General features: G+C 43.6%; 1 protein-coding gene across 2 annotated transcripts; it reads right to left on the minus strand.

The window, feature by feature from the left end:
- Nucleotides 1-18,618: 18,618 nt before the first annotated feature.
- On the minus strand, nt 18,619-33,822 carry LOC137340151 (interferon-induced protein with tetratricopeptide repeats 5-like). Of its 2 annotated transcripts, none has more exons than XM_068002495.1 (2): nt 33,715-33,822; nt 18,619-20,576 (listed from the first exon to the last, which is right to left on the minus strand). In XM_068002495.1, the coding sequence occupies exons 1-2, from the start codon at nt 33,717-33,719 to the stop codon at nt 19,127-19,129; spliced, it is 1,455 nt and encodes a 484-aa protein (XP_067858596.1). In that variant the 5' UTR covers nt 33,720-33,822; the 3' UTR covers nt 18,619-19,126. The 2 variants fall into 2 exon arrangements, with proteins under 2 accessions (XP_067858596.1, XP_067858595.1); XM_068002494.1 differs by lacking the exon at nt 33,715-33,822 and adding an exon at nt 33,177-33,539.
- Nucleotides 33,823-67,548: the final 33,726 nt, after the last annotated feature.

Below are 67,548 nucleotides of genomic sequence, written 5' to 3' on the forward strand. Positions count from 1 at the left end.
CTGGCCTGTTTCCACCAGGCAGGAGGAATTAAAATTGGGGCCACAAAATCAGTTACAAAGGGGGAACAGAGCTGACAACTGAATTGCTGCCTCTCCCATTTTATTTCTGGAAACCAACTCCTTGTTCAATGGTCGATATGTAAATTTAAATACAGATGGAATTCCAATGATTTATACCTCATAATGCTGATCGGATGGAAAATCGACAAATTCCTTCCTTAATTTTACCACCAATGGTGAGTTGATCAAGAACAGTGCTCAGTGTGTTATCATTTCCAGCTTATCTGTTTCCTGAATGTGAAACTAGAAACTGAACCTGATAATCGAAACTAACCACCACTGTTTTGCTCTCTGCCTTCTCACCATATTCCTCAGTCACCTCCTCTGCAATCCACTTATACGACATTCTTCAGTGGTATCTCCATGATAAATTGATCTAAGTGTCTGTTACGCCTAAATCTGGAAATCCCAGTCAGACTGCTGAGCCACTAGAACTGGGCTGTGGCAGGACTTCCCGCCCACCAGTCTGCCCCAGCACTGACACCATTCCCAATCCCGGGGGCAGGGCCATAAGTATAAAGGGGGAGGATGCTTCCGGGGCATCACCCATACCACCCCCCCATCCGAATAACCAAAGTTCCTGATCCTTTGCAGCCCACTCAGTACAGCTGTATTCAACATTTAATGCATTTCAATGGTGAGCAGATATCGAGAGGAGCAGGAGTGCTTCATCCAGGCCCAACAGGGTCATCTGGCCGACAGGAACCCTGTGATGCTGGACTTCCCTCGCCCCCCCGATCTCTGTTGCTGGCTGGATGTTGTCGCTGGCTGACCCCCCCTCCCCCCACCGATCTCTGATGATGGCTGATACCCCACCCCCTTATTGTTGCTGGCTGACCCCCTGGCATTGAATGCAGCCAGTCTGACTTCAGGAGTCCACAGGAGAACGCCAAGTCATTTGAAGATTAAAGCCATCCCTACTTTTTTTAGGGAATCTTTCTGCTTCATTCCGACAACTTCCACACACTGCTGAAAACTGTCCAACTGGTACTCAGGGTGAGAAGTGTGGACCCGACAAGGGAACAGAATCCGGCTCCCGGGACAAATAGGTCAAAGTGAGTGTGATTCATGGGCGCTCGATCCAAACAGTGAGCTGAAGCATCAGGATCTGGATCTGGATCCTGCCAGCTACTGATTGATGGACTGGCTGTTGAGATGGAATGCCTATCAGATCAGGGTAGACCAGCAGTGCGCCATTCATGGGTGATGCTCACATTATCATGTCTGTCCTGGTCCACTGAAGACTTCGATCCCATACAAGTACCTCCATCCTCCTTGTCCTCAGTACCACTTGGTTAGTCCCCAGCAGTGTGTGAAGAATGCCTGAATGGCCATCAGCCCCCTTGTAAGTTGCTCCCTTGTAAGGTCCTCTTCATTCTTCAAGTAACACGGCATTTTCCAACCACCTGTTTGGGTCTTGGGTCTTGTGGGGAGTGTTTGGTTTGTTTGTATTCCTCTGGGTTGCCTTTGGGTGTCAACAAACTGAGTTCTGGGATGTGCTAAATGTTAACACTGCACGGGAGCTGAGGAGGGAGGGGAAAAACATGTGGGCATGTTCTCCAAATTAGGACATCTAAAAAATGTCTTAAAAGGGAGGTCAGGCCATAGGAAATTTTCCCCAGCAAATTGTGCCGATGCTTCCCGATAATTAGGTTCACATTCCCCCCCATTCAGCCCATCAATGTTTAGGAGCTGATGTTTCATCCAATCATTGCTGGGTCATTAACTGAACTCCAATCCACTGAGCACGGCACGGCCTAAGGGAATGGCATCAGCTCCCAGCGAATTAAAGGGCGTTACAGTTAGCACTTCAAAAAAGATTGGGACAGTTTTCGTTCAAGCTGTAACAAAACAGAAGTGGGAACTCTGGACAAGCCATCGACCAGTTTCAAGTCATCGTCGAATGTTCGGGGAGTGGCTGCTGGTACGGAGATAATTGGAAACCGTGCTCCGAGGCAGCTGTGTTCAGATGGTGTCAGCAAAGTAGAAGTGGAAAAGCAATCACCTTGTAATGCATGTCCTTATCAGGGCCAGAGGATCATTGCAAGGAACAGAAAGTGGAAGAAATGAGTTCTCCAATGGGGGGGGGTTGAAGAATGGGGATTGTCCCTGGGCTCAGCTGCTGTCTGGGTGAACTGTCTGAGCCACACACCAGGCAGGGCCCAGAGACAATCCCCAAATGTACAAAAAGAGCAAGTAAAGACTTTCCCCATAGCCCTGCAATTTTTTCATTTGCAAGTATATATCCAATTTCCTTTTGAAAGTTACAGTGGATGGAATTATAAGTGGATGGAATTCTGTAATGTGATCCCCAAAGTTCCAGTAATTAAATCCCACAATCCCATGTCAGTAAAAACTGAATTTGACTTATTCAGTCAGCAAAGAACCAGTGGCACTTTTAAAGTTTCAGGTCACATCAAGGGACCCCTCCAAAGTCTGATTAAATAACAAGGTTGTGAATTGGTACAAAAGAAATACGAGGGGGAAGGGGTTGTGGGGGTGAAGAATTGAGTGGGGGAAACAAGACAAGACTGGCATCCTTCCCCAACCATGTATTAAGAGCCAGAGTTGTGTGTTGGGTTTCCAGCCCTCCGGGATTGTCCTGGAGTCTCCAGGAGTTAAAGATTAATCTCCTGGACACTATTGTGGACAACCCAGGAAATAAAAAGGTGTGTTTTTTTTCCATTTTCTTTGAACACTTTCATTTATAAGTTATAAAAATATTGGAGATGGGGGAATAAAGGCTGTTTAAGCAGACGGGGTGGTTGGAGGCAGGAGGTCATGTGATGAAACCTCCAGGAATATGTCCAACCAGAGATGGTAATCCTCGTTGTGTGACTCATGCCATTTATATATTATGACAAAATAAAATAAGAATAGAACAAATTGAAAATTATGGGCAACACAAAAGAAAGACGCAGAATGTGAATCCTGTTGAATTATCGTTGACTGATGGCACTCACCGTTATTTATGTGCAAATGCTACAGCAACTTTAGGCGAGGGACAGATGCACGGTTAAACCTGGATATCCAAAAGTTGCTGTTCGAGATGCGCTGCTCCACCGTTAATTTCGCAAAAATGGCATCTCGATGTCTGCTCACCATTGAAATGCATTGAATGGTGGGAAGTTGCTGTATTTGTGTGGTAGACACAAACTAAACTCTCCACAGAAAGTTGTCAAGTCATTTCAAGTATCCGTATCCTTTTAACGATGTGATCAGTGTTAAATTCTGCCAATCAACCTCTGTGGCACTGAAAATGAATTATTACAAGTGTGGAGTCTCATTCCTTCAGGTTTTAATTGTTGTTCAAGATTTTAAAAATGTAAAATTTAAAATTAAACATTTTTTTTAACTTTTCCTTTCTGTATCTTTTTTCTCTCTTATTCCAATCTTTCTATCCCTCTCTTTATTTCTCTTTCTGTACCTGATTTGACATTGAATTCACCCACTCTAATTTACACTTCCTTCTCAGTCCTTGCATTGTTTATTCACAATCCTTCACTCTGATTGGTGAAGGAGATACACAGTTGCTTGCCCTGTTTCCCTCCTGCCCCGTTATCAGCTCGCACTTTCAGCAACTTACTCCGCAAAAAATTTAAAAACCTAAATGTGCAAGGCCAAGTCTAACTAACGGCAGACACCGTTAGATGTGTTGCTACATCAAAATGTGGCCCAATAGGTTTCGTTTTGGATGTATTTAACTCTCAAACTCTCATTACATGGAGTTACATCGAGTCTAAAGCACAGAAACAGGCCATTTGGACCAACTGGTCTGTGCTGGTGTTTATGCTCCACACGAGCCTCCTTCCTCCCTACATTATCTAACCTTATCAGCATGCCCTCCTGTTCCTTTCTCCGTCATGTGCATATTTATCATTCCCCAACTTCTGCTAGCATCACATTCCTCTCCCTCTCTTCTTCTTCATGAAAATCTTTAGCTTCAATCAAGAGGATGGGAGAACTTGCTTCGGCTTCTTCTTGATTCTGTCACGTTGCTTATCCAACATCCACCCTTGGGTGAGCATAAATTTCTGCCAATTAAGCACTGGGAAGACTGGAGCCATTATCTTTGGCCCCCGCCACAAACTCTGTTCCCTCGCCATCGATTCCATCCCCCTCCTTGGCTACAGTCTCAAGCTGAACCAGACTGTTCGCAACCTCGGCGTCCTATTTGACCCTCAGCTGAGCTCCATCACCAAGACCGTCTACTTCCACCTCCGTAATATCACCTGTCTCCACCCCTGCCTCAGCTCACCCGCTGCTGAAACCCTCATCAATGCTTTTGTTACCTCCAGACTCGATTATTCCAATGCTCTCCTGGCCGGCCTCTCATCTTCCACCTTCCGTAAACTTGAGCTCATCCAAAACTCTACTGCCCTTCTCCCATTCCGCACCACGTCCCACTCACCCATCACTCCTGTTTTTTCTGATCTACATTGCCTCCTGGTCCCCCAACACTTCAAATTTAAAACTCTCATCATTGTATTTAAATCCATTCATGGCCTCACCCCTCTGTAACACTCTCCAGCCCTACAACCCCTCCTCCTGCACTCTCTGTTCCTCTGACTCTGGCCTCTTGTGCAACCCCCACTCCCTTTACCCCACCATTGGTGGCAGTGCCTTCAACCATCTATACCCTATGCTCTAGAATTCCCTCCCCAACCCCCTTTGCCACTAATCCCTCTCCTCTTTTAAGACCCTTCTTAAAACCTACCTCTTTTTCGATCAAGCTTTTGCTCACCCCTCTTAATATCTCCTTCTTGATCTCAGCATCCCTTTTTTCATTACATCTCAGTGAATTGCCTTGGGACATTCTACTACATTAAAAGTGCAATATAAATGCAAGTTGTTGTTGTACGTAAGAAGAGTCAATGCACTCCAAAAGTAAATTATTGCGTGAGGTGCTTCAACTCATGCTAAGGCGCTGCATACGTGCAATTATTATCATTTACATTAGAGACTTTATAATGCTCCAACACTTTTCTCCCTCTATGAAGGTTGTGGGTTTAAGCCTAACTCCAGGTACTTGAGCACATCAATCAAAAGCAAAATACTGTGGATGCTGGAAATCTGAAATAAAAACAGAAAATGCTGGAAATAATCAACAAATCAGGCAGCATCTGTGGAGAGAGAAACAGAGTTAAAGTTTCAGGTCAAAGACCCCTCGTCAGAACTGGACGATAGTCAAGAGTCAACCGTTTTTAAGCAAGTACAGATTCAGGGAAAGGAGGGGGAGGGGGAGGGAGGAATGAACAAAAGGGGAGGTCTGTGATAGGGTAGAGAGCAAGAGTGGTTAAATGACAAAAGGGATGATGGTGCAAGGCAAGGAGGGTGGTAATAGGACAAGTAAAGAAAGAAAAGATGGGTCTAGAGGAGCCGTAAATGGCAACAGCAGAACCATTATCAGCATCTTCTGTTCTACAAAAAAAAATGGGAGCAGTGGTTTTGGTCTGAAGTTATTGAAATCAATGTTGAGTGTGGAAGGTTGTAAAGTACCTGAACGAAAGATGAGGTGCTGTTCCTCGAACTTCCGTTGAGCTTCATTGGAACAGTGTAAGAGGCCGAGGACAGAGTGGGAGTGGGACAGGGATTTAAAATGGCAAGTGACCGGCAGGTCAGGGTCACGCCCGCGGACAGAACAGAGGTGTTCAGCAAAGTGATCACCCAATCGGCATTTGGTCTCCCCAATGTAGAGGAGACTGCATTGTGTGCAGCGGTTACAGTGTACTAAATTGAAAAACGTACAAGTAAATCGCTGTTTCACCTGGAAGGAGTGTTTGGGGCTCTGGACGGTGGGAAGGGAGGAGGTGAAAGGGCAGGTGTTGCATCTCATGCGCTCATATGGGAAGGTGCCGTGGGGAGGAGAGCGGGTGTTGGGGTGATGGAAGAGTGGACCAGGGTGTTGTGGAGGGACCAGTCCCTGCGGAATGCTGAAAAGGGAGGGGAAGGGAAGATGTGTTTGGTGGTAGGATTACGTTGGAGGTGGCGGGATTGGCGGAGGATGATGCATTGAATGTGGAGGCTGTGGAGTGGAAGGTGAGGAAAAGGGGGACCCTATCATGGTTTTGGGGGGAGGGCAAGGGGTGAGGGCAGATATGTGGGAAATAGGACGGACATGGTCAAGGGCCCTGTCAACAGTGGAGGGGAATCCTCAGTTGAGGACAAAGGAAGACATATCGGAAGCACTGGTGTGGAAGGTGGCATCGTCAGAACAGATACTACGGAGACAGAGAAACTGGAAGAAGGGAATAAAGTCCTTACAGGAAGCAGGGTGGGAGGAAGTATAATCATGGTAGCTGTGGCAATTGACGGGCTTATAAAAAGATATTGGTTGACAGCCTATCCCCAGAAATGGAAATAGATTTGATTTGATTTGATTTGATTTAAACTGAACTGGACTGCTGGGTTTGATTTGATTTAATTTGATTTGATTTGACTTGAATTGTACTGAATTGAACTGATCTGAACTGAACTGGATTGGTGGATTTGATTTGATTTGATTTGATATGAACTGAGCTGGACTGGTGGGTCTGATTTGATTTGATTTGATTTGACTTGATCTGAAAAGGGTTTGTGGGTTTGTTTAGATTTGGTTTGATTTGATTTGTTTTGACTTGATCTGATTTGAATAGGACTGTTGTGTTTGATTTGATTTGATTTGATTTGACTTGAACATGACTGGTGGGTTTGATTTGATTTAATTTGACATGCTTTGATTTGATTTGATTTGAACTGAACTGGACTGCTGGGTTTGGTTTGATATGATTTGAATTGTACTGAATTGAACTGATCTGAACCAAACTGGGCTGGTAGATTTGATTTGATTTGATTTGATATGAACTGAGCTGGACTGGTGGGTCTGATTTGATTTGATTTGATTTGACTTGATCTGAAAAGGGTTTGTGGGTTTGTTTAGATTTGGTTTGATTTGATTTGTTTTGACTTGATCTGATTTGAATAGGACTGTTGTGTTTGATTTGATTTGATTTGATTTGACTTGAACATGACTGGTGGGTTTGATTTGATTTAATTTGACATGCTTTGATTTGATTTGTTTTGAACTGAACTAGACTGCGGGTTTGATTTTATTTTATTTGATTTGGTATCTCGTGATTTGAATTGTACTGAATTGAACTGATCTGAAGCGAACAGGGCTGGTGGGTGTTATTTGATTTGATTTGGTAAGTACTGAGCTGGACTGTTGGGTGTGATTTGATTTGATTTGACCTGATTTAAACTGATTTGATTTGATATGATTTGATTTGATCTGAACTAAATTGAACTGGTCTGATTGGTTTGATTTGATTTGATTTGATCTGAACTGGACTGGACGGATTGATTTGATTTGATTTGAACGGGGTTGGTGAGTTTGTTTAGACTTGGCTTGATTTGATTTGTTTTGAATTGACTTGATTTGATTTGAATTGATATGACCTGAGCTGGACTGGTGGGTCTGATTTGATTTGATTTGATTTGATTTGATTTGTTTTGACTTGATTTGATTCAATTTAAATTGACTTGATTTGATTTGTTATTGAACTGAACTTGTCTGCTGGGTTTGATTTGATTTGCTTTGATTGATATGGTTTGATTTGAATTGTACAGAATTGAACTGATCTGAACCAAACTACGTTGGTGGGTTTGATTTGATTTGATTTGACCTGAACATGACTGGTGGGTTTGGTTTGAATTGATTTGATTTGATTTGATTTGATTTCGTTTGGTTTGGTTTGAATTGTACTGAATTGAACTGACCTGAACCAATCTGGGCTGGAGGATTTGATTGATTTGATTTGATTTGATCTGAACCGTATAAGTGGGATGGATTTGATTTAATTTGATTAGATTTAATTTGATCTGAACTGAACTGGACAAGTGGGTTTGATTTGACTTGATTTGAACTGAATTGAGTTGACCTGGACCGAGCTGGGCTAATGGATTTGATTTGATTTAATTTGATTAGATCTGACAGGACTTGTGGGATTGATTTGATTTGATTTGATTTGATCTGACAGGACTTGTGGGATTGATTTGATTTGATTTGAATTGATCTGAACAGGGTTGGTGGGTTTGTTTATATTTGGTTTGATTTGATTTGTTTTGACTTTGTTTGCTTTGAACAGGAATGATGTCTTTGATTTGATTTGATTTGAGCTGAACATGACAGGTGGTTTTGATTTGATTTGATATGATTTGAATTGAACTGATCTGAATCCAATTGGGCTGGAGGGTTTGTTTTAATTTGATTTGATTTAATCTGAACAGGACGACCGTGATTGATTTGATTTGATTTGAACTAAATTGAACTGGACTGATTGGTTTGATTTGATTTGATTTGATTTAATTTGATCTGAACTGGACTGGTCAGATTGATTTGATTTGATTTGAATTGATCTGAACAGGGTTGGTGAGTTTGTTTCGACTTGGTTTGATTTGATTTGTTTTGACTTGATTTGATTTGAATTGAATTGACATGACCTGAGCTGGACTGGTGGGTCTGATTTGAATTGATGTGTTTTGGTTTGATTTGTTTTGACTTGATTTGATTCAATTTAAATTGACTTGATTTGATTTGTTATTGAACTGAACTGGACTGCTGGGTTTGATTTGTTTTGATTTGATTGATATGATTTGAATTGAACTGATCTGAACCAATCTGGGCTGGTGGGTTTGATTTGATTTGATTTGACCTGAACATGACTGGTGGGTTTGATTTGATTTGATTTGATATGATTTGGTTTGAATTGTACTGAATTGAACTGACCTGAACCGATCTGGGCTGGAGGATTTGATTGATTTGATTTGATTTGATCTGAACCGTATAAGTGGGATGGATTTGATTTGATTTGATTAGATTTAATTTGATCTGAACTAAACTGAACTGGACTGGTTGGTTTGATTTGATTTGATTTGATTTGATATGACAGGACTGTTGGGATTGATTTGCTTTGATTTGAATTGATCTGAACAGGGTTGGTGTGTTTGTTCATATTTGGTTTGATTTGATTTGTTTTGACTTTGTTTGCTTTGAACAGGAATGATGTGTTTGATTTTATTTGATTTGACCTGAACATGACAAGTGGTTTTGATTTGATTTGATATGATTTGAATCAAACTGATCTGAACCGAACTGGGCTGGAGGGTTTGATTTAATTTGATCTGAACAGGGCTACGGTGATTGATTTGATTTGATTTGTTCAGAACTAAACTGAACTGGACTAGTTGGTTTGATTGAATTTTATTTGATTTGATATGAACTGAGCTGAACTGGTGCATCTGATTTGATATATACTGAGCTGAACAGGTGCATCTGATTTGATTTGATTTCATTTCATTTAATTTGATTGGATTGGATTGGATTGGATTGGATTTGATTTGTTTTGATTTGACTTGATTTGATCTGATTTGATTTGAATTGTACTGCATTGAACTGCTCTAAACCAAACTGGGCTGGTGGGTTTGATTTGATTTGATCTGATATATATTTGAGCTGAACAGGTGGTGCTGATTTGATCAGATTTGATTTGTTTTGATTTCATTTGATTTGATTTGAATGAACTGAACTGAACTGGACAGGTGGGTTTGAATTGATTTGATTTCATTGATTGGATTTGACATGAACTGTGCTGGACTGGTGTGTCTCATTTGATTGGATTTAATTTGATTTGATTTGATGTGACCTAAACTGAATTGGACTGGTTTTTTTTTATTTGATTTGATCTGAACAGGGTTAGTGGGTTTATTTAGATTTGGTTTAATTTCATTTGTTTTTACTTGATTTGAGTTGATTTGATTTGATCTGAACTAAACTGAACTGCGCTATTTGGTTTGATTTGATTTGAATGAACTGAACTGAACTGAACTGGACAGGTGTGTTTGAATTGATTGGATTTCATTCAATTTGATTTGATTTGATATGAACTGAGCTGGACTGGTTGTTTTGATTTGATTTGATTTGATTTGAATTGATTTGATTTGATTTGAATTGATTATCTTTGATTTGATTTGATTTGATTTGATTTGATTTGATCTGAACAGGACTGGTGGGATTGATTTGATTGATTTGATTTGATCTGAACAGGGTTGGTGGGTTTGTTTAGATTTGGTTTGATTTGATTTATTTTGCCTTGATTTGATTTGATTTGATTTGAATTGATTTGAACAGTACTGGTGTGTTTGATTTGATTTGATCTGATCTGATTGGATTTGATCTGAACATGACTGGTGGGATGATTTGATTTAGTTTGTTTTGAACTGAACTGGACTGCTGGGATTGATTTGATTTGAATTGTATTGAATTGAACTGAGCTGAACTGAACTGGGCTGGAGAGTTTGTTTTCATTTGATTAGATTAGATTTGATTTGTTTTGATATGAATTGAGCTGGACTGGTGTGTCTGATTTGATTTGATTAGTTTTGATTTGGTTTGATTTGATTTGATCTCAACTAATCTGAACTGGACTGGTTGTTTTGATTTGATTTGGCTTGATTTGATTTGTTGTGAACAGGGTTGAATGGCTTGCTTGGAATAGGATTGATTTGATGTGTTTTGAATGGATTTGATTTGAACAGGACTGTTGTAATTGATCGATTTGATTTGACCTGAACATGACAGGTGGGTTTGGTTTGGTTCGATTTGATTGTTTTGACTTGATTTGATCTGAACATGATTGGTGGGTTTGATTTTATTTGTTTTGACTTGATTTAATTCAATTTAAATTGACTTGATTTGATTTGTTTTGAACTGAACAGGGCTGCTGTGTTTGAGTTGATTTGATTTGATTTGATTTGATATTATTTGATATGAATTGTACTGAATTGAACTAATCTGAACCGAACTGTGCTGGTGGGTTTGATTTGATTTGATTGATTTGATTAGATTGGATTTGAACTTAACTAAACTGATCTCAACTGATTGTTTTGTTTTGATATGATTTGACCTGAACAGGGTTGGTGTGTTTGTTTAGATTTGGTTTGAATTAATTTGTTTTGACTTGATTTGATTTGATTTGATTTGATCTGAACAGGGTTGGTGGATTTGTTTAGATTTGTGTTGATTTGATTTGATTTATTTGGAACTGCACTAGACTGTTGGGTTCGATTTGATTTGATTTGATATGATATGATTTGATTTGTTTGGAACTGCACTGGACTGCTAGTTTTGATTTGATTTGATTTGATTCGAATTGATTTGTTTTGAACTGCACTAGACTGCTAGTTTTGATTTGATTTGATTTGTTTTGCTATGAACTGACCTGAACCGAACTGGGTTGGAGGGTTTAATTGATTTGATTAGATTTGATTTGATTTGTTTTGCTGTGAACTGAGCTGGACTTGTTGGCCCGATTTGATTTGATGTGATTTGATTTGATTTGATTTGACCTGAACTAAACTGAACTGGACTGGTTGTTTTGATTTGATTTGATTCAATTTGATTTGTTTTGAGATGATTTGATTTGATATGAACTGAGCTGGACTTGTGGGTCTGATTTGATTTGATTTGATTTAATCTGATTTGATTGGATTTGATCTTAACTAAACTGAACTGGACTGATTGTTTTGATTTGATTTGATCTGAACAGGATTAGTGGGATTAATTTGATTTGATTTGTTCTGAACAGCGTTGGTGGGTTTGTTTTGATATTATTTGTTTAGTCTTGATTTGATTTGAACAGGTCTGTTGTGTTTGATTTGATTTGATTTGATCTGATTTGATTTGATCTGAACACGACTGGTGTGTTTGATTTGATTTGTTTTGAAATGAACTGGACTGCTGGGTTTGTTTTGATTTGATTTGCTATGATTTGATTTCAATTGTACTGAATTGAACTGATCTGAACTGAACTGGGCTGGTGGATTTGATTTGATCTGAACTAACTTGAACTGGAATGGTCGGATTGATTTGATTTGAATTGATCTGAACAGGATTGGAGAGTTTGTTTAGAATTGGTTTGATTTGATTTGTTTTCACTTGATTTGATTTGGTTTGAATTGAACTGATTTGATTTGATTTGATTTGATTTGATTTAAATTGACTTGATTGTATTTGTTATTGAACTGACCTGGACTGCTGGGTTCGATTTAATTTGATTTGATATGTATGGTGCTGGACTGGTGGGTCTGATTTGATTTTATTTGATCTGATTTTATTTCATTTTATTTGATTCAATTTGATTCGGTTTGATTTAAATTGACTTGATTGTATTTGTTATTGAACTGACCTGGACTGCTGGGTTAGATTTGATTTGATTTGATATGATTTGATTTGAATTGTACAGAATTGAACTGATCTGAAACAAACTGGGCTGGTGGGTTTGATTTGATTTGATTTGATCTGACAGGACTGGTGGGATTGATTTGATTTGATTTGAATTGAATTGATCTGTACTGGATTGGTGGGTTTCTTTTGATTTGATTTGATTTGATTCGATTTGAATTGAACTGATCTCAAGTTGTGGTTTTGATTTGATTTGATTTCATATGAACAGGACTGGTTGGTTTGATTTGATTTGATTTGAACTGAACTGATCTGCTCGCTTTGATTTGATTTGAATTGATTTAATTTGATTTGATTTAATTTGAACTGGACTGAAGGGTTTGATTTGATCTTGTTTGATTTGACTTGATTTGATTTGAACTGGACATGTGGATGTGATGTGATTTGATTTGATTTGATTTGATCTGAACTGAAGTGGTAGATTTGATTTGATAGTATTTGATTTGATTGCATTTGGCTGATTTGATCTGATCTGCTCAGGACTGTTAGGTCTGATTTGATTTGATTTCATTTGATTTGAACTGAACTGAAATCAAGTGGTTGTTTTGATTTGATTTGACTTGAATTGAGTTGAACTGGACATGTGGGCTTGATTTGATTTGAACTGCACTTCCATTATGGGCGCTAAATCGGGCTATGCAGCGCCCGTTGCTTTGGAGCTACACGGCATTTTTGACATCCAAGATGGTGTCTTGGATGCGTACGCACGTTTCCAGCGTAATGTCCGCTGGACATCATCTTGGTATAGGAGTTATGGTAGGCGCAGATAATGAACACTGGAATCATGTAAAGTAGGCAGAAAATGGATACAATCAGTGTGCAATGCTGATTTAAAGTGATAGACACCATTTTGGGACTTAATGCTCAACTCAACACACAGTCTTAACCCCGACCATCTGAATGTGTCTCAGAGTGCCTGGAGGACTCCCAACCAGCGCTATTTATAGGGACCATGCAGGATTTACAGAGTTTTTTTTATTCGTTCATGGGATGTGGGTATCGCTGGCGAGGCCAGCATTTATTGCCCATCCCTAATTGCACCTGAGAAGGTGGTGGTGAGTCGCCTTCTTGAACCACTGCAGTCCGTGTGGTGAAGGTTCTCCCACGGTGCTGTTAGGTAGGGAGTTCCAGGATTTTGACCCAGCAACGATGAAGGAACGGCGATATATTTCCAAGACGGGATGGAGTGAGACTTGGAGGGGAACGTGCAGGTGGTGTTGTTCCCATGTGCCTGCTGCCCTTTTCCTTCTAGGTAGTAGAGATCGCGGGTTTGGGAGGTGCTGTCGAAGAAGCCTTGGCGAGTTGCTGCAGTGCATCCTGTGGATGGTACACACTGCAGCCATGGTGCACTGGTGGTGAAGGGAGTGAATGTTTAGGGTGGTGGATGGGGTGCCAATCAAGTGGGCTGCTTTGTTCCTGTGTGGTGTCAAGCTTCTTGAGTGTTGTTGGAGCTGCACTCATCCAAGCAAGTGGAGAGTATTCCATCACACTCCTGACTTGTGCCTTGTAGATGGTGGAAAGGCTTTGGGGAGTCAGGAGGTGAGTCACTCACCATAGAATACCCAGCCTCTGACCTGCTCTTGTAGCCACAATATTTATGTGGCTGGTCCAGTTAAGTTTCTGGTCAATGGTGACCCCCAAGATGTTGATGGTGGGGGATTCGGTGATGGTAATGCCATTGAATGTCAAGGGGAGGTGGTTAGACTCTCTTTTGTTGAAGATGGTCATTGCCTGGCACTTGTCTGGCACGAATGTTACTTGCCACTTATCAGCCCAAGCCTGGTTGTTATCCAAGTCTTGCTGCATGTGAGCACGGGCATGGAGGGAAGCTCATTGATGAAGCAGCTGAAGATGGTTGGGCCTAGGACACTGCCCTGAGGAACTCCTGCAGCAATGTACTTGGGCTGAGATGATCGGCCTCCAACAACCATTGACATCTTCCTTTGTGCTAGGTATGACTCCAGCCACTGGACAGTTTTCCCCCTGATTCCCATTGACTTCAATTTTACTTGGGTTCCTTGGTGCCACACTCGGTCAAATGCTGCCTTGATATCAAGGGCAGTCACTCTCACCTCACCTCTGGAATTCAGCTCTTTTGTCCATGTTTGCACCAAGGCTGTATTGAGGTCTGGAGCCGAGTAGTCCTGGCAGAACCCAAACTGAGCATCGATAAGCAGGTTACTGGTGAGAAAGTGCTGCTTGATAGCACTGTTGATGACATTGTCCATCACTTTGCTGATGATTGGGAGTAGGCTGATGGGGCGGTAATTGGCCGGATTAGATTTGTCCTGCTTTTTGAGGACAGGACATAACTGGACAATTTTCCACATTGTCGGGTAGATGCCAAGGGGTGTTGAAGCTGTACTGGAACAGTTTGGCTAGAGGCGTGGCTAGTTCTGGAGCACAAATCTACCAATACTGTCATGGACAGATGCATCTGCGACAGGTAGATTGGTGAGGACGAGGTCAAGTAGGTTTTTCCCTCGTGTTGGTTCGCTCACCACCTGCCACAGGCCCATTCTGGCAGCTATGTCCTTCAGGACTCGGCCAGCTCTGTCAGTAGTGGTGCTACCGAGCCACTCTTGGTGATGGACATTGAAGTTCCCCCATCCAGATTACATTCTGTGCCCTTGCTACCCTCAGTGCTTCCTCCAAATGGTGCTCAACATGGAGGAGGACTGATTCATCAGCTGAGGGAGGACGGTAGGTGGTAATCAGCAGGAGGTTTCCTTGCCTATGTTTGACCTGATGCCATGAGATTTCATGGGGTCCAGAGTCAATGTTGAGGACTCCCAGGGCCACTCCCTCCTGACTGTATATCACTGTACCGTCACTCCTGGTGGGCATGTTCTGCCAGTGGGACAGGACATACCCAGGGATGGTGATGGAAGAGTCTGGGACGTTGGCTGAAAGGTATGATTCTGTGAGTATGGCTACGTCAGGATGTTGCTTGACTAGTCTGTGGGACAGGTCTCCCAATTTTGGCACAAGTCCCCAGATCTTATTGAGGAGGACTTTGCAGGTTCGGCTGGGCTTGGTTTGCCTTTGTCGTGTCCAGTGCCTAGTGGTCCGATGCCGGGTGGTCCGTCCGGTTTTATTCTTATTATGACTTTTTGTAGTGAGATGTGAGGCTGGATTATTGCTTCTGGCTGCCAAGACATTTGTAATTGTTTTTGGAGGTCTCCTACACTTGAATACTAGGACGCGGGGACATACCCTAACGTTTAGCGCCAGGACATGCAGGAGTGAAGTTAGGAAATGCTTCTACATGCAAAGGCTGGGAGACATTTGGAACGCTTTTCTGCAGACAGCAGTTGATGCTCGCTCACTTGTGAATGTTAAATCCGAGATTGATAGATTTCTGTGAACCAAGGCTATTCAGGGATATGGGGCTAAGGCGGGTATATGGATTTAGGTCACAGGTCCACCATGATCTCATCGAATGGTGGAACAGGCTCGAGGGGCTAAATGCCACTTCCACTCGCTGCCTCCTGATATGTGCCATCTTCACCTGTAAGAAATCGGAACGTGTGTCTGGATGATGAGCCTATCATGGTTGAATAGCTGCCAGTGTATGTGGCCTGTGAGTTGTGGGTGGGCAGCTTGAAACAGTGGTAATATGTGAGGGTGAGAGGAAGCATTTGGTTGGAAGAGTTGAGTACTGATGGAAAGAGTTTGTTGGTATTTGGGTGATGGGGGGTGTAGTGCGTGGTGCAGTTGGTAGGAGAGGCCACTTGACAGATGACCTCACTCACTTTGACCACTCATGTCAAGGCATTGAACTTCTTCCTGCACTGCATCCATGTTCATGATGCTGTGCACCTGGCATTGACTTCATCCCCTGCTGCCTGCCACTGCCTTATGGAAAAATGTCTGGAGGGCCTCTTGCCACTCCTCCCCACCCTGAGGATATAGGATATCCCTCCTTCTGTCCACACTTCTTGCACCAAGGCCTCTCGTGCATCAGCAGAGAACCTTGGTGCACGCACTCTCGCAAGCCTGGTATCAACTTAGATTGGCAGATTGGTGAGGTCTGGCGTGCAGATTGGAGGATGTGGGATTTAGTGTTGCGCAACCTTTATTCAATGTTTTAACATAACTCATCAGTGTGTAAACATGGGGGATGGGACCTGAATCTGTGTTTTACGTATGCGATGTTTGATCTCTGTTCAGACTCCGTGCAGACAGTAGACTGTTATTTTCAGCAAATAACAGGTACCAGCTACCTTTAAGAGTTTGCTAAGAAACATCCTCCCTTTAAGAAATTAGGCTTCCCTTCTGGTGGAAAGTGCGAATTGCATTGATTCCATGTGCAAAGCCTGGCATGGAATGCTGATTGTAGTTTCATACTCAGGCCAGCCGAAACTCGCGTCCTCCCTGCGCAGCGGTCATTGGGCGTGGGGTAATAGCGCATCACGCTACCCGCGCCCAAAAACGGCCCTTATCCAATTCTTCCCCCATGATTTGATTTGGTTTGATTTGATCTGAACTAATGTGGTGGACTTGATTTAATATGATTTGATTTGATTTGATTTGACTGATCTGATCTGATCTGGACTGCTGAGTTTGATTTGATTTGATTTGATTTCATTTCATTTGAACTAAACTGAACTCAGCTGGTGGATTGGATTTGAATTGATTTGATTTGATTTGATCTGATTTGACCTGATCTGGACTGGTGGGTTTGATTTGATTTGACATGATTTGATTTGGTTTGATTTGAATTGAACAGATCTGGTGGGTTTGTTTTGTTTTGATTTGATTTGATTTGACCAACCAGCAGTGGAGGGGTGGCAGTAGAAGTTGGGGAAGTAGCAGAAGACCCTATTGGACAGAGATGGTCCGAGTAGTGGGCATATCTCCCTCACTTCTGTCCCCAGTCACTAAATTTATACAAACCTCGGCTCATTCAAAGGTCGTAAATAAAATTGAACTATTAATCTTTGGGGAGTTTCTTCCACCATTAATGGTGACTCTTCCTCTTTCTGGCACTGCTGTGCAATGCCACAATTCCCTGGCTGGCAGAGGTCAGCTTCTTGAAGTATGGCAGAGATCCCGCTGGGAGCCTGCCCTGCAGTTCTATTGAGCTCAGTTCAGTTCACAGCGGGTTCAGAACGTTCAGTGGCAGTTCCACTTGACTCACCTCCAGCAATGAAACCGTCCTGGTGGAAAACCCAGCCCAGGAAGATATAATGATATAAAAAAGATACCATGAGAAAAAGCTGCAGCGATGGTTGAAGGCAGTCACGTTATGTACAGGGTTAAGATTAAGTCCTGTCAGTTGATTTATCAACTTTTTTCAAATTTTCTTTCACTGAGGTTTATGGTGGAAGAGGGAAGACTATCGAGGAGACAATTTGACATACTTTAGGTACTTCATAGTCTAAAGCACCCCTGTGTCAACTAGGGACCAAAATTACTGTTTAAGAATGCCAAAAAATGTATTCTATAATTGTTTCCATTGCTTTGTGATACCCCATCTCTTTTGTTACTATTTTGGTTTTCTCTCTGGGGCCATGGGCCATGGAATCAGAACAAACCGTGATTCCCAGAAGTTGAAATTCAAACAAACCACTCTCACATGAATGCCTAAGCGTGAAAGAGCTGTTCATTGTCTATTCATCATTGGGACCATTTTCTGGCATCTCAGTGCACTGTACATTGAGGAGCCATAAGTCTTATGGGTGCTGTTCCTCTACATGTGAGCATCAAACATATATAACACTCAGTGACCTCCTGATTAGAGGTGGATACGGTGCCTGGAAGGACTCAAGAGCCTCAAAGGTTTTGTTTCTAATTTAATATCCTCTGCCTATTTTTCCATTCTTCTCCTCTCCTGAAGGTGTTGACTCATTAGTGGTACAGTCCCCTGAGCACTGGACATCCTGCAATACCTTTAAATCAGTTTCCAGCATTGTACAAACCTGATACAACACCTCCATAGCAAGGCTGAGCCCTTCCCGGTGCTGATTTTCCAATAGGTCTAAATATGATGTGAGGCCTCTGCAAACTCTCCTAATGTTAAGTTCCTCCATTGTCCTAATCCTCTGGACCTTCCCAACCATTCCTTTCTAACCTTTCTCTAACAGCGTTATGACTACAGCTAGCAGTGCAAGTGCCATGTTTCACTCCACAAACAACAGCTGTTAAGTTTACTGCCAGTGTTAAAGGCTGGTCTGAATGTTCCTTACAGAGCTGGTACAGTTCACCATCTCAAAGGTTGGACTATGAACAGCACTTACTGTCAGCATTAGCACAGATCAATGACACAAATAAAATCGTAGCTACAGTTTCTTTTTATTGGTTATTTTAACACTCAGTCTCTGATAATACAGCAAATTAACATTTCTGGTTGGAAAATCTGTATCTGCAACTAAAAGCTTTCTTATTTGTAACCATTTTAATCTATTTTTATATCCTTTAGCTATTAGTCACCCGGTGGAATTTAAGCACTTCCATTAAAGAGGCTGCAAATCGGGGAGCTGCGGGGGGCTCGTTACAGGGAGAGAGAGAGCGAAAATAAACTTTCCTCAGGCATTATTCCAGCCATCGCGTACAGCGGGCAAATCACATTCACATAAACACACCCGCAATTCGTGGTGGGGACTGTATTCACAAATATTTATGCGTGTACAAACAAAAGGTTGCTTCGAATGAAAGTATTAACAGTGTATATTAAGTAAATTAAGTCAGATGAGTATGCTGACAAACTTGTTCATTGGTCAGAGAGCATTCATTTATTTTTCAAAGCTGTGTTTATTTTTAGCTGGGAAAGTCAGCGTTGATCTAGATAGAAAGGCGTAATTCACAAAGAGCACTTAGATATTCTTCATTATCACCATCAAACTCCAAGGCCTTTTCAAACCATTCAATAGCTTCATGCTTCTCCCCATCCAGCTGGTGCAGTAACCCAAGAATACCAAAGGCCTTGCTGTCTCTTGGATTCCTGTCAATTTGTTTTGCTGCAATCTTTCTCAAGTTTGTGCGACACATTTCCCATTCTTTTGTGCCACGTTGGATTTTAAGTCCTTCCAGAAAATGGGTGATGGCATTTGATTCAGGCCTTTTGTGTCGCAGTTGAAATAATCCAGCCTGGCAACATACTGCCTGCTTATTATCAGGGCGAATATCCTCTAATTTCAGGAGATCGCTGCAGATCTCTTCTGCTTTCCAATATTCTCCATTAATTGAACAGATTACTGCAAAATCCAGTTGTGCAATAATAAATGATGGCTTGAGCTCAAATGACTTTTGAAAATAGAACTTGCATTGTTTGACCAACTCGGCTCTCTGTTGAAAAGCAGGATTGCGAGGGTCTTTGCTGCCTGGATTTTTGTTCAGTTGAAATAGTTTGCTTCTGTAACACAGACCTATTTGGTGGTGTAAGAAGGTAGAGTTTGGGGTAATTTCTAATGCTTTTTTCAACAGCTCCAAAGATTTTTCCACAGCTCCTTCTCTTCTCAAAAGTTTTGCTGCATATCGAGTTACATATGGAAGATCAGGGGACATCTGCAATGCTCGTTCAACTAATTTGAATGCTTCCTCCTTTTGGTTGAACTCTTGTAGTTTTAGAGCCAACAGCACCATGGCGACAGAGTCATCTGGATCAAGCTCCAGCACACGTCGCAACTGTTTCATTGATTGACTGTGTTCACCACTCTCTGAGGTACAAGAAAACCCTTCCATACGAAACAGAGCAATCGCATAGCCAACATTCCATTCTGTGTCATCAGGATCTTCCTCCAGAGCCTTCTCAAAACATTCCTTTGCCTCTTCATAATATTTCCTGCAAGATTTCAACAGTGACCAACCCTTCTCCCCGTATACTTCAGGTATCATTGCTGTATACCGAGAGCCATTAGTAAATCGTTTACAGATCATCTCCAGCTTGTCGAGGTAGGACTGGACCTCTGTCAGTTGGCCCATGTGATAATATACCCAGGCATAGTTTCCATAGGTGATGATGATTCTTTTTTCAAATTCATGTTCATGATTCTCCCTCAGAATCTTTTCAGCTTCCTTTAAGTTTTGAATTGCCTCGTCACAGTTTCCTTGCAGACAGTTTACAAAAGCGAGTTGGTTGTAAGACATGGCTTGATATTTCACACCAGCCTGTATTGAATCTTGTACTCTATGCTTCATGTCGTCCAAGTCAATACTGTCTTTCTGTGGGCCCCACGTGAAGTGACATTGAAGCTGATCAAGTTTTGCTTTTAAAGAATCCTTCTCTTTGTTGCTGCAAGAAAGCACAAAATCATCAAAGCCCATCTTATGTGTATCTAACTTACATTTTTAGCTCGTATATAATCAATGTTGCAATGCTGGCAAAGTCTTAATAGCAGAGCAGGTGTGCGGGTAAATGCAAGTGGGCACAGAAGACCTCTGTAGTAGTTTGACCAGCCTGACATCCCTCAGCCAGGGGGAAACCCAATGGAATCCAGTAATGTTCCTTCAAGCAACAAAAAATGAACCATTGGCTCATGTGTCCAACAGAAAAACAATGACGAATAATGTTTAGGAAATGACTTCAATGAATTTGTCTCAAAGCACTTTACCTTGAAAAGGGAAAACGGTGGCAAGGAGGGAAAAAGTTTGGTGCAGCCAAAGTCACAAAGGATTTTGAGTGGTTTTTGAAAGCACGGGAGGAGATGGCAAGGTGGCAAAACGAAAGGAGGAATTACATTGCACAAAGCAGAGTGACTACCCCACTGCAGCTGGACAACGGAGGCATCATCAAAGTCAGGGCACGAAATGGGGGCTTCATGCCTGCTCTTTGCCCACCCACATGAATAGTGCTCCAAGTTAAAATTGGGGCTACTGCCGTCAGGTATCAGAAGAGGAAGGGAGCAATTGTGGATAACAATCGAGCTGGAGAGTATCACAAGGCAGTGACGTATTGGTTGTTGAGGTGATTTAAGAACAAAAGTCCAGCAAATTAGTATTACTCTCTTTTCTACATTGACGTTCTGATTTTAAGGAGTTCTTTTCTGGGGTTTTAGGAGTTGTAACATTGTACCCTTGACTGCCAGCCAGGCCACTCATTGTATCTCCCCTCCCAATAATTCCAGACCCCACCACCCCCCTCATATAATTCCTATACCGTAAATCCCCCCCGTCGCCCCCCCACCCCAACCCTGGCACTGTTACAAATTCCACTCTGCTGTAGATACTTCCTGTCACTCATTCCCGTAACTGTTCAGCACATCTTAAATTTATGGGAGTTGTCCTACACTGCCCCATATCTACTTGTATGATGGCAGGGCCCAGGGACATAACAATAGCACCCCCTTGTGACCTGAATCAGATATTTGTGTCTTTCCCATTGGGACCTCTTCAATCTATTTGAGCAAACACTGTGCAAGATGAGACTCATTGCACATCATTAAGCTCACTTTATTTTACAACGAATTAAAAAAACAAAGCAACAGTTACGATTGAATTTATTTGTTCCAATTGATAGAACTCGGCTTCGAGGAATAACACAAAATATTGAACACACCATGTGCCCACATATCAGTGCTTGACTTAAACAGGATCACTCCTAACTATCTTTTCTGCATTCCACCCTTCTCATAGCCCTTGGTATCTCCTGCCTGTCTCTGTATTTATCCCTTGCTATTCACAGCCAGAAAGGGAAGGCCCGCGAGACTTCCTGCCTGGGACCAATGGCTCGCCAACATATTGGGTGTGAGTCACTGGATCAATTCATAATGCAAACTAACATAATCCATGGAGAAACATTATCAAAGGTGACTCTTGAGCAGGTTAACTGCCTATCATCTCAGAGTCTTTTATTTTAATTTGCAAGAATGCACTGTGCTTTAAAACACAACATTTAAAGATAATTCAATCGCAGAATTATAATTACCTATAGAATTTTCTTTTATATTTTACTGAGCCTTCATTAACGTTTCCATCCTGAGCCTGATCATTGTTAGAAACTTTGGGTGTTACACGTTGTGTCCTGGGTTATTAAACTATCTTTTTCCCATAGTTCTGCCAGACTCTGCCCTCGGAACGCTGCCAGGACCCCTCTGCCCACTCATTCCAGACACCCTCCCCAGTACATCCTACCCCATCCAGCCCTCTGCCAGAGCTTTCAGATCCCAGGAACAGGAGTAGGCCATTCAGCCCCTTGAGCCTGTTCCGCCATTCAATTCGATCACGACTGATCTGTATCTTAACTCCATTTACCTGCCTTGGTTAATAATCTATCAATCTCAGTGTTGAAAATTTCAACTGACCTAGCCTCTAAGTTTTTGGGGGAGCGAGTTCCATGGGCCCGATGTTAGCAGGCCTGCGGGTTCCCGCCGGGGGGGCTATCGGGCGCGTGTGTAACGCGGCCAGTGAATTGAGTGCGATCACAGGATAATTGAAGTAATTTACCTGTGGTTACGGGTTTTCCGCTGCTCAGCTGCGCGCCGGCGGCCTGCGCAAGCGCAGTGACGTCTGAGTGGTGGTGGAGCTCTATTTAAAGGGGCAGTCCACCAAAGCTCCTCCTGCTGCAAACAAGAAGTAGCACACCATGGAGCACCCCAGGGGTAAGGCTGCCGCACGATTTTCTGACCACTCACTCCAGCTGCTGCTGGACGGGGTAAGGAGGAGGAGGGAGACGTTGTTCCCCAGCGACGGAAGGAAGTGCCCTGGATCCGCCACCAGGAAGGCATGGGCGGAGGTGGCCGCGGAGGTTAGCAGCAGGGGCAACACCACAAGAACATGGATCCAGTGTCGCAAGAGATTCAATGATCTCACTAGGTCCGGCAAAGTGAGTACACTAACGCACTCTCCCACACTCCGTCTTCCACATCACCTCAAAGACCTCACAACCCCTTCTGCACTGCCACCACAGCGCTCCCGCATCCATCCTCACAGCCACTCAACTATCATTCTCACCGTGCCTGCACGTACCCAACGTCCCTGTCCCCATTCGAACACTACCACACACCCCAATCCCCATACAATGGGATGGGCATGTGGCACACGCATCCTCCCATCCATCTCCCACACGCTCAACCCACCCACACCAATGCTTGAAGCGTCTCACAATGCAATCATCACTCAATCACACATCTGTGTTTTGCCTTGACAGGAGAAGAGATGCAAGAACGCCCTGGAAAGGGCACGCAGCGGAGGGGGCCCGCCACATGAGGTGGTTCTAACGCACGCAGAGCTGGACACCTTGGAGATCAGCCACACGCTACATTGCCTGTCCGTGGCGGATGGTGAGGCTGGGGCTGCAGAAATGTCCGGTTACGGAAAGCTGACACTCAGCACTCATGATCGCGAATGATCTTAGCATCACTTGGCATCTGCCGCACCTCAACATTTGTCCACATGCCTGATATTGCCCTTTGTTCTCTTGCAGGGCCGTCTGCGAGCGCCGTGTCTGTGGAGGGCGATTCCTCAGAGGACATGCCGGTCTCTGAGGGTCCATCGTCACATATGAGCCATGCATCCACCAGTGCAGATACACACACCTCGGTGGGTCCCCCTCCTCAATTAGTTGGGATTGCACATGGTGAGTCACCGCGCACATGTGAGCATGAGCAGACCCTGGTGGCAGGGGCAGCCGCGGAGGGTCCGCGTCGGTGGGAGCACTCTTCTCCAGGCTCTGCTCAGCTGGACCCAGATGCTGAACCCAGGGGGCCACCAGTCAAAAGGCGAGTCGTCGAGGGGCACCAGCACACTGCCGAGGTACTGGAAGAGGTGCCAAGCACACTGTCCACAATCGCGCAGGTGATGGAGGAGTCCAACTCCTGCATGCGGGCAATGGTGGCACACGTACAGGAGGGTATCGGCGACATAGTGTCGCGGGTAGGTGCGGGAACGTCTGCGGTGGAGGAAAGGCTAGCCTCCCTCGAGCGTCACGCACAGCTCAACATTGAGTCCATCCAGGCCCTGACAACGGCTGTTCGGATTCAGGGTGAGCAACATTCTGCCGCCATAAACAGGCTGTCAGATACATTAGAGGTGGCCTTGCAAGGTCTCACACAGGTCATCCAAACTGCCGTCCAGCAGGGTGGAAGGGGTGATGTGGGCCTAGGCCATGAGAGGGAAGATGGTGAACGGGGACATGGAAGTGGGGACGCTACTCAAAGTGCTCCCACGTCTCACCCGTTGCCCCCCTCTCAACCAGTACCCGCAATGGTGCCTCCTCTCCAGGTGGCCGAGTCTGCCCCTGCACAGGTGCAGGAGGAGCAGTCTGTGGAGGTGCCCTCACGGGCACCGAAACCCAGGGGGCGTCGGCCCAAAGCATCTACCCGGTCAGGGCACGAACAAGAGCAACCTGCCACTACCTCTGCTGGAGCCACAGGGGTAGCACCACGTAGGGGTTCCCGCAAACGTAAGGCCAAGGTGTTATGAACACAAAGGGAATGCACCAGGGTGTATGACAATTTGTTATGTTTTTATTTATAGTCGTTTACTGCACATACACAATAAACACAATTGTTCTCACCACTACTGCCACCTCTTGTCCATTCTTGAGTGGCTTGTGCAATAAGTCCCTTTCGTGGGGCTCATCGTGACGACGAACACCTGGTCCCACCCATTGGGTCACACTACAGTGGGTGCAGGAGTAATGGCACCACTCTTCTGTGGAGGGGGCTGGTATGGCCGCTCCTCTGTGCACGTGATGAGGTCTGGACGCCTCAGACAGTCTGATGTTAGGAGAACCGTTGACATATGAGTGCCTCCCTGGCCTGACGAGCATCCAGGTGAGCCGGTGTTCGGCCCATGGGTCGTTCCTCCTCCTCTTGCTCCTCCTCCTCATCCTCCTCCTCCTCATCGTCGTCCTCAATATGGGTGGTGGATGTGCATGGGGCCTCCTCCAGCGGCACCCCTCTGTGTTGTGCCATGTTGTGCAGGGCACAGCAGACAACTATAATCCGTCCCATTCTGAGTGACGCGTATTGGAGCGCTCCCCCCAGAACGATGAAGGCACCTGAAGCGCATCTTGAGCACCCCTATAGCCTGCTCAATTGCAGACCTGGTAGCAATGTGGCTGTCATTATATCGACGCTGCGGCTCGGTGATGGGGCTCCTCAGAGGTGTCATAAGCCACGTGTGCAGGGGATATCCCTTGTCGCCGAGGAGCCAGCCGTTGCCGGTGTTGGGTGAGTGGAAGAGGGGCGGGACGGTGGACTCCCTGAGGACGAAGGCATCGTGGCAGCTGCCAGGGTATCTGGCGCACACATGTAGGAATCTCTGGCGGTGGTCACAGATGAGCTGGGCGTTCATGGAGTGATACCCCTTCCTGTTGATGAACAGTCCTGGCTCACGTGGAGGTGCCCGTATTGCGATGTGGGTGCAGTCGATTACACCCTGCACCCGTGGGAAGCCAGCCACAGCATGGAATCCAACTGCCCTCTCCATCTGGCCGCGCTCATCCATGGCGAAGTTGATGTAGTGCGAGGCCCTGTGGAACAACCCATCGGTAACCTGCCTTATGCACTTGTGTGCAGACGACTGACAGACCCTGGTGATGTCCCCGGTGGCACCCTGGAAGGATCCGGAGGCGAAGAAGTTGAGGGCAGTGGTGACTTTGACGGCGATGGGTAAGGAGATGCTGCTTGGTCCATCCGGGAGCAGCTCGTCATGAAGGAGGCTGCAGATGTCGACGACTACCTGGCGACTGACTCTGAGCCTCCGTATGCACTGCTCCTCAGAGAGGTCCAGGAAGCTGAGCCTCGCTCTGTAGACCCTGTGCGGAGGGTAGTGCCTCCTGCGACGCATCTCTCTCTGCGGTTGCCCTCCCTCCTGCTGTGCAGGTGGATGTGCCACAGCACCGTGTTGTGGGGCTCCACGTGTCTGAGTCGGACGGCGTGGCCTGCGAGGCTGCTGAGGCTGGTGATGCTGTTCATCCTCCGAGGATGTCAAGGCGGCCCCCATCTGGAAGGTGTAGGTCTGAGGGGTTCTGCACGGTCGGTAAGTGTGTCCTCGCACCGGGGTTGTGGTTCCACGTCGGTGAATCTTCTTGCTAGGAGGAGGGTGGTGGAGGGCAAGCGTTGCCCAATGTTATGGAGTGGCCTCCTGCGTTGGTGAAGGGTCTCCCCCCCCCCCACCCCCCACCTGTGGAATGCACCTTGCCAGCTGCCACAGGCTGCTGGCTGCAACTCGTCCGTTTGAAGTGAGAGTGTTTCCCCCAGGATGGGAAACAGTCTCAGTTCAAGGTAAAATCCCACCCTTCCTAATAAAACAGCTCAATCAGGCCTGTAAACGACCTGAAATAGCTAAACAAATACTGTCAAGTGGCATCCCGCTGGCTTTAATTGCCTGCGGGATTCCCACCAGCGGGGGCTGCGCGCGCACGCCGGCGCGTCCGTGGGGAACCCGGATGTGGGCGGGATCGAGGCGGGCTCCGGTCCCGCGCCGGGATTCCCCGATTTTCGGGGGCCCCCCCGCCGAGAACGCACCCGATAGCGGGTGGTAAAATCGAGCCTCATATTTCCAATATCCTTTGTGTGAAAAAGTGCTTCCTGACTTCACCCCTGAACGGCCTAGCTCTAATTTTAATGTTATGCCCCATTGTTCTGGACACTTCCACCAGGGGAAATAGTTTCTCTCTACCTACCCTAAGAAATACATTAATCATCTTAATCAACTCAATTATATCACCCTTTAATCTTCTATACTCTGGAGAATCCAAACCTAGTCTATGAAACCTGTCCTCATAATATAACCCTTTTAACCCCGGTATCATTCTGGTGAATTTGCGTTGACCCACTCCAAGGCCACGATATCCTTCCTGAGGGGCGGTGCCCAGAACTGAATGCAGTGCTCCAGATGTGGTCTAATCAGAACTTTATACAACTGTAGCATAACTTCTACCCCTTTGTATTCCAGTCCCTGAGATAAAGGCCAACGTTCCATTAGCTTCTTTGATTTATTTTTTGTACCTGAACACGAGTTGTTAGTGATTTCTGTACATGGACCCTTAAATCTCTCTGCTCCTCCACAGTTCCTAGCTTCTCACCATTTAGATAATACACTGATCAATCTTTCTTATGTCCAAAATGGATGACCTCACATTTCTCCACACTGAACTCCATCTGTCACAGTTTTGCCCACTCACTTAATCTATCAATGTCCCTTTGCAACTTTCTACTCCCATCTGCACTACTTACTGTGCCACCTAACTTAGTGTGGTAGCAAACTTGGATAAACAGCTCCCGATTCCTTTATCTAAATCAATGATAACTGTAGTGAAAAGCTAAGGGTCCAGTATAGATCTCTGAAGGACACGGCTAATCACATCCTGCCAATTATAGTAAATACCCATTATCCCTGCTCTCTATCTCCTACCTCCCAACCAATTCCTTACCCTTCAAAGCTGTAAGACCACAGGCCTTGCCTGAAGGTATTACCAGATCCTGGGATCCCACTTTCAATGCTCCCATACCCTAGTTCACATTCCAACCCCATCCCTCCCAGTCTTCTGATATCTCAGGATCACCCCAAAGTTTCTAGGTTCCTAAGTGCCCACAGACCAAGAGACAGATTCTAAACCCACCCCCTAAGTGCTAACAGACGGAGACAGATTCCAAACCCTTTCCCCTAAGTCCTCACAGATCCAGAGACCCCTCTTTTGCACCAGTCCCTTCCTCGTCCTCCCGCACGCCAGGTCCCTTTTCCAATATTGCCAGACTTCAGGACACAATTCCAATGGCTCCAATATCCCATGAAGTTATCACAAACCTAGACTCACCCTTTCTCCTTCTACCAGATCTCCATCCCCAAAACACTGATTAAAAACTCCATAAAGCAGTTAACAAAAATGAAATTTGACAGAATCTGTTTTCATAAATCAGTGGCCCCTGACAATGATACATGATTATTGTTATAAAACAGGATATCCATCGAGTAACCATTAGCAACGCACTTGGAGATTCCTCATTGTGTCTTATATAAAAATGTACAATCTGTTTGTACAGTAATAATGCGTGCAACTAATAACTCTACACTGTCACCCTCTGGAACCAAGTGTATGCACCATTCCCAGCACTCACAGAGAGGGAGGGAATACAGGGAGATGCAGTGGAGAGAGATAAAAAGAGAGAGAGAGAGAGAGCAATTCCACTGTCACCAACCTCCTGCTTTAAGAAATGCTCGATTTTCTTTGCGGCAGACGTAGGGAGCCAGGTTTGGGAAGGAGCTCGCGCTGAGGCAGGTACCTTGCTCGAAATATCCTGCTGCTGTAAACAAATAGCTCCATCTCCCTTCATTTCAGTGGGTTTGAAAACAATGACTTCGATATTAACCCACCCACGAGGGGCGGGGGGGTGTTGGTTAAACAGTCAATTTTGTGAAACGCAACCCTAACCCTCCGCGAACACACCTGCCGCCTTTTTTAGGGCAGTGGATATCGGGGCATCCGGGTTCGGGAAACTCGGCAGTGAAACCGAGGCGAGATTGAGCAGCAATTTATCGGGGCGGTTAAAGGTCAGGAGGCCCGATCTGAATAAAGGTTCAGTGCTCACTGCTGCTTTCTCAGTTCCCTCTGGGACATAGTTTGGGGAGAGTACTTGATGTGAGAGACTTATTTGTAGAGTTTTGAGGTGTTCCGACAGACAAGGTCATGACGGGTGGCGCCATGGCTTCTAACCAAATCAATTCTGTCTTTGAACCGATTACGAAGAAGAGCAGAGGTGCTCTCCCCAGTGTTGTGATCAATTAACCAACATCACCACAAATAGATTATCTGGTCATTATCACATTGTTGTTTTTGGGACCTTGCTGTGTGCAAATTGGCTGCCGCATTTCCTTCAGTACAGCAGTGACTACACTTCAAAGGTACTTCATTGGCTGTAAAACACTTTGGGATGTCCTGAGGTTGTGAAAGGTGCTATATAAATGCAAGTCATTCTTTCTTTCTTTGCCTAATCAGGTTAATCTGAATTGTCATCCTTCTGCATGTTGTATAGTTTGAACAGTGTGCTGATTAAATATTGGTCTGTTGATTAAATGTGCAAATTAAGTTCTGGCAGCAAATCAGCATTTCGTGTCTCAGAGCTCCAGGTCTACAGTTAGTCAGTGCAGGTTAAAGTATTCAAGTGAGACTGTTGACACTTCGAGTGCCTTTAAACTGAAGCAAGTTACAGTCAGGCAGAGCCCAGTTTACATTGATTAGCTACCGCCTGGCTGTAACTGTCCTGTTTAGGAGAGAGCTCTGTGCATGTCAGGTTCCCACGGTCAGAGCTGTCTGACAAAAGTTACAGATTTAAATGTTAGAGAATGTGGAGAGTGGAATCTCGATTCCCCAAACATTGAGATTAAGGTTCGGTCGGTTTGGAAAATATTCAGGGGATTCAACAGACCCCCTGAGTGCTTCACAAACCAGATTTGACACCACACTTCCCTCTCCTCTTACTGCCATCAAATTCAGCCCTTGCCTCCCCTTCATTGTCCTCCATTTCACTCCCTTCCCTTTCCTGTCAGAGTTGCTGTTGGACAGAAAAAGTGAGAGGGAAGGGGGAGGGATAGGCTGGTAATATCTTGCTTTATTGCAAATGACTAGTGCAGGGCTATTCAGCTCAGCTTCCTTGATCTTGCTGTGAGTCTCTCTCTCTCCTTCTCAGCTCCTGTCCTTCTCCAGGCTGCTCTCGGGACTCTTATCATCTCTACGCTGCTCTCTTGAGTTTCTCTCTTGAACTCTTCTCCTCTCCAAACAGCATTCGGGGCTTTTTTGCCTCTCTTTCCCTTCCTGCATATACTGCCCCCCCTCCCTCCTGTCTTCCCATGTTCTGGCTGACTTCACCCCGCTGCCCACTTCACACTCCACCTTCTGAAGTGACGCACTGCAGCTGTTCACACTACTTCCAGAGAGTGGGGCATTCTCCCTCCTCTCCACTCAATCACGGACAGACCGTGACTGTATGTGTCACTGTTAACAGTTACATTTTGACTTGTTACATTGACACTACCTAAGACAAAGAAAGTGAACAGACCCAGAGTGAGCAAGAGACTTTGGAACATGGACTTCTTTGGTTTAATTAGTGTAATATAAAGGGTTGTATTTTTTATAGAAAGACTTGCATTTATATAGCACCTTTCACGACCTCAGAAAATCCGAAAGTGCTTTACAACCAATGAAGTACTTTTGAAGTGTAGTCACTGTTGTAATGTAGGAAATGCAGCAGCCAATTTGAGCACAGCAAGATCCCACAAACAGCAATGTGATAATGGCCAGATAATCTGCTTCAGTGATGTTGGTTGAAGAATAAATATTGGCCAGGACACCAACAACAACAAAAACAACTTTCATTTAAACATTGCCTTTAATGTAGTAAAACGTCCCAAGGCTTTGCAGGAGCGTCATCAAACAAAATTTGACACCGAGCCACATAAGGAGATATTAGGACAGGTGACCAAAAGGTCAGTCAAAGAAGCAAGTTTTAAGGAGCGTCTTCAAGGAGGAGGGAGAGGTAGAGAGACGGAGAGGTTGAGGGAGGTAATTCCAGAGCTTAGGGCCTAAGCAGCTGAAAGCACGGCCGCCAATGGTGGAGCGATTAAAATCGGGGACGTGCAAGAGGCAAGAATTGGAGGAGCGTAGGAATCTCAAAGGGTTGTAGGGCTGGAGGGGGTTACAGAGAAAGGTAGGGGCGAGGCCATGGAGGGATTTAAAAATGAGGATGAGAATTTTAAAATCGAGGCGTTCCTGGATCGAGAGTCAATGTAGGTCAGCGAGCACAGGGATGATGGGTGAACGGGAGTTGCTGCGAGTTAGGAAATGGGCAGCAGTGTTTTGGATGAGCTGATGGAGGATGGACATTATTGAGGGTGGAAGATGGAAGACTGGCCAGGGGAGCATTGGAATAGTCGAGTCTAGAGGTAGCAGAGGCATGGAATGAGGGTTTCAGCAGCAGATGAGCTGAGGCATGGGCAGAGACGGGCGATGTTACAGAGGAGGAAGTAGGCGGTCTTGGTGATGGAGCCGATATGTGGTCGAAAGCTCATCTCAGGGCCAAATAGGATATGAAGGTTGTGAACGGTCTGGTTCAGCCTTAGACATACGAACATACGAATTAAGAGCAGGAGTAGGCCATTCGGCCCCTCGAGCCTGCTCTGCCATTTGATAAGATCATGGCTGATCTGATTGTGACCTCAACCCTACTTTCCCGTCTACCTACTATAACCTTTGACTCCCTTGTTAATCAGGAATCTTTCTAACTCAGCCTTAAAAATATTCAATGACCCCGCCTCCACCGCTCTCTGGGGAAGGGACTTCCACAGACTCACGACCCTCTGAGAGAAAAAAATTCTCCTCATCTCCATCTTAAATGGGAGACCCCTTATTTTTAAACTGTGGCCCCTAGTTCTAGTCTCTCCCACAAGGGGAAACATCCTCTCAGCATCTACCCCTTCAAGTCCCCTCAGGATCTTATATGTTTCAATAAGATCACCTTTCATTCTTCTAAACTCCAATGTATAAAGGCCCAACTTGTCCAACCTTTCCTCGTAAGATAACCCCCACATCCTGGGAATCAGTCGAGTGAACCGTCTCTGAACCGCCTCTAAAGCAATTATATCCTTTCTTAAATAAGGAGACCAAAACTGCACACAGTATTCTAGATTTGGTCTCAACATTGCCCTGTACAACTGTAGCAAAACATCTCTACTTTTATATTCCATTCCCCTTGCAATAAATGACATCATTCCATTTGCCTTCCTAATCACTTACTGTACCTGCATACTAACTTTTTGTGATTCCCGTACGAGGACACCCAGATCCCTCTGTACCTCAGAGTTCTGCAATCTCTCTCCATTTAAATAATATGCTGCTTTTCTATTCCTCCTGCCAAAGTGGACAAGTTCACATTTTCCCACATTATACTCCATTTGCCAAATTTTTGCCCACTCACTTAACCTATCTATATCCCTTTGCAGACTCCTTATGTCTTCTTCATAATTTACTTTCCTACCTACCTTTGTGTCATCAGCAAATTTAGCAACCATACATTCGGTCCCTTCATCCAAGTCATTGATATAGATTGTAAATAGTTGAGGCCCCAGCACTGATCCCTGTGGCACTCCACTCATTACAACTTGCCAACCTGAAAATGACCCATTTATGCTCACTCTCTGTTTCCTGTTAGCTAATCAATCCTTTATCCATGCGAATATGTTACCCCCTACACCATGAGCTCTTATTTTGCGCAGTAGCCTTTGATATGGCACCTTGTCAAATGTCTTCTGGAAATCCAAGTACACCACATCCACAGGATCCCCTTCATCCATGTTGCTTGTTTGTCCCTCAAAAAACTCTAATAAATTAGTCAAACACGATTTCCCTTTCACAAAGCCGTGATGACTCTGCCTGATTGCATTGAGATTTTCGAAATGCCCTGCTATAACGTCCTTAGTAATAGATTCTAGCATTTTCCCGATGACGGATGTTAAGCTAACTGGCCAGTAGTTTCCTGCTTTCTGTCTCCCTCCTTTCTTGAAATGAGGAGTTACATTCACTATTTTCCAATCAGATGGGACCCTTCCAGAATCTAGGGAATTTTGGAAAAATAATACCAATGCATCTATTATCTCTGCAGCCACTTCTTTTAAGACCCTAGGATGAAGTCCGTCAGGACCTGGGGACTTGTCAGCTTTTAATTTTTTCAGAACCCTTTCCCTGGTGATTATAAATGTTTTAAGTTCCTCCCTCCCTTTCACCTCTTGATTCACAATTATTTCTGGCATGTTATTCATATCCTCTACAGTGAAGACGGACGCAAAATATCTGTTCAATTCATCCGCCATTTCCTTGTTCTCCATTATTAATTCCCCAGATTCACTCTCTAGAGGACCAACGCTCATTTTACTTACTCTTATCCTTTTTAAATACCTGTAGAAACCTGTAGAAACAGTGGCCAGGGCGAGGGATGGAGTCGAAAGACAAATGGCTTCATTCTTTCCAATATTTAGTTGGAGGAAATTTTTGCTCATCCAGTACTGGAGGTCGGAAAAACAGTGTCACAAATGAGAGACAGTGGAGGGGTCGAGAGAGGTGGTGGTGAGGTAGAGCTGGGTGTCGTCAACATGCATGTGGAATCTGATGTTGTGTTTTCGCATGACATGGCTGAGGGGAAGCATGTAGAGGAGACCTCCGCTGCTCTTCTTCGAAATGGTGCCTTGGGGTCTTTTATGTCCACCTGCGAAGGCGGACAGGGCCTTGGCTTAATGTCTCGTCCAAAAGACGACACCTCCGACAGTGCAGCACTCCCTCAAAAGTGCACTGGAGCGTCAGCATGGATTTCGTACTCAAGCCTTTGGAATGGGACTTGAACCCACAACCGTCGTGACTCAGAGGCGAGGGTGCTACCACTGAGCCACAGCTGACAACTCTACCATATATGTTAGTTACACATGAAAATTTCTCTTACCTCATGATGTTTTGAATTAATAGGCCAGTTTCTTGTTAACTTTCACATCTGTTGTCTGATCAGCTGGAAAAACAGAACTAAGTGCATTCAGCTCTTCCAAGACGTTTATATACCATCCACACCCTTTATAGTCGGGTGATTTTGCAGAATTGCACTTGAGATTGGAAAGTGAAAGCAACAGAGAACTTATCTGCTGCAGAAAATGTGTTAGCCAACGTCACCAAAACAGAAGAACCCCCTAGATTATTTGCTTTTTCACATGTTGTTTAGAACTTCCAGTGTGTATATTGGCTGCTTTGTTGACGTTATCTTCTGCTGCATAGCAACAATGGCTGGACATTATAAAAGAATTAATTGCATGTGAAGTGCTTTGGGATGACAATGATAGGGGAGCGATGAGATAATTTCCATGAACTGTTCCCCAGGTGTACAGACATCAACATACTTCCATACTTTCAGTAGTGACTGGGATAGAAATTGGACCCCACTGCACCTGTTTTTACATAAAGGGGCAAAAAGCTTCAATTTCCCAGTGCCGTCTCCCATGCCCCAAGGGTGGCTTATTGCGCCGGACAACAATCAGGCATCCAGGCCCCTTGAATATGTTAAAGAGGGGCCAAGCACCTGTTTCAGGACCTCTGGTGAAATCTATGAAAAGGAAAGAGGATAATCTTTAATCCCCTAACAAAATACGAGCAACTTCAATGGATCAAAATATCTGGGTTGACCCAAAAAATAAATAACCCACCAATGTTTCTGATGCGTGTAAAACAAGATCATTAGGCTTAAAAAATAACAATAAAAAATCTCAAAATTAAGGATAAACCTAGACAATCTGAAACAAACTTGACTCAGCGTCTTGCCTTTGAGTCAGAAGGTTGTAGATTCAAGTTCCACTCCAGAGATTTAAACACTTAATCTAGGCTGACAGTTCAGTGCAGTACTGAGGGAGTGCTGCACTGTCGGAGGTGCTATATTTCAGATGAGATGTAAAACTGAAGCCTCGTCTGCCTTCTCAGGTGGACATAAAAAATCCAATGGCACTATTCGAAGAAGAGCAGGGCAGTTCTCTCGGGTGTCCAGGCCAATATTTATCCCTCAACCAACATATCTAAAAAAACAGATTATTTGTCATTACCTCATCTTTGTTTGTGGGACCTTGCTGTGTGCAAATTAGCTGCCGCATTTCTTACATTGCAACAGTGACTACACTTCAAAAGGCAGCATCTGCCTGTTCCAATGGTTCAGGTGGATTCTATGACACAATTTGAATGGAGTTGTACTTTCCAACATTCTTCCCTCAGCCAACACCACCAAAAACAGATTGGGTGGTCTTTCATTTCGCTGCTATTTTTGGGATCTTGCTGTGTGCTGAGCTTCCGACCCCATATCCTCTCCATCACAAAGACCATTTACATTCACCTCTACAACATTGCCTGATCCACTCCTGTCTCAGCCCATCTGCTGATGAAACTTTCATCCATGCCTTTGTCACCACCAGACTTGATTACTCCAATGCTCTCCAGACCGGATTCCCATTCTGCACCTGTCATAAACTTCAGCTCATCTAAAACTCTTCTAGCTGCACCAAGTCCCACTCACCCATCACCCTTGTGCATGCTGACTTATATTGGGTCCCAGTCCACCAACGACACAAATTGAAATTCTCATCCTGGCGTTCAAATCCCTTCATAGCCCCACCCCTCCCTGTCTCTGTAATCTCCTCCAGCCCTACAACCCTCTGAGAACTCTGTATTCCTCTAAATCTGGCCTAGTGATCATCCCCCACTTCCTTCACCATTGGCTCCCATGCCTTCAATGCAAACAGTCCCGAATCTCTGGAATTCCCTCGCTAAACCTCTCCACCTCACTCTCCTCCTTTAAGACTCTCCCTAAAACCTATCTCTTTGACTATGCTTTTAGTCACCCCTCCAAATGTTATCTTTAGCTCGGTATCAATTTTTGTCTGATTACGTTCCTGTGAGGCGCCTGGGATGTTTTACTATGTTCAAGGCGCTATATAAATACAAGTTGTTGTTGTCGTGCAAACTGAGCTGTCACATTTCCGTACAAAACAACAGTGACGGCACTTCAAAATAATTCACTGAGTATGAAGCACTTTGGGACATTTCTGAGAGGTGTGATAATGTGTTATATCAATACAAATTCTTCCTTGCTTTCTTCCTGTTCAATTCACACCAGCTCACTTCATCTCCCACCCAACCCAGCTCATTCTTGTCTACTCCACCTGCCTCATGTTGATACTCTTCTTCCTTTCCCTGTTAATCCAAGCTGTCGTTCTTACCCCCCTGCCCCAGTTCATGGTGGCATTCCTCCTTTTGCCACCCAGTTCAAACTGGTACACCTGTCCTTTTCCCCAGTTCATGTGGGCACTCTTCTCCCCCTCCCCCCATTCTCAATTTAAGTAATCACTTCCCCTTCTCCTGCCCACTTTAACCTGACACTCTTCTCCTGCATTTCATGCTACATTCATCCCCCCATCCTAGTTCATGCTGTTCTCTCCCTTTGCTTTATACTTCTGATTGCTTTAGTTTGTATATATGCTGAAAATCACGATTTTAAATTCGTAAATCTTTTCTAGATTACCAAAGGACACAAACTTTTTTCTTCAAAGTCTGCATACAGCCTGAACACACCTACACAATACTCGTTTCTACAACATTATAAAATTCAAGCTTAACTTGGTACTTTCTACAAAGTCTGAGTGGAAAGTAATTTTATTGTTTATTTGAAATATTACCTGATATAATACAATAAACAGATCTGCCTTTTGTCTCTTATTTCTTCTGACAATCACCAGTCTTGGTGAAGCAGTATTAGGGTTAGGGTTATTTGTACGTCTCACTATGAACAAACAATCCCATTTCTATGCATTTCAACTGCTTTGTAATGAATGCTATTCTATTTCTGAAAACAAGCCCCCCATTCAATAGTCTACCTGTAAATTAAAATACAAAAGGAATTCCTATTGATCTGCACCTCATGATGCTGATCCGATGGAAAATGATGTTGATTTCCTTTTTCAGCTTCAACTTTACTTCCAATGGTGAGCTGATCAAGAACTGCGTTTGGTTTGTTATCATTTCCAGCACATTTATACTGCCCAGTCATGTGATTTCTAGGAATCATTGCCGGAATGTGAAGCAAAACTATAGCTGGAAAATTAAACTAAGAACAAATGTTTTTATCCAAGAAATAGTGGTGCCAGTATAGTAACATTGTGTGCTGTCACAGGACTCCACAGAGCCTATTATAAACATAGGCCAGTTCAGAAACAGAAAAAGGACACTTGGCCCAAAAGGACCAAACTTTTTGGTTCATCTCAACTCTGCCTGCTCACCATATCCCTCAGTCACCTCCAGTTGTCTTTTGAACTCACTTAATCTATCTGCTTCAATGGCATTTCTCTGGTAACTTGCTCCATGTTACTCTTACCCATTACCAGGCTGCATCCAGTTATTTTTCTGTAAGAATGGCTAATCCAGCGGCAGCGTTGAGGGTGCCAACGCCTGGAAGGGCTCCCAGTTTCTTGGACGCATCCTTGGTGGTCTTTTCGTAGAAGTCAGGGCCGGAAGAGCAAAACACTTTTGGACACTGAGGGCAGAAAGCCCCATAAGAGGGTGGTGTAGTCTGGCTGGAGGGAGATGGCAGAGCCAGACAGTGCTACCTCCACCATCCCAAGAGCTGCCACACAGTGTGGGAAGAGATTCAGTGACCTCATAAGCATAGCTAAGGCAAGACAAGATACTCATCCAATACACATTCTCTATCACTCATAGGACCTTCACTCACATCTTTCCCGCTCATACTCTTTCTCTCTCAGAATCTGGGTGTCAGAGGAACTCACTTCTGAAAAGGGAAACTTCTGTAAACACTCAAGCACCTTCTTTCTTCAAAGCCAATCTCCCAACTCATACTGCCTGCCACAAGGGCGACAACTAGTCAACAAGGATGCTTCACTTAAAGGAACAATGCACCTCCATATTTCAGCATCACGGAATGCATGCATTCATATGGGGGAAAGTGTGTATGGAATTTATATGCCCTTAACATTGTAGGAAATACAACCAGCACCAAAAAAAATAGAACCGAGGGGAGGAGCAGCAGATTCTGAGCACGCATGAAGAGGAGATGATGTATATCATGGGCAGGGAGACAGGAGAATCTGTGCAAGAGGTTGAGGTTGGAGGCAAGATGGCAACACAAGGTTGGTAAAAGTTGGGAAATGCCCATCATAGGTAATCTCAGCTTTATGTGCTTTCTTAAAGCATTGCAATCAGCTTACACTCAGCAATTATTAATTCAAGGGGAATGTCACCGTGCATGCGATTAAACGAGCTCTTGTTTGTTTCACATCATAGGGCATGCCTTCAGGCAAGAAGCCAACCATGATGATGACCACCCAGGCACGTCCACTTGGGGAATTCGCTGCTGGAACCACAGCCTCAGCTCCTGTCACTTCCTCACCAACTGTGCAATGACATCTTGTTTGCACCAGTACCAGCACAGAGACACTGACTGTAGAGGAAGTAGCTGATGAGTCAGAACGGTTGTCACTGGGTGAAGCACCGAGCACTAGTGAGAATGAGGATGTGGGAATGGAAGAGCTGGAGATTGCCTTTCCTCCATGGAGGATGGAGAAACGACCACTCTCGGCTGAAGAACCTGGAGACCCAGATCTCAATGGCCCAACTAATAAATGTTAGCAGTGATCGTCCCTGGAATCACTCTAATAAATCTCTTCTGCACCCTCTCCAAGGCCTTCACATCTTTCCTAAAGTGCGGTGCCCAGAATTGGACACAAAGCTCCACTTGTGGCTGAACCAGTTATATAAAGGTTCATCATGACTTCCATACTTTTGTACTCTATGCCTCCATTTATGAAGCCCAGTATCCTGTATGCTTTTTTAACTGCTTTCTTAACCTGCCCTGCCACCTTCAACAATTTGTGCACATACACCCCCAGATCTCTCTGTTCCTGTACCCTTTTAGAGTTGTGCCCTCTAGTTTATATTGCCTCCCTTCATTCTTCCTAGCGAAATGAATCACTTCGCATTTTTCTCCGTTAAATTTCATCTGCCACGTGTCCGCCCATGCCACCAGCCTGTACATATCCTTTTGAAGTCTATCACTATCCTCCTCACTGTTCACTGCAGCCTGGTTTGTGTCATCTGCACATTTTGAAATTGTGCCCTGTACACCCAAGTCCAAGTCATTAATATATATCAAGAAAAGCAATGGTCCCACCACTGACCCCTGGGGAACACCACTGTACACCTCCCTCCAGTCCGAAAAACAACCGTTCACCACTACTCTCTGTTTCCTGTCACTTAGCCAATTCTGTATCCATGTTGCTACTGCCCCCTTTATTCCATGGGCCGCAATCTTGATAATAAGCCTACCATGCAGCACTTTATCAAACGCCTTTTGAAAGTCCATACACACATCAACTGCATTGCCCTCATCTACCCTCTCTGTTACCTCATCAAAAAACTCTATCAGGTTAGTCAAACATGATTTCCCTTAATAAATCCATGCTGGCTTTCCCTAATCAATCCACACTCGTCCAAGTGACTGTTAAATCTGTCCCGGATTATCGTTTCTAAAAATTTCTCCACCACTGAGGTTAAACTGACCGGTCTATACTTGCTGGGCTTATCCTGACACCTTTTTTTGAACAAGGGTGTAACATTTGCAGTTCTTCAGTCCTCTGGCACCGCACCCATATCTACGGATGTTTGGAAGATTATGGCCAGTGCCTCTGCAATTTCCACCCTTACTTCCCTCAGTAACCTAGGATGCATCCCATCCGGACCGGGTGACTTATCTACTTTAAGTACAGCCAGCCTTTCTAGTACCACTTCTTTATCAATTTTTAGCCCATCCAGTATCTCAACTATATCTTCCTTTACTGAGACTCTGGCAGCATCTTCTTCCTTGGTAAAGACAAATGCAAAGTACTCATTTAGTACCATGGCCATCTCCTCTGTCTCCATGAGTAGATCTCCTTTATGGTCCCTAATCGGCCCCACCCTTCCTCTTACTACCCGTTTACTATTTTCATGCCTGTAGAAGGCTTTTGGATTCCCTTTAATTTTGGCCGCCAGTCTATTCTCATACTCTCTCTTTGCTCCTCTTATTTCCTTTTTTACTTCCCCTCTGAACTTTCTATATTCTGCCTGGTTCTCATTTGTATTATCAACCTGATATCTGTCATACGCCCCTTTCTTCTGTTTCATCTTACCCACTATCTCTTTTGTTATCCAGGGAGCTCTGGCTTTAGTTGCCCTACCTTTCTCCCTCGTGGGAATGTGCCTAGACTGTACCCGAACCATCTCCTTTATAAAGGCCGCCCACTGTTCAATTACATTTTTGTGTGCCAATCTTTGATTCCAATTTACTTGGGCCAGATCTGTTCTCATCCCATTGAAATTGGCCCTCCTCCAATTGAGTATTTTTACTTTAGAGTGGTCCGTGTCCTTTTCCATACATATTTTAAACCTTATGATACTATGATCGCTGCTCTCTAAATGCTCCCCCACTGACACTTGCTCCACTTGGCCCACCTCATTCCCTAGAATCAAGTCCAGCAATGCCTCCTTCCTTGTTGGGCCGGAATCGTACTGGTCAAGAAAGAGCACAAGAGGTCTGAGTCCCTGATGAATACCTGAGTGTGTAGATTCTCCCCCTATTTCTTTTCATATCATAAAATTATAGAATGCCATGTGTATGCCCATTTCAACAGTCTGTGTTCTCCTGAAGTCTTTTACTATCCTTCTCACTGTTTATTACATTTCCGAGTTTCGTGTCATCTGCAAATTTTGAAATTATGACCTGTATGCCCAAGAACATGTCATTAATATATATCAAAAAGAGCAGTGGTCCTAATAGCAACCACTGGGAGACACCACTATATACTTCCCGTTAGTCTGAAAAACAACCGTTCACCGCTACTCTCTGCTTTCTGTCCCTTAGTTAATTTCATATCCCTGCTGTCACTGTCCCTTTAATCCCATGGGCTTCAATTTCATATACAATCATAGAATCATACAACGATACAGCACAGAAAGAGGCCACAGGAGGCAGATGTTACACAAAATAAGGCCTAATGGGGTTTGGGGAATATATTAGCATGGATAGAGGATTAGTTAATGGGTCATTTTCAGATTGGCAGGCTGTAACTAGTGGGGTGCTGCAAGGATCAGTGCTTGGGCCTCAGTGTTTACAATCTATATTGATGGCTTAGATGAAGGGACGATACAAAGCTAGGTGGGAAAGTAAGCTGTGAGGAGGACACAAAGAGTCTGCAAAGGGATATCGACAGGTTAAGTGAATGGGCAAGAATGTGGCAGATGGAATATAATGTGGGGAAATGTGAGGTTATTCACTTTGGTAGGAAGAATAGAAAAACAGAATATTTTTTAAGCTCCTCTTATTTCTTGATTAATACTCTTTCCAACAGTGTAACTACTATTAGGGGGCCTATAAACTACTCCCACCTGTGTTTTCTGCCCCTTGTTATTTCTTATCTCCATCCATACTGATTCTACTTACTGATCTTCCAAGCCAAGATCCTTTCTCACTACTGTCTTTATCTCATCCTTTATTATCAGGCCTACGCACACCCCGCCCCCGCCACCCTTTTCCATTTTGTCTGCCTTTTCAAAAAGTCAAGTACGCTGGAATATTTAGTTCCCAACCTTGGTCACCTTGCAACCACGTCTCAGTAATGGCTACTAGATCAAACCCATTTATCTCTATTTGTGCCATTAATTCATCTATCTCATTACGGATGCATCATGCATTCAGATAAAGCGCCTTTAAATTTGACTTTTTACTACTTTTCCCTGATTTGACCTTATTTACTGATGCACTATTACCATTAAACTCTTTGACGCACTCTGCTTATCTTTGCCAAAATCGCTGCACTGCTCAATGGCCTTGATAAGAGGAGGGTTGGGGCCGATTAGGGAACAAAAAGGAGATCCATGCATGGAGGTAGAGGGCATGGCTGAGGTACGAAATGAGTACTTTCCACCTGTCTTTACCCAAGGAAGAAGATGTTGCCAAAGTCACAGTGAAAGAGATGGTCGTTGAGTTATTGGATGGGCTAAAAATTAATAAAAAGGAGGTACTAGAAAGGCTGATTGTACTTAAAGTAAATAAAGTCACCGTCCGGATGGGATGCAACCTAGTTTGCTGAGGGAAGTAAGGGTGGAAATTGCAGAGGTGCTGCAATCATAATCTTTCAATCCTCCTTCAGATGGTGCTGGAGGACTGGAGAATTGCAAATGTTACAACCTTATTCCAAAAAGGGTGTAAGGATAAACCCGGCAACTACAGGCCAGTCAGTTTCACCTCAGTGGTGGGGAAACTTTTAGAAACGATAATCCAGGACAAAATTAAAAGTCACTTGGACAAGTGAGGATTAATAAAGGAAAGCCAGCACAGATTTGTTAAAGGCAAATCGTGTTTAACTAACTTGATTGAGTTTTTTGATGAGGTAACAGCAAGGGTTGATGGAGTATTGTGTCCAATTCTGGGCACCACGCTTTAGGAAGTATGTGAAGCCTTAGAGAGGGTGCAGAAAAGATTTACTAGAATGGTTCAGTTACATGGATAGACTGGAGAAACTGGGGTTGTTCTCTTTAGAGGAGAGAAGGTTAAGAGGAGATTTGAAAGAAGTGATCAAAATCATGAAGAGTTCAGATAAAGTAAATAAAGAGAAACTGTTCCCATTGGCGGAAGGTTCGAAAACAGAGGACACAGATTTAAGGTGATTGGCAAAAGAACCAAAGGCGACATGAGGAAGAACAGTTTTACGCAGTGAGTAGTTATGATCTGGAATGCACTGCCTGAAAGGATGATGGAAGCAGATTCAATTGTGGCTTTCAAAAAGGAATTGGACAAATACTTGAAGAGAAAAAATTTACAGGGCTACAGGGAAAGAGCGGGGGATTGGGACTAACTGGATTGCTCTAACAAAGAGCCGTCACGGGCTCGATGGGCCGAATGGCCTCCTTCTGTGCTGTAACCATTCTATGATTCTACGATTCTATGATTCTAACTTGTCCTACCACCTTCAGCGATTTGTGTATGTATACCCCCATTCTCTCTGTTCCTAGACCTCTTTTAAAATTATACAATTTAGTTTATAATGCCTGTCCTCATTCTTTCTACCAAAATGCATCACTTCACACTTTCCTGCATTAAATTTCATCTGCCCCTGAGTCTACCCATTTCACTGTCTATGTCCTCCTGAAGTCTGTTACTATACTCCTCATTGATTGCTACATTTCTGAGTTTCATTCATCTGCAAACTTTGAAAAGTCCAGGTTATTGATATATATCAAAAAAAGCAGTGGTCCCATCACCGACCACTGGGAGACACAACTGCACACTTCCCTCCAGTCTGAAAAACAACCATTCACCACCACTCTCTGCTTTTTGTCCCTTCGCTAATGTCGTATACAGTGGTCACTGCCCCTTTAATCCCATGGGCTTCAATTTTGCTAATAAGTCCATTATGTGGTACTTTAACAAATGCCTTTCAAAAGTCCATATTCATAACATCAACCGCACTACCCTCATCAACCCTCTCCAACACTTCATCAAAGAACTCAGTCAAGTTAATGAAACACAATTTACCTTTAACAAATCCGTGCTAGCTTTCATTTATTAACCCATATTTTTCTAAGTGCCAATTAACTTTGTCGCCGATTAGTGTTTCTAAACGTTTCCCTCTCACCGATGTTAGACTGACTGGCCTGAAGTTGCCGGGTTTATCCCTTTCCCCTTTTTTGAACAGGGGAGTAACCTTTACAATCCTCCAGTCCTCTGGCACCACTCCCATATCTAAGGAGGATTGGAAGATTATGGCCAGAACATCCGTAATTTCCACCCTTACTTCCCTCAGCAACCTTGGATATATTCTATACAGACCAGGTGACTTTTCAACTTTGAGTGCTGCCAACCTTTAAAGTGCCTCCTCTTTATATCCATTTTCATCCGATCCAATTTCTCTACTATCTCTTTCTTTATTGTGACATTGGCAGCATCCTCTTCTTTAATGAAGACAGATGCAAAGTATTCAATTATTACCTCAGCCATGCCCTCTGCCTCCATAAGATCATCTCCTTTTTGGTCGCTAATCAGCCCCACCCCACAATTAAGGTTCGGTCGGTTTGGAAAATATTCAGGGGATTCAACAGACCCCCTGAGTGCTTCACAAACCAGATATGACACCACACTCCCCTCTCTCCTTCATTGCCCTCCATTTTCTCCCTTATCTCTCCTCTTCACCTTCACTCCATTGTCCTCCATTTCGCTCCCTTCCCTTTCCTGTCAGAGCTGCTGTTAGGTGGAAATGGAGAGAGAAAAAGTGAGAGGGAAGAGGGAGGGACATGCTGGCAATATCTTGTTTTATTGCAACTGGGTATTGCAGGGCTATTCAGATCAGCTTATTTGATCTTGCTGTGAGTCTCTCTCCTTCTCAGCAGCTGTCCTTCTCCAGGCTGCTGTCAGGGCTCTTGTTTTATTTTGACTTGTTACATTGATACTACCTAAGACAGAGAAAGTGAACAGACCCAAAGTGAGCAAGAGACTTTAGAACATTGATTTCTATGGTTTAATTATTGTAATATAAAGGATAATATCTTTTAAACAAAGGAAGACTTGCATTTATATAGGGCCTTTCACGACCTCAGGACATCCCAAACACTTTACAGCCAAAGAAATACTTTTGAAGTGTAGCCACTGTTGTAATATAAGAAATGCTGCAGCCAATTTGGGTACAGCAAGGTCCCCCTAACTGCAATGTGATAATGGCCAGGTAATCTGTTTTAGTGATGTTGGTTAAGAGGTAAATATTAACCCCCTCAGGACAGTAGAACTCCTCTACTGTTCTATTGATCTAGTACCATGGAATTTTTTACATCCACCCAAGAGGGCAAACAGGTTTAACATCTCATCTGAAAGACAGCACCTCTGACAGTGCAGCACTCCCCTGGAGTGTCAGCCTGCATTTTGTGCTAGGAGTTTCTGGAGGTGATTTGAAGCCTTAACTCACTGACCCAGAGGGGAGAATAGTACCACTGAGCCACAGCTGACACCTGTATGTGGTATGTTATTTACACATGAAAGTCTCTCTAACCTCATGATGATTTGAATGAATAAGCCAGTTTCTTTTTTATTATCAATTATGCTGTCTGATCAGCTGGAAAAACAAAATTAATTGCATTCGGCTCTTCCAAAATATTTATACACCATCCACCCCCTTGAGAGTCAGGTGATTTTGGAGAATTGTGCTTAAGGCTGGAAGATGAAACGAAAAGGTAATTTATAATCTGCAGACAATGTGTTGATCAATGTCACCTAACCAAAATAACCCCTCTCTGGATTATTAGTTGATTTATATGTTGTTTAGAACTTACTGTGTGTATATCGGCTGTTCTATTGACATTATCTTCTGCTGCATCACAACAATGGCTGGACATTACATGTGAAGTGTTTTGGGATGACAATGATCGGGGAGCGATGAGATATTTTCCATGAACTGTTCCCCATACTTTCAGTAGTGAGTGGGGTAGAAATTGGACCCCACTGTGCCCATTTTTTCGGGTACATAATGGGGGCAAAAAGCATCAATTTCCCAGCGCTGTCTCCCATGCCCCAAGGGTGCCTTATTGGGCCAAACAATATTCAGGCGTCCAGGCGTTAGGCCCCTCGCCTATGTTAATGAGGGGCCTAGCAGCTGTTTCAGGACCGTTCCTGGAAGTTCATCAGCGCTGAACGGAGCAGGCGTCAGCATTTTGATTCCTTCTGCGGCCTATCCAGCTGTCCTTAAAGAGACCGCTGGAGGAAGTCACCAAAAAATAACGTTTTTCTTTTAACTTACCTTCATGTGGAGCCAGGAGGAGCAGGATTGTTCCCCCAGTTTCACAGCACTATTGCGGGCCGCTGCTGGCCCGTGTTCACCCCCTCCCCCTTCCCAGGACCACCCTGAAGGTCACTGCCTGACGAAGCAGCCGGACCAAATTGGTGCTCCATAGTCGGGCAAGCTTCCTCTCGACACCGGATTGGTGTCTGCGGTTCGTCAGAAATATGTTGCTGAGGCCCGAGGTCCAATGTCAGTCGAGCCCGAGCCTCGAGTCTCAGGCGTCTGGCACGGGCCTGAGTGCACCGACTATTCTGCATCTGAAAACGGGCCGAAACCAATTTCCAGGTCAGTGTGTGCTGACTGCATTGATGTACTGCTGAGCTGTTCAGAATGTTATTTTCTAACTAGAGTTAAACTTACACCAAATTCACAACATTAATCTGAACTTTAACTTGTGCGGTTAATACCAGACAGTCAAAGTGCAGAAAACAGCATCCAAGACCGAAGATAGAGAAATGACTGTTATATTTCATGGAGATAGAACTGTAGAAATTGGTGAAATCTATGAACAGAAAAGGGGATAATCTTTAATCCCCAACAAAATACGAGCAACTTCAATGGATCAAACTATCTGGGTTGACCCAAAATATAAATAAGTCACCAATGTTTCTGATGAGAGTAAAACCAGCTCATTGGGCTTAAAAAATAATAAAAATCTCAAAATAAAGGATAAACCAAGACAATCTGAAGCAAACTTGGCTCAGTGGAAGCACTCTCACCTCTCAGTCAGAAGGTTGTGGATTCAAGTCCCATTTCAGAGACCTGAGCACATAATCTAGACTGACAGTTCAGTGCAGTACTGAGGGACTGCTGCACTGTCAGAGGTGCCATCGTTCAGATGAGGAGGAGGAGCCCATGGAGATGAGTAGAATCAGTGCTTCAAACAACAAGGGATCCTGACTTACAGGCCTCGATTTTATTGCGGGGCGAGATCCTTCTGTGTGATGCGCCAGAGTGAGCAATAAGCTCACATGTTGAGGCCCGGAGAGATTTTAACTCCTGGGTCTCATTTCCACACCCAGGCCCCAACTCCCTCCCAAACTCGGCTTGAATCACTACCTGGCTGGCAGACAGGAGTGAAAATTCGGACAGCAGAAGGCCACTGCTGGGGACCAGAGGGAACAGTCCTCGGCAGTAAAGTAAGTGGTGAGGAGGGAGTCCTGGGGCAAGGGAGGTGCAAGATTTCCTTGTGGGGACCAGAGGAGCACTCCTGCTCCTCCTGGCCCACTCCTGCTCCTCCTGGCCCATTCCTGCTCCTCCTGGCTCACTCCTATTCTGCCTGGCCCACTCCTGCTCCTCCTGGCCTACTCCTGCTCCTCCTGGCCCATTACTGCACCTGCTGGCCCATTGCTGCTCCTCCTGGGCCACTCCTGCTCCTCCTGGCTCATTCCTGCTCCACCTGGCCCACTCCTGCTCCTCCTGGCTCACTCCTGCTCCTCCTGGTCCACTCCTGCACCTCCTGGACCACTACTGCTCCTCCTAGCCCATTCCTGCTCCTCCTGGCCCACTCCTGCTCCTCCAGGCCCATTCTTGCTCCTCCTGGCCCACTCCTGCTCCTCCAGGCCCATTCTTGCTCCTCCTAGCCCATTCTTGCTCCTCCTGGTCCACTCCTGCACCTCCTGGCCCACTACTGCTCCTCCTAGCCCATTCCTGCTCCTCCTGGCCCACTCCTGCTCCTCCAGGCCCATTCTTGCTCCTCCTAGCTCATTCCTGCTCCTCCTGGCCCACTCCTGCTCCTCCAGGCCCATTCTTGCTCCTCTTGGCCCACTCCTGCTCCTCCAGGCCCATTCCTGATCCTCATGGCCCATTCCTGCTCCTCCAGGCCCATTCTTGCTCCTCCTAGCCCATTCCTGCTCCTCCTGGTCCACTCCTGCACCTCCTGGCCCACTACTGCTCCTCCTAGCCCATTCCTGCTCCTCCAGGCCCACTCCTGCTCCTCCAGGCCCATTCTTGCTCCTCCTGACCCACTCCTGCTCCTCCAGGCCCATTCTTGCTCCTCCTAGCCCATTCCTGCTCCTCCTGGTCCACTCCTGCACCTCCAGGCCCACTACTGCTCCTCCTAGCCCATTCCTGTAACTCCTGGCCCACTCCTGCTCCTCCAGGCCCATTCCTGATCCTCCTGGCCCATTACTGCTCCTCCAGGCCCATTCTTGCTCCTCCTAGCCCATTCCTGCTCCTCCTGGCCCACCCCTGCTCCTCCAGGCCCATTCTTGCTCCTCCTGGCCCACTCCTGCTCCTCCAGGCCCATTCCTGCTCCTCCAGGCCCATTCTTGCTCCTCCTGGCCCACTCCTGCTCCTCCAGGCCCATTCTTGCTCCTCCTGGCCCACTCCTGCTCCTCCAGGCCCATTCTTGCTCCTCCTAGCCCATTCCTGCTCCTCCTGGCCCACTCCTGCTCCTCCAGGCCCATTCTTGCTCCTCCTGGCCCACTCCTGCTCCTCCAGGCCCATTCCTGCTCCTCCTGGCCCATTCCTGCTCCTCCAGGCCCATTCTTGCTCCTCCTGGCCCACTCCTGCTCCTCCTGGCCCATTCCTGCTCCTCCTGGCCCACAAGAAAACCAATATATTTTTAGTATTACCTTATGAACCTCTTTTGGCCCACGGTCCAGCTTCCATCAATTTTGACCGGTTGGGGAAGCCGTCACTGCTACTCTGTTCAGGCCTCCAGGTGAAATAGCAGATTGGGGCCCCGATGATGCTCGGCTTGGGGCGGGTGTCCTCACTGCCTACAATTTAAAATTGCAGACGGTCAGATCAGGACAGGAAAGGAGTGGGTAAGTACTCCACTCTCTTTTAACTAACCCCTGGCCTGTTTCCGCCAGGCAGGAGGAATTAAAATTGGGGCCACAAAATCAGTTCCAAAGGGGGAACAGAGCTGACAACTGAATTGCTGCCTCTCCCATTTTATTTCTGGAAACCAACTCCTTGTTCAATGGTCGATATGTAAATTTAAATACAGATGGAATTCCAATGATTTATACCTCATAATGCTGATCGGATGGAAAATCGACAAATTCCTTCCTTAATTTTACCACCAATGGTGAGTTGATCGAGAACAGAGCTCAGTGTGTTATCATTTCCAGCTTATCTGTTTCCTGAATGTGAAACTAGAAACTGAGCCTGATAATCGAAACTAACCACCACTGTTTTGCTCTCTGCCTTCTCACCATATTCCTCAGTCACCTCCTCTGCAATCCACTTATACGACATTCTTCAGTGGTATCTCCATGATAAATTGATCTAAGTGTCTGTTACGCCTAAATCTGGAAATCCCAGTCAGACTGCTGAGCCACTAGAACTGGGCTGTGGCAGGACTTCCCGCCCACCAGTCTGCCCCAGCACTGACACCATTCCCAATCCCGGGGGCAGGGCCATTAGTATAAAGGGGGAGGATGCTTCCGGGGCATCACCCATACCACCCCCCCATCCTAATAACCAAAGTTCCTGATCCTTTGCAGCCCACTCAGTACAGCTGTATTCAACATTTAATGCATTTCAATGGTGAGCAGATATCAAGAGGAGCAGGAGTGCTTCATCCAGGCCCAACAGGGTCATCTGGCCGACAGGAACCCTGTGATGCTGGACTTCCCTCGCCCCCCCGATCTCTGTTGCTGGCTGGATGTTGTCGCTGGCTGACCCCCCCTCCCCCCACCGATCTCTGATGATGGCTGATACCCCACCCCCTTATTGTTGCTGGCTGACCCCCTGGCATTGAATGCAGCCAGTCTGACTTCAGGAGTCCACAGGAGAACGCCAAGTCATTTGAAGATTAAAGCCATCCCTACTTTTTTTAGGGAATCTTTCTGCTTCATTCCGACAACTTCCACACACTGCTGGAAACTGTCCAACTGGTACTCAGGGTGAGAAGTGTGGACCCGACAAGGGAACAGAATCCGGCTCCCAGGACAAATAGGTCAAAGTGAGTGTGATTCATGGGCGCTCGATCCAAACAGTGAGCTGAAGCATCAGGATCTGGATCTGGATCCTGCCAGCTACTGATTGATGGACTGGCTGTTGAGATGGAATGCCTATCAGATCAGGGTAGACCAGCAGTGCGCCATTCATGGGTGATGCTCACATTATCATGTCTGTCCTGGTCCACTGAAGACTTCGATCCCATACAAGTACCTCCATCCTCCTTGTCCTCAGTACCACTTGGTTAGTCCCCAGCAGTGTGTGAAGAATGCCTGAATGGCCATCAGCCCCCTTGTAAGTTGCTCCCTTGTAAGGTCCTCTTCATTCTTCAAGTAACACGGCATTTTCCAACCACCTGTTTGGGTCTTGGGTCTTGTGGGGAGTGTTTGGTTTGTTTGTATTCCTCTGGGTTGCCTTTGGGTGTCAACAAACTGAGTTCTGGGATGTGCTAAATGTTAACACTGCACGGGAGCTGAGGAGGGAGGGGAAAAACATGTGGGCATGTTCTCCAAATTAGGACATCTAAAAAATGTCTTAAAAGGGAGGTCAGGCCATAAGAAATTTTCCCCAGCAAATTGTGCCGATGCTTCCCGATAATTAGGTTCACATTCCCCCCCATTCAGCCCATCAATGTTTAGGAGCTGATGTTTCATCCAATCATTGCTGGGTCATTAACTGAACTCCAATCCACTGAGCACGGCACGGCCTAAGGGAATGGCATCAGCTCCCAGCGAATTAAAGGGCGTTACAGTTAGCACTTCAAAAAAGATTGGGACAGTTTTCGTTCAAGCTGTAACAAAACAGAAGTGGGAACTCTGGACAAGCCACCGACCAGTTTCAAGTCATCGTCGAATGTTCGGGGAGTGGCTGCTGGTACGGAGATAATTGGAAACCGTGCTCCGAGGCAGCTGTGTTCAGATGGTGTCAGCAAAGTAGAAGTGGAAAAGCAATCGCCTTGTAATGCATGTCCTTATCAGGGCCAGAGGATCATTGCAAGGAACAGAAAGTGGAATAAATGAGTTCTCCAATGGGGGGGGGGTTGAAGAATGGGGATTGTCCCTGGGCTCAGCTGCTGTCTGGGTGAACTGTCTGAGCCACACACCAGGCAGGGCCCAGAGACAATCCCCAAATGTACAAAAAGAGCAAGTAAAGACTATCAGGCCCATCAACCTCGCCCCATCCAGTAGACAGGATAACCTTGCACGCTGCTGTCCCACCTCCTGATTACGCTGTCTCGTGGAACAAACAGAAGAAACTTGGCCAATTCAGGAAAAACCTCGGGGTAATTTCTCTGCAATCTCTGAGGCTCCAGGAGAGCACTGTTGCTCCCAAAACATCACAATCTAAACTTGCCACTAACTCCCTGTAATTGGTAATGTCCTCTCAGGAACTTGTCAAGTTCCCCTTTAAACAACTGTACTGGCCCCAAACTCACATGTTGCGTATGTTTGTTCCAGAGGGCGATGACTCTGTGACAAGTCAGAATCGTACAGCACAGCAGGAGGCCATTTGGCCCATCATGCCTGTGCCAGCTCTTTGAAAGAGCAATCCAATCAGTCCCTCTCCCCTGCACTTTCCCCATAGCCCTGCAATTTTTTCATTTGCAAGTATATATCCAATTTCCTTTTGAAAGTTACAGTGGATGGAATTATAAGTGGATGGAATTCTGTAATGTGATCCCCAAAGTTCCAGTAATTAAATCCCACAATCCCATGTCAGTAAAAACTGAATTTGACTTATTCAGTCAGCAAAGAACCAGTGGCACTTTTAAAGTTTCAGGTCACATCAAGGGACCCCTCCAAAGTCTGATTAAATAACAAGGTTGTGAATTGGTACAAAAGAAATACGAGGGGGAAGGGGTTGTGGGGGTGAAGAATTGAGTGGGGGAAACAAGACAAGACTGGCATCCTTACCCAACCATGTATTAAGAGCCAGAGTTGTGTGTTGGGTTTCCAGCCCTCCGGGATTGTCCTGGAGTCTCCAGGAGTTAAAGATTAATCTCCTGGACACTATTGTGGACAACCCAGGAAATAAAAAGGTGTGTTTTTTTTCCATTTTCTTTGAACACTTTCATTTATAAGTTATAAAAATATTGGAGATGGGGGAATAAAGGCTGTTTAAGCAGACGGGGTGGTTGGAGGCAGGAGGTCATGTGATGAAACCTCCAGGAATATGTCCAACCAGAGATGGTAATCCTCGTTGTGTGACTCATGCCATTTATATATTATGACAAAATAAAATAAGAATAGAACAAATTGAAAATTATGGGCAACACAAAAGAAAGACGCAGAATGTGAACCCTGTTGAATTATCGTTGACTGATGGCACTCACCGTTATTTATGTGCAAATGCTACAGCAACTTTAGGCGAGGGACAGATGAACGGTTAAACCTGGATATCCAAAAGTTGCTGTTCGAGATGCGCTGCTCCACCGTTAATTTCGCAAAAATGGCATCTCGATGTCTGCTCACCATTGAAATGCATTGAATGGTGGGAAGTTGCTGTATTTGTGTGGTAGACACAAACTAAACTCTCCACAGAAAGTTGTCAAGTCATTTCAAGTATCCGTATCCTTTTAACGATGTGATCAGTGTTAAATTCTGTGGCACTGAAAATGAATTATTACAAGTGTGGAGTCTCATTCCTTCAGGTTTTAATTGTTGTTCAAGATTTTAAAAATGTAAAATTTAAAATTAAACATTTTTTTAAACTTTTCCTTTCTGTATCTTTTTTCTCTCTTATTCCAATCTTTCTATCCCTCTCTTTATTTCTCTTTCTGTACCTGATTTGACATTGAATTCACCCACTCTAATTTACACTTCCTTCTCAGTCCTTGCATTGTTTATTCACAATCCTTCACTCTGATTGGTGAAGGAGATACACAGTTGCTTGCCCTGTTTCCCTCCTGCCCCGTTATCAGCTCGCACTTTCAGCAACTTACTCCGCAAAAAATTTAAAAACCTAAATGTGCAAGGCCAAGTCTAACTAACGGCAGACACCGTTAGATGTGTTGCTACATCAAAATGTGGCCCAATAGGTTTCGTTTTGGATGTATTTAACTCTCAAACTCTCATTACATGGAGTTACATCGAGTCTAAAGCACAGAAACAAGCCATTTGGACCAACTGGTCTGTGCTGGTGTTTATGCTCCACACGATCCTCCTTCCTCCCTACATTATCTAACCTTATCAGCATGCCCTCCTGTTCCTTTCTCCGTCATGTGCATATTTATCTTCCCCTTAAGTGCATCTATATTGTTCACCACATAGCTTGCCAAAAAACAATTGGTTTTCTTTTGATCACATATTCAAGTTACAATCAGTCAGCTCAGTTTTACCCCTTCTGTACCCAGAAGATTGAAGAACTTTAGTTTTCAATAGGAATTGAGAATTACTTTTTGGGACCACCTTCCCAGGTTTAACTCAAGAATTTGCACAAGATAACATACATAGAATTACATCGCATGCGTTTATAAAGCTCTGATGACATATTAAATGCCCCAAGGCACTTCAGAGAAGAGAAAGAGATGCCAAATAGTAAAAGAAGGAAAGAAACCATGGACACGAATAACACCACCTTAACTGGAGAGCTGCTCTAACTATAACCTTCAATCTGTCTCCTCAACAGATATCAATCCAGCTCCTTCTTTAAGGTGACAATTGACCCTGGATGATAATCTTGAGATTTATTCTCCTTTTTCTTTCTTTTCCTGGCCCCAGCATTAAATTACTTTTATTTTCCATTGTCTTCCATCTGCAAATGTGAGCTCTGGTGTTTGATAGGCAAACATGCTCACATGGATCGCCTATATACACATTCGCATTTATATATATATTTTTAAAAAGTGAGGATATTGCACCGCGAGATCCAATCCATGTGCTGCCCTCATAGTGGGTGAATAGTCTAGGGCCTGGTCATTACTAGGACAATGTTGAAGGAAAAAGAACCACCTTCAAGGTTGGTGCTAAATTTAGCAATCACCAACTTTCCAATGTTGACACAAGATAAATAATAGCACAATACAATTTTAATTTATGCCCGCCAATATCTAAGTGGTATCCAAAGGAAAGAACTTGCATTTATATAGTGCCTTTCACAATCCCAGGACCTTCCAAAGTGTTTACAGCCAATGAAGTACTTTCTTGAAGTGCAGTCACTGTTGTAGTGTAGGAAACACAGCAGCCAATTTGTGCACAACAAGGTGCCACAAACAACAATGAGATAATGATCAGGTAATCTGTTTTAGTGATGTTGGTTGAGGGATTAATATTGGTTTGGATACTGGGGAACGCCCCTGCTCTTGTTCTTAATAACACCAAGCAATCTTTTACATCCACCCGAGAGGGCTGACGGGGTCTCCGTTTAACGTCTCATCTGAATGACAGTACCTCCGACATTGCAGCACCACGTCAGTACTGCACTGGAGAGTCAGTTTGGATTACTAAATTCCGTTCTACCACTGTGCCATGGCAGACACCTAAATCCAAGATCTAGATGATTTTAAAAGCACAGATAATGGAACAAGAAACATGAATGAGTTTCAAGAAGGAACTAAACAGGTTCATATCAACAAATGGGTTTCAGGGTTATTAGAAATGCACCAAGGGAGTACAGTGGATCGGTGGGCTAGATGGACAGAAGGTTTCCTGCCTGCAACTGTTGCTATGTTACCCAACTGGTTCACTAATGTCACTGAGAGAAGGAAACCTGCCATCCTTACCTGGACTGGCCAATATGTGACTCCAGCCCCAGCCCAACATAGTTGACTCTTAACTGCCCTCTGAAGTGACCAAGCAAACCACTCCATAGTATCAAACTGCTACACTGCGGAGGTTCAAGAAGAAGACCCACCACTACTTTTTCAGGGCCACTAGGGACGGGCAATAAATGCCGGCCTTGCCAGCCATGCCCACATCCCACAAATAAATTTTTTAAAAATTACTGATTGCATGGTTCCCTGTGTTCAGTTACAAGCAACAGATTTTATAAATGTAGAGCTCATTAATGTCAGTAGACAAGTTCTTTCATAAGTGACGAAATAAATAATGTTACTATTGTTCACCTCATACTACTGCATTATTGAACTTCTGCATGCAACCCTTTCTCAAAAATATCAAATTAAAATACAGTCAGTGGCCTCACCGAGTGTGAAGGATACTTGCACACTTATTGTAGGGATCACAAATACACAGCTTAAGATTTGTGGTGAAATGTAAAGCATCACTCCCACGCCAAATTAACCCCTCCTCTCTTCTCCTGAAGCTAATGACTCATGCTGTACAGAATGGTTCCACCACGAAAAAAAAGACTTACATTCACATAGCACCTTTCACATCCTCAGGCCATCCCAAAGCGGTTTACAGCCAATGAAGTACTTTTGAAGTGTAGTTCCTGTTGTAATGTAGGAAATGTGGCAGTCAATTTGTACACAGCAAGGTCCCACAAACAGCAATGTGATAATGATCAGATAATCTGTTTTAGTGGTGTTGGTTGATGGATAAATATTGGGCAGGACACCGGGAAGAACTCCCTCTACTCTTGTTCGAAATAATGTCATGGGATCTTTTACATCCACCTGAGAGGACAGATGGGGCCTCAGTTTAACATCTCATCTGAAAGGCAGCACCTCCAACAGTGCAGCATTCCCTCAGTACTGTACTAGAGTGTCAAGTCTCCGGAATGGGACTTGAACCCACAACCTTCCAAATTAACTCAGTATAGACCAAGGATCGAGCCCAAGTCTTTCCTGGACTGTTCGCTCAATACCACTCCAAATGGAGCAATTAATCACTTTGCCACTGGTGGGGCCCCATGTGGAAGAACAGAAAAAAAAGACCAAGCTGAATTTTCTTTGGCCTCATTAACTGAAATCGTCAAGTGCCACAATTTTAAAAGTAATCAGCAAGGAAACTGAGGGGAGGGGGGAAGGGGGCAGGGAAAGGGCAATTAAGCAGCTATTCTAACTGTTGCCCACACAATGCTGCGGGAAAAGTGTCACAACAACTGCACAGAAGCACAGTGGCACAGAGTAAAAGTGATTATTTTAATTATTCATGCTTTTTAAATTATTTTTAAAAATATGGAAATTGAACATTATTGCATAGACTTTCCTATTGCCAGTTTAAAGATTAAACACCACGGATAAGAACAAGATAGTCCACCCTACCTAAACTGAGCCCACCTTTAAGGACTTCCTTCACCTGTAAACGACATTTGCACAAACAATGGGGTCGAAATTCGTCTTCGTTGCAACGTAAAACAGGCGATAGTGAATCGGCCGCCCGTTTTTACACTCCGTCCAATTTCCTTTTCCATTGAAGCAAAAAATTAAAATGGTGCCTTCAATTTGCTGTTGCCCCATTTACACTACAGCCCAAGACTAATTTCTACCCCCACAGGGGGGCGAAATCGGTCTCCAATCATCGGGCTCATCGGCAACTTGGCGGCCTCTTCTACACCACGGGAGAACGCAAAAGAAAACCGGGCTGGTGGTTTGTGATGAGTTCATTTTACACTACTGGTGGAGACCAGTTTCACTCACAGTATGTTAACATGTATAACAACATCTTGCATTTATATAGCGACTTAAAGGAGGGGAGAGAGGTGGAGATGTTTAGGGAGGGAATTCCAGACCTCAGGACCTAGACGGCGGAAGGCACGGCCACCAATGGAGAAGCGATGAAAATCCGTGATGCGCAAGAGGCCAGAATTGGAGGAGGGCAGATATCTCGGAGTGTTGTAGAGCTGGAGGAGGGTACAGAGAAAGGGAGGGGCAAGACCATGGAGGGATTTGAAAACAAGGATGAGAATTTTAAAATCAAGGCATTCCTGGACCAGGAGTCAATGTTGGTCAGCGAGCACAGGGGTAATGGGTGAACGGGACTTGGTGTGAATATCTACACACATATACACGCGTAATGAGGTATTTGGTGGTGGGGGGGGAGTACTTCCCTCTGGCCCTACCCCTGCATTCGATTACAATCAATGGAATGCGTATGAAAAGCATAGTTTTCTGGTTGTGTTTAACAAATCTAACACCAAGCCAACAAGTAATCTAATTTAAACAGGGCAACAACTGGCACTGCAAGGAAATGTGATTTCCATTTTCAGTTATTTCATTCCCGAATTCCCCTGTGGACATTTTAACAAGAGTTTTGCACGTTTAACCACAGTGATACTTCAAGGGGTTATTTCATAGTATCATATTATCATAGTAGGTATAGCACAGGAGAAGGCCAGTTAGCTCTTTGAAAGAGCTATCCAATTAATCCCATTCCCCTGCTCTTTCCCCATAGCTGTGTAAATTTTTCCCTTCAAGTATTTATCTAATTCCCTTTTGAAAGTTACTGTTGACTCTGCTTCCACCACCCTTTCAGGCAGTGAATTCCAGTTCATTACAACTCGCTGCGTAAAAAGATGTTTCCTCATGTCGCCTCTGGTTCTTTTGCCAATCACCTTAAATCTGTGTCCTCTGGTTACCGACTCTTTTGCCACTGGAAACAGTTTCCCGTTATTCGCTATCAAAACTGTTCATGATTTTGAACACCTCTATCAAATTTCCCATTAACCTTCTCTGTTCTAAGGAGGTGATGCTCTCCTTCACTTCAATAACAGTCCTGGGCCAGATTGTTGTATCATCCTCAGCTCCACTTCCCCATAGAATCATAACAACATCAACTTGTATTTATACAGCACCTTTAACATAGTAAAACGTCCTATGGCACTTCACAGGAGCGTTATCACCGAGCATCATTGGGAGATATTAGGACAGATGCCCAAAAGCTTGGTGAAAGAGGTAGGTTATAAGGAGCATCTTAAAGGAGGAGAGCGAGATGGAGAGGTGTAGATGTAGACAGGGTGTTGATAGGGAGGGAATTCCAGAGCTTACAGCCTAGGCAGCTGAAGGCACGGCCAGCAAGGGGGTGCGATTAAAATCGGAAATTCGCAAGAGGGCAGAATTGGAGGAGCGTAGAGATTGTGAAATGTTGTAGGGCAGAGGAGGGATGATGCAGCACAGAAAGAGGCCAATCAGAACATTGTGCCTGTGGCGGTTTTTTGAAGGAGCTGTACAATTTGTCTCAGCCCCTGCCCTTTCCCCATAGCCCTGCAAATCATTCCCCAACTTCTGCTAGCATCACATTCCTCTCCCTCTCTTCTTCTTCATGAAAATCTTTAGCTTCAATCAAGAGGATGGGAGAACTTGCTTCGGCTTCTTCTTGATTCTGTCGCGTTGCTTATCCAACATCCACCCTTGGGTGAGCATAAATTTCTGCCAATTAAGCACTGGGAAGACTGGAGCCATTATCTTTGGCCCCCGCCACAAACTCTGTTCCCTCGCCATCGATTCCATCCCCCTCCTTGGCTACAGTCTCAAGCTGAACCAGACTGTTCGCAACCTCGGCGTCCTATTTGACCCTCAGCTGAGCTCCATCACCAAGACCGTCTACTTCCACCTCCGTAATATCACCTGTCTCCACCCCTGCCTCAGCTCACCCGCTGCTGAAACCCTCATCAATGCTTTTGTTACCTCCAGACTCGATTATTCCAATGCTCTCCTGGCCGGCCTCTCATCTTCCACCTTCCGTAAACTTGAGCTCATCCAAAACTCTACTGCCCTTCTCCCATTCCGCACCACGTCCCACTCACCCATCACTCCTGTTCTTGCTGATCTACATTGCCTCCTGGTCCCCCAACACTTCAAATTTAAAACTCTCATCATTGTATTTAAATCCATTCATGGCCTCACCCCTCTGTAACACTCTCCAGCCCTACAACCCCTCCTCCTGCACTCTCTGTTCCTCTGACTCTGGCCTCTTGTGCAACCCCCACTCCCTTTACCCCACCATTGGTGGCAGTGCCTTCAACCATCTATACCCTATGCTCTAGAATTCCCTCCCCAACCCCCTTTGCCACTAATCCCTCTCCTCTTTTAAGACCCTTCTTAAAACCTACCTCTTTTTCGATCAAGCTTTTGCTCACCCCTCTTAATATCTCCTTCTTGATCTCAGCATCCCTTTTTTCATTACATCTCAGTGAATTGCCTTGGGACATTCTACTACATTAAAAGTGCAATATAAATGCAAGTTGTTGTTGTACGTAAGAAGAGTCAATGCACTCCAAAAGTAAATTATTGCATGAGGTGCTTCAACTCATGCTAAGGCACTGCATACGTGCAATTATTATAATTTACATTAGAGACTTTATAATGCTCCAACACTTTTCTCCCTCTATGAAGGTTGTGGGTTTAAGCCTAACTCCAGGTATTTGAGCACATCAATCAAAAGCAAAATACTGTGGATGCTGGAAATCTGAAATAAAAACAGAAAATGCTGGAAATAATCAACAAATCAGGCAGCATCTGTGGAGAGAGAAACAGAGTTAAAGTTTCAGGTCAAAGACCCCTCGTCAGAACTGGACGATAGTCAAGAGTTAACCGTTTTTAAGCAAGTACAGATTCAGGGAAAGGAGGGGGAGGGGGAGGGAGGAATGAACAAAAGGGGAGGTCTGTGATAGGGTAGAGAGCAAGAGTGGTTAAATGACAAAAGGGATGATGGTGCAAGGCAAGGAGGGTGGTAATAGGACAAGTAAAGAAAGAAAAGATGGGTCTCGAGGAGCCGTAAATGGCAACAGCAGAACCATTATCAGCATCTTCTGACCTACAATAAAAAATGGGAGCAGTGGTTTTGGTCTGAAGTTATTGAAATCAATGTTGAGTGTGGAAGGTTGTAAAGTACCTGAACGAAAGATGAAGTGCTGTTCCTCGAACTTCCGTTGAGCTTCATTGGAACAGTGTAAGAGGCCGAGGACAGAGTGGTCAGAGTGGGAGTGGGACAGGGGTTTAAAATGGCAAGTGACCGGCAGGTCAGGGTCACGCCCGCGGACAGAACAGAGGTGTTCAGCAAAGTGATCACCCAATCGGCATTTGGTCTCCCCAATGTAGAGGAGACTGCATTGTGTGCAGCGGTTACAGTGTACTAAATTGAAAAAAGTACAAGTAAATTGCTGTTTCACCTGGAAGGAGTGTTTGGGGCCCTGGACGGTGGGAAGGGAGGAGGTGAAAGGGCAGGTGTTGCATCTCATGCGCTCATATGGGAAGGTGCCGTGGGGAGGAGAGCGGGTGTTGGGGTGATGGAAGAGTGGACCAGGGTTTTGTGGAGGGACCAGTCCCTGTGGAATGCTGAAAAGGGAGGGGAAGGGAAGATGTGTTTGGTGGTAGGATTACGTTGGAGGTGGCGGGATTGGCGGAGGATGATGCATTGAATGTGGAGGCTGTGGAGTGGAAGGTGAGGAAAAGGGGGACCCTATCATGGTTTTGGGAGGGGAGGGCAAGGGGTGAGGGCAGATATGTGGGAAATAGGACAGATATGGTCGAGGGCCCTGTCAACAGTGGAGGGGAATCCTCAGTTGAGGACAAAGGAAGACATATCGGAAGCACTGGTGTGGAAGGTGGCATCGTCAGAACAGATATTACGGAGACAGAGAAACTGGGAGATGGGAACAAAGTCCTTACAGGAAGCAGGGTGGGAGGAAGTATAATCATGGTAGCTGTGGCAGTTGACGGGCTTATAAAAAGATATTGGTTGACAGCCTATCCCCAGAAATGGAAATAGATTTGATTTGATTTGATTTGATTTGATTTAAACTGAACTGGATTGCTGGGTTTGATTTGATTTGATTCAATTTGATTTGACTTGAATTGTACTGAATTGAACTGATCTGAACTGAACTGGATTGGTGGATTTGATTTGATTTGATTTGAACTGAACTGGACTGCTGGGTTTGATTTGATTTGATTTGATATGATTTGAATTGAACTGATCTGAACCGAACTGGGCTGGTAGATTTGATTTGATTTGATATGAACTGAGCTGGACTGGTGGGTCTGATTTGATTTGATTTGATTTGACTTGATCTGAACAGGGTTTGTGGGTTTGTTTAGATTTGGTTTGATTTGATTTGTTTTGACTTGATTTGATTTGAATAGGACTGTTGTGTTTGATTTGATTAGATTTGATTTGACTTGAACATGACTGGTGGGTTTGATTTGATTTAATTTGACATGCTTTGATTTGATTTGTTTTGAACTGAACTAGACTGCGGGTTTGATTTGATTTTATTTGATTTGGTATCTCGTGATTTGAATTGTACTGAATTGAACTGATCTGAAGCAAACAGGGCTGGTGGGTTTTATTTGATTTGATTTGATAAGTACTGAGCTGGACTGTTGGGTGTGATTTGATTTGATTTGACCTGATTTAAACTGATTTGATTTGATATGATTTGATTTGATCTGAACTAAACTGAACTGGATTGGTTGTTTTGATTTGATATGATTTGATTTGATTTGGTTTGGTCTGAACCGGACTGGTGGAATTGATTTCATTTGATTTGATCTCAACAGGGCTGGTGAGTTTGTTTAGATTTGGTTTGATTTGATTTCTATTGACTTGATTTGATTTGAATTATTCTGATTTGATTTGACTTGATTTGATTTGATCTGAACTAAATTGAACTGGACTGATTGGTTTGATTTGATTTGATTTGATCTGAACTGGACTGGTCGGATTGATTTGATTTGATTTGAACAAGGTTGGTGAGTTTGTTTAGACTTGGCTTGATTTGATTTGTTTTGACTTGACTTGATTTGATTTGAATTGATATGGCCTGAGCTGGACTGGTGGGTCTGATTTGATTTGATTTGATTTGATTTGTTTTGACTTGATTTGATTCAATTTAAATTGACTTGATTTGATTTGTTATTGAACTGAACTTGTCTGCTGGGTTTGATTTGATTTACTTTGATTGATATGGTTTGATTTGAATTGTACAGAATTGAACTGATCTGAACCAAACTACGCTGGTGGGTTTGATTTGATTTGATTTGACCTGAACATGACTGGTGGGTTTGGTTTGAATTGATTTGATTTGATTTGATTTGATTTGATTTGGTTTGGTTCGAATTGTACTGAATTGAACTGACCTGGACCGATCTGGGCGGGAGGATTTGATTGATTTGATTTGATTTGATCTGAACCGTATAAGTGGGATGAATTTGATTTGATTTGATTAGATTTAATTTGATCTGAACTGAACTGAACTGGACAAGTGATTTGACTTGATTTGAACTGAATTGAGTTGACCTGGACCGAACTGGGCGAATGGATTTGATTTGATTTGATTTAATTTGATTAGATTTTATGTGATCTGAACTAAACTGAACTGGACTGGTTGGTTTGATTGGATTTGATTTGATTTGATCTGACAGGACTTGTGGGATTGATTTGATTTGATTTGAATTGATCTGAACAGGGTTGGTGGGTTTGTTTATATTTGGTTTGATTTGATTTGTTTTGACTTTGTTTGCTTTGGACAGGAATGATGTCTTTGATTTGATTTGATTTGAGCTGAACATGACAGGTGGTTTAGATTTGATTTGATATGATTTGAATTGAACTGATCTGAACCCAATTGGGCTGGAGGGTTTGTTTTAATTTGATTTGATTTAATCTGAACAGGATGACCGTGATTGATTTGATTTGATTTGAACTAAATTGAACTGGACTGAATGGTATGATTTGATTTGATTTGATTTAATTTGATCTGAACTGGACTGGTCGGATTGATTTGATTTGATTTGAATTGATCTGAACAGGGTTGGTGAGTTTGTTTCGACTTGGTTTGATTTGATTTGAATTGACATGACCTGAGCTGGACTGGTGGGTCTGATTTGAAGTGATGTGATTTGGTTTGATTTGTTTTGACTTGATTGGATTCAATTTAAATTGACTTGATTTGATTTGTTATTGAACTGAACTGGACTGCTGGGTTTGATTTGATTTGATTTGATTGATATGATTTGATTTGAATTGTACAGAATTGAACTGACCAGAAGCAATCTGGGCTGGTGGGTTTGATTTGATTTGATTTGACCTGAACATGACTGGTGGGTTTGATTTGATTTGATATGATTTGGTTTGCATTGTACTGAATTGAACTGACCTGAACCGATCTGGGCTGGAGGATTTGATTTGATTTGATTTGATCTGAACGGGATAAGCGGGATGGATTTGATTTGATTTGATTAGATTTAATTTGATCTGAACTAAACTGAACTGGACTGGTTGGTTTGATTTGATTTGATTTGATTTGATTTGATATGACAGGACTGTTGGGATTGATTTGCTTTGATTTGAATTGATCTGAACAGGGTTGGTGTGTTTGTTCATATTGGTTTGATTTGATTTGTTTTGACTCTGTTTGCTTTGAACAGGAATGATGTGTTTGATTTTATTTGATTTGACCTGAACATGACAGGTGGTTTTGATTTGATTTGATATGATTTGATATGATTTGAATCAAACTGATCTGAACCAAACTGGGCTGGAGGGTTTGATTTAATTTGATTTGATTTGATCTGAACAGGGCTACGGTGATTGATTTGATTTGATTTGTTCAGAACTAAACTGAACTGGACTAGTTGGTTTGATTGAATTTTATTTGATTTGATATGAACTGAGCTGAACAGGTGCATCTGATTTGATTTGATTTTGTTTCATTTCATTTAATTTGATTGGATTGGATTGGATTGGAATGGATTTGATTTGTTTTGATTTGACTTGATTTGATCTGATTTGATTTGAATTGTACTGCATTGAACTGCTCTGAGCCAAACTGGGCTGGTGGATTTGATTTGATTTGATCTGGTATATATTTGAGCTGAACAGGTGGTGCTGATTTGATCAGATTTGATTTGTTTTTATTTCATTTGATTTGATTTGAATGAACTGAACTGAACTGGACAGGTGGGTTTGAATTGATTTGATTTCATTGATTGGATTTGACATGAACTGTGCTGGACTGGTGTGTCTCATTTGATTGGGTTTAATTTGATTTGATTTGATGTGACCTAAACTGAATTGGACTGTTTTTTTAAAATTTCATTTGATTTGATTTGATTTGATCTGAACAGGGTTAGTGGGTTTATTTAGATTTGGTTTAATTTCATTTGTTTTTACTTGATTTGAGTTGATTTGATTTGATTTGATCTGAACTAAACTGAACTGCGCTGTTTGGTTTGATTTGATTTGAATGAACTGAACTGAACTGAACTGGACAGGTGTGTTTGAATTGATTTGATTTCATTCAATTTGATTTGATTTGATATGAACTGAGCTGGACTGGTTGTTTTGATTTGATTTGAATTGATTTGATTTGATTTGAATTGATTTCCTTTGATTTGATTTGATTTGATTTGACCTGAACAGGACTGGTGGGATTGATTTGATTGATTTGATTTGATTTGATCTGAACAGGGCTGGTGGGTTTGTTTAGATTTGGTTTGATTAGATTTATTTTGCCTTGATTTGATTTGATTTGATTTGAATTGATTTGAACAGTACTGGTGTGTTTGATTTGATTTGATCTGATCTGATTGGATTTGATCTGAACATGACTGGTGGGATGATTTGATTTAGTTTGTTTTGAACTGAACTGGACTGCTGGGATTGATTTGATTTGAATTGTATTTAATTGAACTGAGCTGAACTGAACTGGGCTGGAGAGTTTGTTTTAATTTGATTAAATTAGATTTGATTTGTTTTGATATGAATTGAGCTGGACTGGTGTGTCTGATTTGATTTGATTAGTTTTGATTTCGTTTGATTTGATTTGATCTCAACTAAACTAAACTGGACTGGTTGTTTTGATTTAATTTGGCTTGATTTGACTTGTTGTGAACAGGGTTGAATGGCTTGCTTGGAATAGGATTGATTTGATGTGTTTTGAATGGATTTGATTTGAACAGGACTGTTGTAATTGATCGATTTGATTTGACCTGAACATGACAGGTTGGTTTGGTTTGGTTCGATTTGATTGTTTTGACTTGATTTGATCTGAACATGATTGGTGGGTTTGATTTTATTTGTTTTGACTTGATTTAATTCAATTTAAATTGACTTGATTTGATTTGTTTTGAACTGGACAGGGCTGCTGTGTTTGAGTTTATTTGATTTGATTTGATTTGATATTATTTGATATGAACTGTACTGAATTGAACTAATCTGAACTGAACTGTGCTGGTGGGTTTGATTTGATTTGATTGATTTGATTAGATTGGATTTGAACTTAACTAAACTGATCTCAACTGATTGTTTTGTTTTGATATGATTTGACCTGAACAGGGTTGGTGTGTTTGTTTAGATTTGGTTTGAATTAATTTGTTTTGACTTGATTTGATTTGATTTGATTTGATCTGAACAGGGTTGGTGGACTTGTTTAGATTTGTGTTGATTTGATTTGATTTATTTGGAACTGCACTAGACTGTTGGGTTTGATTTGATTTGATTTGATATGATATGATTTGATTTGTTTTGAACTGCACTGGACTGCTAGTTTTGATTTGATTTGATTTGATTCAAATTGATTTGTTTTGAACTGCACTAGACTGCTAGTTTTGATTTGATTTGATTTGAATTGTACTGAATTGAACTGACCTGAACCGAACTGGGTTGGAGGGTTTGATTGATTTGATTAGATTTGATTTGATTTGTTTTGCTATGAACTGAGCTGGACTTGTTGGCCCGATTTGATTTGATGTGATTTGATTTGATTTGATTTGATTTGACCTGAACTAAACTGAACTGGACTGGTTGTTTTGTTTTGATTTGATTTAATTTGATTTGTTTTGAGATGATTTGATTTGATATGAACTGAGCTGGACTTGTGGGTCTGATTTGATTTGATTTGATTTAATCTGAATTGATTGGATTTGATCTTAACTAAACTGAACTGGACTGATTGTTTTGATTTGATTTGATTTGATTTGATCTGAACAGGATTAGTGGGATTAATTTGATTTGATTTGTTCTGAACAGGTGTGGTGGGTTTGTTTTGATATTATTTGTTTAGTCTTGATTTGATTTGAACAGGTCTGTTGTGTTTGATTTGATTTGATCTGATTTGATTTGATCTGAACACGACTGGTGTGTTTGATTTGATTTGTTTTGAAATGAACTGGACTGCTGGGTTTGTTTTGATTTGATTTCCTTTATTTGATTTCAATTGTACTGAATTGAATTGATCTGAACTGAACTGGGCTGGTGGATTTGATTTGATCTGAACTAACTTGAACTGCAAGGGTCGTATTGATTTGATTTGAATTGATCTGAACAGGTTTGGAGAGTTTGTTTAGAGTTGGTTTGATTTGATTTGTTTTGACTTGATTTGATTTGGTTTGAATTGAACTGATTTGATTTGATTTGATTTAATTAGATTTAAATTGACTTGATTGTATTTGTTATTGAACTGACCTGGACTGCTGGGTTAGATTTAATTTGATTTGACATGTATGGTGCTGGACTGGTGGGTCTGATTTGATTTTATTTGATCTGATTTTATTTCATTTTATTTGATTCAATTTGATTCGGTTCGATTTAAATTGACTTGATTGTATTTGTTATTGAACTGACCTGGATTGCTGGGTTAGATTTGATTTGATTTGATATGATTTGATTTGAATTGTACAGAATTGAACTGATCTGAACCAAACTGGGCTGGTGGGTTTGATTTGATTTGATTTGATTTGATTTGATCTCATCTGATCTGAACTAAACTGAACTGGACTGTTTGGTTTGAATTGATTTAATTTGATCTGACAGGACTGGTGGGATTGATTTGATTTGATTTGAATTGAATTGATCTGTACTGGATTGGTGAGTTTCTTTTGATTTGATTTGATTTGATTTGATTCGATTTAAACTGAACTGATCTCAAGTTGTGGTTTTGATTTGATTTGATTTCATATGAACAGGACTGGTTGGTTTGATTTGATTTGTTTGAACTGAACTGATCTGCTAGCTTTGATTTGATTTGAATTGATTTCATTTGATTTAATTTGATTTGATTTAATTTGAACTGGACTGAAGAGTTTGATTTGATCTTGTTTGATTTGACTTGATTTGATTTGAACTGGACATGTGGATGTGATTTGATTTGATTTGCTTTAATTTGACTTGATATGAACTGTACTGACCTGGTCTGGCGCATATGATTTGATTTGGTTTGATTTGATTCTGAACTGAAGTGGTAGATTTGATTTGATAGTATTTGATTTGATTGCATTTGGCTGATTTGATCTGATCTGCTCAGGACTGTTCGGTCTGATTTCATTTGATTTCATTTGATTTGAACTGAACTGAAATCAAGTGGTTGTTTTGATTTGATTTGACTTGAATTGAGTTGAACTGGACATGTGGGTTTGATTTGATTTGAACTGCACTTCCATTATGGGCGCTAAATTGGGCTATGTAGCGCCCGTTGTTTTGGAGCTACACGGCATTTTTGACATCCAAGATGGTGTCTTGGATGCGTACGAACGTTTCCAGCGTAATGTCCGCTGGACATCATCTTGGTATAGGAGTTATGGTAGGCGCAGATAATGAACACTGGAATCATGTAAAGTAGACAGAAAATGGATACAATCAGTGTGCAATGCTGATTTAAAGTGATAGACACCATTTTGGGACTTAATGCTCAACTCAACACACAGTCTTAACCCGAACCATCTGAATGTGTCTCAGAGTGCCTGGAGGACCCCCAACCAGCGCTATTTATAGGGACCATGCAGGATTTACAGAGTTTTTTTTGTTCGTTCATGGGATGTGGGCGTCGTGGCAAGGCCAGCATTTATTGCCCATCCCTAATTGCACCTGAGAAGGTGGTGGTGAGTCGCCTTCTTGAACCACTGCAGTCCGTGTGGTGAAGGTTCTCCCATGGTGCTGTTAGGTAGGGAGTTCCAGGATTTTGACCCAGCAACGATGAAGGAACGGCGATATATTCCCAAGACAGGATGGAGTGTGACTAGGAGGGGAACGTGCAGGTGGTGTTGTTCCCATGTGCCTGCTGCCCTTTTCTTTCTAGGTAGTAGAGATCGCGGGATTGGGAGGTGCTGTCGAAGAAGCCTTGGC

Source organism: Heptranchias perlo, chromosome 21 (assembly GCF_035084215.1).
Source record: "Heptranchias perlo isolate sHepPer1 chromosome 21, sHepPer1.hap1, whole genome shotgun sequence".
Classification (NCBI taxonomy): Eukaryota; Metazoa; Chordata; class Chondrichthyes; order Hexanchiformes; family Hexanchidae; genus Heptranchias; species Heptranchias perlo.

What these genes read in the sequence shown, in the direction of transcription:
- LOC137340151 (XM_068002494.1), bottom strand. Translation starts at nt 33,277, where the DNA reads ATGAGCAAAAATTTCCTCCAACTAAATATTGGAAAGAATGAAGCCATT. An exon ending in GTTTCTACAGGTTTCTACAG is followed by an intron (nt 20,577 to 33,176) that starts GTATTTAAAAAG and finishes GCTTTCTTGCAG; the next exon opens with CAACAAAGAGAAGGATTCTT.